This window comes from Ovis canadensis, chromosome 18 (genome assembly GCF_042477335.2).
Source record: "Ovis canadensis isolate MfBH-ARS-UI-01 breed Bighorn chromosome 18, ARS-UI_OviCan_v2, whole genome shotgun sequence".
Taxonomy (NCBI): Eukaryota; Metazoa; Chordata; class Mammalia; order Artiodactyla; family Bovidae; genus Ovis; species Ovis canadensis.
The window spans coordinates 39,247,682-39,306,436 of record NC_091262.1 but is presented as its reverse complement, the minus strand read 5'-3'; the positions used below and the strand labels follow the sequence as shown (position 1 = coordinate 39,306,436).

Here is a 58,755-nt window from a genome sequence, read left to right as displayed (position 1 = left end):
GTTTTATTAATCATAATGTCAGATAATCTAAAATGATAATGTATTTGTGATAGGGCTCAATATTTCCAGTTTTCTAAATAAACATTTTAGGGGTTGAGTTGAGGTTTCATTTTTTAAAATAATGCTATTCTTTGGGGGGGAATTTCATCTGTTTTATTTCCTTTTTTTAACCCAAATTGCAATTTAGATCTGTGCACATGTAAGGAATTCCAAGCAGATACCATTCCACAGAGGCAGGAGCTACTATTCTTGTTTTGGATCTGGGAGGAGAAATGAATTATTTCAAATGGCATATTTGTATGTAATCAATAAGTGTGAATTTTGATTGTTTTTCACATTTGTAAGAGGTCTCCTGCATGCTTTGCATTGTGAAGTCTTTTCGCAAATACTGTCACCTTTAACTTCATCTTCAAAACATGTCTGTGTAATAGATATTGTTATCTTTATCTTATGAATGATGAGATCAGGAAGTTTCAGAAAGAGGCAGCTTTCCTTTTCTCTGTCTCCTACCAGCATTCATATACTCCTTCACCTATCGCTTTGATTGGCCACCATCTCTGGGTGTCCGTCTTCTATGTTCCCAGGCTTGAGTTAAACATGGTGCTTGCCTTTGAGGACTTCCTCATCTGATGGAGAAGTCAGAGGGGCAATCAAGAATGTCAACTCAATATGTTAAGATAATTAAGAACGATTTTTTAAATTCTAAACTGTTATTTCATACACATCAATTGAGCGCTTATATAAGTGCAATTCCATAAGAGACACTAGAGACAGGAAAGTGAATAAGACATGGACAGCTCTGTTAAGTATCCCAGTCTAGCCAGTGAGGGGCATAGAAAGGCAATACGCCTTCTGCTGCATGCAAGAAATATTCCTGGCTGTCCATAATGCGACTTAATTCTGTTTTGGCTCGCGTCAGAGCCGAGGAAACCTGACCTCAGTCAAGGGTAGTGTCAAGAGTCTTGCATGTCGGTAGGTGCTGGGGTGAAGAATTTTGATGGTGGGTCCACACCCAGGTAGCGCTAGTGGTAAAGAACCCACCTACTAATGCAGAAGATTTAAGAGACACAGATTTGATCCTTGGGTTGGGACGATCCCCTGGAGGAGGACATGGCAACCCATTCCTGTATTCTAGAATCCCATGGACAGAGGAGCCTGGTGGTCTATGGTTCACAGAGAGTCAGACATAACTGATGTGACTTACCACTTATGCAGGGAAGAGCATCTTTTATTTCTGTCCAAACGGTCCCTTTCTAAGCTGTTTCTATGCCATACTCGGGGGACTGGGGACATTTCCACTCTTTCTGTCCACAGGTGTGTGCTTGTGGAGGTGTGGGGAAGTTGCCAAGGATGTCTTTAGGAAGCTAGATAAGGTCTCATCTACTTTACTGCTGTTGTTCAGTCGCTAAGTCGAGTCCAACTCTTTGCAACCCCATGAACTGCAGCATGCCAGGCTCCTCTGTCTTCCACTATCTCCCTGGAGTTTGCTCAGATTCATGTTAATTGAGTTAGTGTTGCTATCTAACCATCTCACCCTCTGTTGCCCTCTTTTCTTTTTACCTTCAATCTTTCCCAGCATCAGGGTCTTTTCCAATGAGTCGGCTCTTTATCTACTTAGATGCACTTTATATCCATTCTGTTTCTGGGAACTGGCTGCCTCCTCAAAGAGAAAAATAATTTATGGTACTTGTTAAAAATGGTAAGGAAGACTTTACTCAAGGTAGGATTACTGCAATTTTTTAAAGAGTTTATTTATTTTATTTAGGCTGTACTGGGTCTTCACTTTGGTACCCGGGTTTTGTTGCCCTGTGGCATGTGGGATCTTAGTTCCCTGACCAGGGATTGAACCCTCATTCCCTGAATTGGAAGGCAGGGTCTTAACCACTGGACCATGAAAGAAACCCAGATACAATGGCTTTTGCAGGGGAGGAAGACTGGGCTCATCTATGAATACAATAAGGGCAAGTGGAGATTTATAACCAAAGAGCAGGTAAGGGCTGTAGATGGAAAATTACTAAGACAAAATAGCAGAATTAAGGAGGATCCTGTCTAAACCAACTTGACAGGATATTTGCTGAGGGCAGGCCAGGGCAATAAGCTCTCAAGGGTGAAAAGTAAGGAATTTGATCAGATAGGATCAAGGATGGGGGATTTTCTTTAAACTAAGCTGGCAAGATTCTTGCTAAAATTGGAATAAGCAGGCCAGGAACTGAGCTCAAGGTTAGAATGAGGACTCAGAGGAGCCTGACTCAAGTTTGGTAAGGCAGAAAGTCTTCGTCACTACCTGACTCCTCTCTGGTGGGATCCTTTTTCTCCTCTTCCTCTTTTTGAAAATTACTTTTATTTGTTATTATAGTTGCCTTACAACACTGTGTTGGTTTCTGCTGTACAGCAGATTGAATAAACTATATGTACACATATATCCTGCCCCTCTTGAGGCTCCCTCCCTGCCCCCCCAGGTCATCTCAGAGCATGAGGCTGAGCTCCCTGTGCTACACAGCAGCTGCCATCCAGCTATTTATTTTACACACGGTAGCGTATATGTCAGTGCTTTTGGTTGTTGTTCTGTCACTCAGTCATGTCCAACTCTTTGCAACCCCCATGGACTGCAGCACACTGGGTTTCCCTGTCCTTCTTTATCTTCCAGTGTTTGCTCAGACTCATGTCCATTTAGTCAGTGTTGCCATCCAATGTTCTCATCCTCTGTCACCCCCTTCTCCTCCTGCCCTCACTCTTTCCCAGCATCAGGGTCTTTTCCAATGAGTCAGCTCTTTGTATCAGGTGGCCAAACTTTGAATGAATAGTCAGGGCTGATTTCCTTTAGGACCAACTGGTTTGATCTTCTTGCAGTCCAAGGGGCTCTCAAGAGTCTTCTCCAGTACCGCAGTTCAAAAACATCAATTCTTCAGTGCTCAGGCTTCTTTACGGTCCAACTCTCACATCCATACATACATGTTGAGCACCTTTGCACATGACTCTTGGCCCTTTTTTATGCCTTCTTTGGAGAAACAGCCTTTTAGATCTTCTGTCCATTTTTTTAAATTGGATTATTTTTCTGATATTGAGCTGTTTGTATATTTTAGAGGTTAATCCTTTGTCCATTGCTTCATTTGCAAATATTATCTCCCATTCTGAGGGTTATTTTTTCATCTTACTTATGGGTTCCTTTGCTGTGCAAAAGTTTTTAAGTTAATTTAGAGATTAGCATTGACCTGTATAGTCAAAGCTATGATTTTTCCAGTGGTCATGTACAGACACGACTTAGCAACTGAAGAGAACAAAATACAGAGTACAATGCCCAGTGGCTGGCACACAGTCAGTGCTTAATAAGTGCTGAATCTTTACCCCTTTCGTTTTCTTGGAGAAAAGCAACCACATCAGCTAAAGGCAGGGACTGGAATAGATCTTACTCCTCTGTGTTCTTGGCCTGGTCACGGACACTTGAACAGGATCCCCTGATGTGGGACAATGACCAAACCTGACCCTATATCCCTACCCCAGGCCCAGGCTGCCCAGGGCATGTTTTATGGCCTTGGTATACTTTCTTTTCCCTCAGATTCCAAAAATGGCCATTCCAGACAAGCCTTCTCTCAGCCAGCCGCCTCCGTGGCTGGCCACGTTGAAGCCTGCATTTGTCAAATGACAGATTTAATGAAAAACGAAGCACAGACTCAGATGCATTAAAGAAGTAACTGAGCTTTGGGGGCTGAATCACACTACAAAACAGTTCTGTGCAGCCAGGCTCAGTGAGATTGATCTCTTTAAGTCCTGCGTCTAGCTCTGATATTTCATCTCAGGAAGTCAATATTGTGGTGTGGCCATCTAAACAGTACCCTCGTCTGCCCATATATAAATTGTTGGATGGCAGTCTGGAAAATTTCTCCCTTGTAGTCATTTCCTTGTTAATCATAAGCCAGTTTCTTTGTTGTTTTCTTTCTTTCCTTTCCTATATTTTGGCTGTACCTCATGGAACGTGGGATCTTAGTTTCCTGACCTGGGATGGAAACCATGCCCTCTGCAGTGGAAGGGCAGTATCTTATCCACTGGACTGCCAGGGAAGGACCTTTGTTGCCTTAATGCAAGAAAGACTTGGTTTGTTGAGCCAGACAGCCTGTCAACATGACATATGTAGACCTGAACATGAGATCAAACTTAGGCCCCAAGAAATGGCTAGATGGGAGGGAAACTGAAATAAAGGAAAGGTCTAGTCTTAGTGCATTACTCGTCTCTTCTGGTGAAGACGGTTTGAGAGACAGAATTCAATAAAGACTTTAAAAAAATGATCCACATGAAAAAAATGTCTACACACACACAAAAAACAGGCAATACAGAATAAACGTGTTGATGATGGCTTCTTTTCCTTTGAAGCAGGTGAGCTCAGAGGACTATGGTGAGGATTCACTGAAATAATGCACCAGAGGAGTTATGAGCCCAGTGCATGACTCAGGAGCACCCAGTAAATGCTGGCTACTGTTACTTTTATCCCTTGTCTTCTTTTTGATGGAAAAAAAAAAGCTATGAGCACATAGCTGAGGAGAGAGAGTGTTTTCCAAGAAGTCAGGGAAAGCTTAACCTCTGGGGGTAGGGGGATCAGAGCCAGTGTGGAATCTAGAAAAATGTTATAGATGATTTTATTTGCAAAGCAGAAATAGAGACACAGACATAGAGAACAAACCAAGAGGGGAAGAGAGGATGGGATGAGTTGGGAGATTGGGATCGACATATTTACACTATTGATGAAAAAAAAGATTACTAATAAGAACCTCCTGTATAGCACAGGAAACTCTACTGAATGCTTTATGGTGACCTGAGCGGGAAGGGTTTCCCAGGTAGTGCTAGTAGTAAAGAACATGCCTGCCAATGCAGGAGACGTAAGAGATGTGGATTTGAGCTCTAGATCAGGAAGATCCCCTGGAGGAGGAAATGGCAAGCCACTCTAGTATTCTTGTCTGGAGAATCCCATGTACAGAGGAGACTGGCAGGCTACAGCTCATAAGGTCGCACGGAGTTGACATGACTGAAGTGACTGAGCATGCATGCACTTTGTTGTACAGCAGAAACTAACACAACATTGTAAAGCAACTAAAGTCTAAGTTTATTTTTTAAGTTCAAGATATGGGGATCCCACATCAAGGTAGTATAATAGGAGATGGAAGAAAGAGGCTAGATGTATGAGATATTGAGAAAGCAGATCAATTAAAAAATGATTACTGATTAAATCCTGGAGGTGAATGAAAGGAATGGATGAGTCTGTTTCTTAAGGTACTTGGAGGGTTGGTGGTCTCTTGACCCAAGAAATGCATTGAAGGAGGAGGTGGAAGTGGAGGAGGGGGAGGTGATTTGAGCTTGGATGGAGGGGGTTTATAGTTACTCAAAGTAGGGTGAGGATTGGACAAGCTGCTTGGTCACTAGAGAAGGTAGAAGACAGACAAACAATTGGGGTGTTCAGAGAAGATATCCCAGGGGAGGACACTGAGACAGTGATGCAGAGAAGCAAGAAAGGGAGACAGGAAGGCAGGTGTGATCAAGTACCACAAAAGGGCAGTGAGATAAGGACTGGCGGAAGAGAGATGCCATTAATTGTCTGGGGTGATGATTTTCAGATAGGTCTCACTCCTGGATAGTTATGGACAAGTGCTAGTGACTCATCCAACTTCACTTTTTTGAAGTTCCTTATTAATCAACAAAAGTTTTTTGGCTGCAATAGAGTTTCTTGTCCACTCTGTTGCCTGGTCCAACGGTGTTTAAAAAAGGGTTGAACAGGGGGATTCTTCCACTTATAGCCTGATAGCTTGCCTTCCTTCAAGCTGGTTATTAAGATTTCAGAAGGACCTTCATCCATCCAGGAACTCATTGGTATCACTTTAGGTGGATGGTTTCCATGGAAACTCATCTCATTGATTTGTTAATCATCTCTGTGCTCATGTCGGCAAGGGACCTTTCCTGGCTCCTTCTCCTCACTCCATCTATGTGTCTGGGGGTCCAGAGGGTGACAGGTGGGTGAGACCTACCCATTCCTGACTATAAAGTTGGCCATCTTGTCCACACTATTCTTGGCCTTGTGAGGACGAGAGAAAAAGGTCTCCATCTGGACATCATGTAAGAGGACTGTGCAGCCTGGTTTTAAGTCCTGGCCACCCCACCTTTGGCATATGAGATGTTCAGAAAGTTATTTAAATGCTCTGAGCCTCCACGACTTCACCTACTAAGTGGAAATAAACTCTAACTTACAGGGCTATTGGGGGAATTCAATGAGGTGAGATATTAAAAGTCGAGGAGAGTAAACAACAGCTTGTAATTGTTGAACATTTGGGTGGTTTCTATTGCCATTACAACTGTTCTAGAAACAGTTAACTTTTGAATGAGGCAGTTAGCTCATTCAGAGTCTCTTCCTCAGGCTCTGCACTTTGACTCATTAAGATCTTTACTTTAAAACAGGGAAGGGGAAGAAAATTCACAGAAATTTGCATGGGGCTGTGATGATAAATACTGCGAAGGATGATAAGCCTTAGGCTGGGAAACTGAACGTGTAGCCTGAGATCCTGTTTCCTGCTCAAGGAAGAAAACCATCCCAGTCTCTGATTTGGCGCTCCCACCTAAGGGCCAGATCAGACATACCCTTCCATCCCTCCATCTCTCCTGACTGCCTCCCTTCCTCTTTACCTCCTCCCACTGGGGGTCCATGCTAGAGAATCTAAGCACATCACTGCCCAGCCTGCACTTTCAGTTGAAAACTGGGTTTGGGAAGGGCTGTTTCTTTGTGAGACTGAACAATTAGTTGTCGACTGACCATACTTCTCTTGTTAATTGTTCCATCTTGTCTTTTGCCCAATCAACTTCTTCATTAAAGTGTTTGCTTTTTGTTTGTAATAGTTTTTTGTAGTTGTTTTAGAGGAAATAGCTTCTGACCTACTTTTCAGGAATTTTCCATTTGCATTTTAAAAAAACAGTTCATTTCTTTTCTTTTTAAAAAATCTTCTGGCTGTGCAGCATGGCCTATGGGATCTTAGCTCCCCACCCAAGGATGGAATCTGTGTCCCCTACATTGTCAGTACGGAATCCTAACCTGGACCGCCAGGGACATCCCTCCCTGTTTGCTTTTAAGTGGGCAGTATACAGTTCTCTAAAAAGTTAAAAACGTACCAAAGGGATCATAGTTAAAAGAAAGGATCCCTCCTTCCTCTGCCCCTGTCACTGACTGCCCCTACCAACACTGACATCTTCTACATCTTTCCTGGGATATTGCATGAATATCCAGATTAGATGTACATAAACAAATATGTATGTCTGTGTGCATATATGTTAATAGCATATATATTCATTGGAAAAATTGAATATTCATTGGAAGGACTGATGCTGAAGCTGCAATACTTCGGCTACCTGATGCAAAGAACTGACTCATTGGAAAAGACCCTGATGCTGGAAAAGATTGAGGGCAAAAGGAGAAGGAGGCAGCAGAGGATGAGATGGTTGGGTGGCATCACTGTCTTAATAGACTTGAGTTTGAGCAAACTCTATGAGATAGTGAAGGAAGGACAGAAGAGCCTAGCATGCTGCAGGGGGTTACAAAGAGTCAGACATGACTTAGGGACTGAACAACAGCAATATCTATGTTCCAGATACTGTGCTGCTCAGTAACTATTGCAGGAGATGGATATTTCAATATAAGAATGATAAGGCAGTATGAATAGTAATTTACTATGAATATAAAGTAATTTAAAAAATAAAAAACTAAAAAAAAAATAAATTAAAAAAAAAATAAAAAATGCTATAAAGTAGTGTAACAACTAGAACCAATCAACATAAGTCAGGTGGGGAAGAGGGAGAAAGAAGAAGAGAAAAGGGAGAGCCAAGGACAGGCTCCGGAGGAAGAGCAGGGTTCCTGATGGATGCTGGACTCAGTATCTGAGCTACATTTACAGACCAGGACACAGGACATGAAAAGGCACAGAGGCATTTCCAGGCCCATCATGCCTGTGTCTTGCCTTCCACTTCCGAGCATCTCCCCATGCTCTTTACCTCCCTGTAGAATGTCCCCTCATCTTCTTTTAAAGTCCAGCTCAAGGGACTTCCCTGGTGGTCCAGTGGTTAAGACACTGTGCTTCCAATGCAGGGGGCACAGGTTCAATCGCTGGTCAGGGAACTAAGATCCCACATACCTTGCGGCACAGCCAAGAAAATAAAATAAAGTCCAGCTCAAGCCCCACTTTCCCTAAGAAATGTGTCTCAAATTCTCTAACTCATGTGCTCTTTCCTTGTACTTTTTTTTATAACTAATTTTTATTGGAGATGCTTTACAGCATTTTGATAGTTTCCTCTGTATAACAAAATGAATCAGCCATACCTATAATACATCCCCTCCCTTTAGGACTTCCTTCCCATTTAGGTCACCAAGGAGCATTGAGTAGAGTTCCCTGTTCTGTACTGTAAAGAAAGAAGAAAGTGAAATCACTCAGTCGTGTCTGACTCTTTGTGACTCTGTGGGCTGTAGCCTACCAGGCTCCTCTGTCCATGAGATTTTCCAGACAAGAGTACTGGAGTGGGTTGCCATTTCCTTCTCCAGGGGATCTTCCCGACCCAGGGATTGAACCCAGGTCTTCCTCATTGCAGGCAGACACTTTACCATCTGAGCCACCAGGGAGGCCCATACTGTACTGAAGGTTCTCATTAGTTATCTATTTTATACATAGTAGTATATACATATATGCCTATCCCAATCTCCCAGTTCCTCCCCTACTTGCCCCTTGGTGTCCATACATTTGTCCTCTACGTCCTTGTACTTTTATTTAGAACCACGTCCCCGAGCTCTAACCACGCCAGCAAACCTCAGACTCCTTGAGAGAAGACACCTTGGAATTCTTAGTATATCCCCTCCTGCCTCTCCCAGGGTCTGCGTGGTGCTGGATACACGGTAGGTGTATTTTGATAGATGAAATGATTGCTCAACCAATGAAATAATTAATACTTGGTCCCATAACCATGGCTCTGAGGGTCCATCTCCCACTGAAATCCCTGTTGGCCTTTGAAGATGAGCAAAAATGGGAGCTATTTGCCTCCTCCGAGCTCTCAATACATGCTCCTTTTCCACAGTTCTCTTCAGGAATCCGAGGGAGTGGGAGAGACCCGGCTGGTGATGACAAAATGGCTCGGAGACAAGAAGGAACGTGGTGTGGAAACCTGGCAAACACAGCCCTCATTGCTGAAATGTCAGAGCAACTGAAGTCAAGCCCATTAATCTTGTTTTATTGCAAGATTCGAAATCGCCATGCTATGGCAGCCACAAAATTGATGGATGGGTTTTCCTGCGTTCCTCCAGCGCCTCGGCTGCCTGGGAAACCAGATCTCAGATGAACAGTGAGAGGAAATTAAAGCTGCCTTTCGAGGTTTTTGGGTAACTGCAAGAGAGAAAGATGGGGCATTCAGGGTCTCCGGCAGCCAAGGTGCTTACGTCTCGTTTTCACTGCACCTTTTTGTAAGCAAATCAAAGGAACAGCAGTGCTGAAACCATCACAGTAAATCTTCAGCAACTTCTGTTCCAATGAAGGGGCGAAAGTGGTCACAACCTAGCTGCCCCGTTGCTTGAGGCCACCAGGCTGTGATCTTGTTTGACTTCTTGCTAATGAAGTAGGTGAAAGATGGCAATGCCTGGCTGTTTTAATTTGCAGTGTTTTTGATCGCTGGGGAGACCAGATCTTTTTCCATATGTCAGTTTTCTAGTTGGATTTCCTCTCTTGTAAATAACCACTTTTTCTCATGCCCCTAGTATAATTTATAATTCAGTTCAGCAGTTCCGCATTTACTGTGGGCCTATGTGCTCAGCACATTTAGTGTTAAGATATACAGATATGGCTGGGCGGGTAAAGAATCTGCTTGCAATGCAGGAGACAAAGGAGACAAGGGTTCGGTCTCTGGGTCAGGAAGATCCCCTGGAGGAGGAAATGGCAACCCACTCTAGTTTTCTTGCCTGGAGAATCCCATGGACAGAGAAGCCTGGTGGGCTGCAGTCCATGGGATCACAAAAGTCACACATGACTCAGCACATACAGATATAGGTGTATTCCATTTCCTGATACAGTGCAGAGATGGGGTGGAGAGAGAGAGTCAAAACCAAAATATCACTTCATTGAGATATAACTGGTATGGATACTTCTAGAATATTTCCCCTGGTTTTGCTGTGAAAAAAAATTCTCTGTTTTTAGACAGCATAAAGGTATTTCCACTTTTTATGTTGTACGTTATATATCTCAGAATTGCCTGGGTGTTATCTTTGCTCATTCTCTTTTCTTTCCTTCTCTTTTTCTTTTCTTTACTAATTTGTAGAGGCTCTTTAGGTATTTTGGAAATTAATTCTTTGTCTTTAGAAGTGTCACACATATATTTTCTAATCTTTTAATTTAACTTCATTGCGTTTTTACCATACCAAAAATGGTCATTTTCAGAACATTCTCTAATATCATATAAAATAAACTCAAAATGGATTAAAGACCTAAAGGTAAGACCAAAACCAAAACCTAAATGTAAGACTCCTAGAAGAAAACGTAGGCAGAACACTCTTTGACATAAATCACAGGACTGTTTTTGTGGCTCTGTCTCCTAAAGCAAAGGAAATAAAAGCAAAAATAAACAAATGAAACCTAATCAAACTTATAAGCCTTTGCCTAGCAAAGGAAACCATCAGCAAAACAAAAATGCAACCTATGAAATGAGAGAAAATATTTGCAAGTGATGTGACAGATAAAGGGTTAATATTCAAAATATGTAAATAGTTCATAAAACTCAATAGCAAAAAACAAACAATTTGGTTAAAAATGGGCAGAAGACCTGCATAGAAATTTTCCCAAAGAAGACATTAAGATGGCCAACAGGTGCATGAAAAGATGTCCAATATCCCTATTAGGGAAATGCAAACCAAAACCACAATGAGCTATCACTCATATTTGTCAGAATAGTTATTATAAAAAAGACCAGAAATAACAAATGTTGGTGAGGATGTGGAGAAAAGGATGATAAATTTCTTATCTTACAACTACATGTAATAGTGTCATAACAAAATTTTTCTTTTACTGTCAGTTACTAGATTCTCATTCTCATCTTTAATGTTCTATTTTGTATTTCTTATATTGTTAAAAGGTTGACCAGGGACTTTGTTTGATTGTCCTGTTTGCCTTTCAAAGTCATAGTTTTTAGTATCAATAACACTGCTATTACTACTACCATTCTTACATAAATGGTAACTATCACTTCAACCACTTAAGATTCATTCAGCCTATATCAGTATTTCACCAGACACTGTGCTTTAAGCTTTATCAGACATTATTGAAATTAATTTTTACAACAACCCTATAAAAATGGCACTGTTACCCATATTTTACAGATGAGAAATATGGGGAAATGGGTCACAGAGAAATTAACCAAATGTTCCAAGGTTACAGAGCTGTGTATGTTGGAGTGAAGATAAGTAAGCCAGGTTCACTTGACTTCAGCGTTGGAACCCTTTATACCCTACAGTTAACAGCTTTTCTTTCTTTCTTTTTTTCTCATTCCATTTCTTCTTTCTTTCAAATTTTTCTGGTATTGTTTTATTTCTTTTATTTTTCCCTTGTTGTGATTTTCTGTTCCAAACGTGTTAAGTTCATTCTCACTTTTCATTCTCCCATTTTTCACTATCTCTTTCTCTTTCCTGGTTTCAACTTTCTCTCCATCCAAGCAGTATGTAAATCATTTTTCTTAGTTTCTAGATATCTGAGTATTTTTTCTTTTTAATATCTATTTGAATTTTTAACTTACTGCATTGTTATCTTAAAGTATTCTCTCTAAAACTTATTCTCTTGTGTTTATAGATATGATTTAGTATGTGATCTTCTTTTTTTGCTTATAGACCAGGTATATATACTTCAAAAGAAAAAGTAATCCATATTTGTGGATTATGAAGTTTAGTTTAAGTCTGTTAGATGGACTGCATTTATTGTGTCTCATTTTTTTTTCTACATCCTTATTTAATCTCTGTCTACTTGGATCTGTAATAGACTGATAATGCTAAATTACTTTCTTCCTCTCAACAAAAACAAAAAAGCTTGTCTTCACTTCATTTCTTGTGTATTTTTATAGCTTTTTGCTTTGCGTGCTTGCAAGTCTTAGGTAAAACTTCTACTTAACACTGTGCTGTCCAGAATTAATATGGCTATTCCTTGGTTTGGATTTGACAGGTGTATTCTGGTTCATGAATCATTTTTAACTTCTAGAATCTTTGTGCTGAAGAAACATATCTTATGGGCAACTTAACAGAAACTTAAAAAAAAATACAACCTTTAGAGAATTCCCTGGTAGTCCTGTGGTTAGGACCCTGCACTCTGCCTTGGCCTGGGTTCAATTGCTAATCAGGGGACTAAGATCCCACAAGCCACGTAGCAGGACCAAAAAGGAGGGGAGGGGAACACTTAAATAGCTTGATAGGCATTTACTTGTTTTTTTCTGCCATGTCACAACACATGTAGAATCTTAGTTCCCCAACTAGGGATTGAACCCGTGCCCTCTGCATTGGAAGCATGTAATCCTAATCACTGGACCACCAGGGAAGTCTCTACTTACATTCATTTTTATAAACGCCACACTGTGTTTACTATCTGTCATCTCACTTTATGTCTACTTGTCCTCCTTTTGATTTTTTGATGTGTGTTTTGATAAATAATTGTTTTATACTTCATTTTCTGTCTTATAGAATTTTAAAAAGTAACTCTCTGATTCTTAAAAACTCATTTCCAATCAATGAATGAGGCATTCCATGAACCTTCTTAAAGCTACAATCATCTTTTTTAATCTTTCTAAGCAAGCACAACTTTTAACTCCCCTTTAGAGCTGATGAAAGATTTTTACAGGTTTGGCTTCTCCCCTTTGTCCTTCTTTCTCAGCCCTTTCTTCATTGGTAAAAATCTGGGTTTTGATGCTACTTTATTTTACTTCACCTTTCCTCCCCCTCCCTCAGTTTTAGTTATCTGTAGCTTATTTGTGGACTACAACTTCATTCAAGTTAAACAAGTTAATTTTCAACAGTCAGTTCTATTTTCTCCAGTTCTGTTATTATTATACTGTAGACATCCTTACTGCTATTAATGATTTTTTTTTAAATGAACAGCCAGGCATATAGAATTTCCCAATTAGTTTTCCATATCCAAACATCCCTTTTCCTCTCTGTTTTTCAGTGTGTTCACTGCACAGTGGGTCCCTGTGAAGGTCTACTCATAGGTCTTTACTTCTGTTGTGAAGGTCCTCACAGCACACAGGACTGCTGGGGTGGTAGCCAGGCTTAAATGTATCGAGAGTCCAGGGAACAGGGAAGCTGGGCTTGATCTGAAGGCAAGAGCGGGGATGGAACAGCCCTTCTGGTGTCTCTGGACCCCAGGCTGCCTTCCTTTAATCGTTTCTCCCCTGCTCAGGTTGAGTCAGTTCCTGAGCTTCCAAGGCCATTCTGCCATGACCCAGCATGCCTGCCACTTGGAAGCACTGGCGAGGCACGGAGACAGATACGTGGCCTGTGCAAAATGATTTTGCTGAGGAAGGGAAAGACTGAATTTTCAAACCTTTACAAACATGGGATAATTAGGTGTTACAATAGTTAATGAATTTAATGCAGATAATTGCAACTTAATGCCTATAGGCAAAACCATTTAAATTACTGATACACATCAGTAGCTTCTGATTCCTTGGGAATGCTTGTGACATGAAGAGGTCTGCCCTCAGCTTTAATAACAGAGATATTTTGTGTCTCAGAGCACAAGGGGGTTTTTGAGGCATCAACTTGCCAATAGTGAACAGATTCATCTTACAACTGGGCCCACCTAACACACAAATCAACCCTCAATATTCATTAAAAGGAGTGGTGCTGAACCATAAGCCCCAATACTTTGGCCACCTGATGCAAACGGCCATCTCATTGAAAAAGACCCTGATGTTGGGAAAGACTGAGGGCAGGAGGAGACAAGGGTGGCAAAGGATGAGATGATAGGATGGCATCGCCAACTCAGTGGACATGAACTTGGGCAAACTCCTGGAGACAGTGAGGAATAGGAAGGCCTGGCATGTGTGCTGCAGTCCATGTGGTACAAAAAGTCAGACACGACTTAGCAAATGAACAACAACAACAACCACAAACAAGGCTGTTGGTGGATAGAGAGCAAGGGCCCATCCACTGAAATGAGGGCTTCACAAATGGATACAGTAGACATATGTCCTGATGCAAAAGATACACTTTAACTTCAGGAACCAGCTTTGAAATATAGCCTGCTAACTTATAAAGCTGCAGCTGGTCTTACGGGACTAGAAGCCCGGGTGTTAGACCCTGGATTAGAGCAATGATGTGAAACTACTCATAGACTCTGAGAGAGGGGAAGAGTTATGGGAACCCCCTGGAGACCACGCTTCTGAAGCCAGGGCAAACTCTGTGGAAATGCGGGCATCTCAGGGCAGGGGTTGGGGGGGGACGTGGTCCCAGGACCAAGTCACCGTTTAAGCTGGGATGATGTAGCACCTGGGATCCTTGCCTCTTAGTCATTGGCCAATTGTGGATGGAGAGATAAGAAAGCCTTCCTCAATGATCAGTGCAGAGAAATAGGGGAAAACAACAGAATGGGAAAGACCAGAGATACCAAGGGAACATTTCATGCAAAGTTGGGCTCAATAAAGGACAGAAATGGTATGGACCTAACAGAAGCAGAAGATATTAAAAAGAGGTGGCAGGAATACACAGAAAATGGGTACAAAAAGATCTTCACGACCAAGATAATCACAATGGTGTGATCACTCACCTAGAGCCAGATATCCTGGAATGTGAAGTCAAGTGGGCCTTAGGAAGTATCACTACGAACAAAGCTAGTGGAGGTGATGGGATTCCAGTTGAGCTCTTCAAATCCTAAAAGATGATGCTGTGAAAGTGCTGCACTCAATATGCCAGCAAATTTGGAAAACTCAGCAGTGGCCACAGGACTGGAAAAGGTCAGTTTTCATTCCAATCCCAAAGAAAGGCAATGCCAAAGAATGCTCAAACTACCGCACAATTGCACTCATCTCACACGCTAGTAAAGTAATGCTCAAAATCCTCCAAGCCAGGCTTCAGCAATATGTGATCCGTGAACTTCCAGATGTTCAAGCTGGTTTTAGGAAAGGCAGAGGAACCAGAGATCAAATTGCCAACATCTGCTGGATCATGGAAAAAGCAAGAGAGTTCCAGAAAAACATCTACTTCTGCTTTATTGACTATGCCAAAGCCTTTGGCTGTGTGGATTACCACAAACTGTGGAAAATTATTCAGGAGATGGGAATACCAGACCACCTGACCTGCCTCTTGAGATATCTGTATGTAGGTCAGGAAGCAACAGTTAGAACTGGACATAGAACAACAGACTGGTTCCAAATAGGAAAATGAGTATGTCAAGGCTGTATATTGTCACCTTGTTTATTTAACTTATATGCAGAGTACATCATGAGAAACGCTGGGCTGGAAGAAGCACAAGCTGGAATCAAGATTGCTGGGAGAAATATCAATAACCTCAGATATGCAGATGACATCACCTGTATAGCAGAAAGTGAGGAAGAACTAAAGAGCCTCTTGATGAAAGTAAAAGAGGAGAGTGAGGAAGTTGGCTTAAAACTCAACATTCAGAAAACGAAGATCATGGCATCTGGTCCCATCACTTCACGGGAAATAGATGGGGAAACTGTGGAAACAGTGGCTGACTATTTTTTGGGGGCTCCAAAATCAGTGCAGATGGTGACTGCAGCCATGAAATTAAAAGACGGTTACTTCTTGGAAGGAAAGTTGTGACCAACCTGGATAGCATATTCAAAAGCAGAGACAGTTCTTTGCCAACAAAGGTCTGTCTAGTCAAAGCCATGGTTTTTCCAGTGGTCATGTATGGATGTGAGAGTTGGACTATAAAGAAAGCTGAGTGCTGAAGAATTGATGCTTTTGAACTGTGATGTTGGAGAAGACTCTTGAGAGTCCCTTGGACTGCAAGGAGATACAACCAGTCCATCCTAAAGGAGATCAGTCCTGAGTATCCATTGGAAGGACTGATGTTGAAGCTGAAATTCCAATACTTTGACCACCTGCTGTGCAGAACTGACTCATTTGAAAAGACCCTGATGCTGGGAAAGATTGAGGGCAGGAGGAGAAGGGAACAGCAGAAGGTAAGATGGTTGGATGGCATCACCAACTCGATGGAGATGAGTCTGGGTGAACTCCGGGAGTTGGTGATGGACAGGGAGGCCTGGTGTGCTGTGGTCCATGGGGTCACAAAGAGTCGGACATGACTGAGCGACTGAACTGAACTGAACTGAACTGTGGATCATCTGCTGGAGGCACAGAGCAGACCAGTGGATCAGATGTGTACAGGGAAATTTCTCTATTTTCTTGAAAAAGAAAAAGATGATTTGGCCACAGTGGGCCTGTGTTTTTAGGGGCCAACAATCAGCAGGAGTTGAGGGCCATTTTTCTATTTATTTTTTTTTAAAGTATTTATTTATTTGACTGTGCAGGGTCCTAGATGCAGCTTGCAGGATTTTTTAGTTGTGGCTTTCGAACTCTTAGTTGAGTCATGCAGGACCAAGTTCCCTGACCAAGGATCAAACCTGGGCCTCCTGGAGCAAGGAGTCTGAGCCAGTAGACCACCAGAGAAGGCCTTCTTTCTCCTTTTTAGAAGGGCAGGTGGCCTCCTGAAATCCCACTACTCTCAGTGGTCTTCATTCATTTTGACCATCTTCCTGGGCCAGAGGCATTCACGTTTGTATCCCAGCCAGGTGCTATGCTAGTCAATAAGATGCAGAAATGAATAACATGGTACATCTTCACGGGACAGGCTCTTGAACACAAATGCCTTTCCTCATTCACTCAACAAACTCAAGTGTCTATTCTGTGTTGGTCTCTGTGTTGGTGCTAGGAATGAAAAAATGGAACACCTCACTGGTGTTCTTAAGAGTATACAACCTCTAGAGGAGAGAGATGTTGACAGATGATTGACATACAAAGTGGTTGCTATGGTAACACAAAAGCCATGGGCATGAATGATTAAACCTTCCTGTTCTGACCATACTGGCCAAAAGACTGGTTAACAGTGTTCCCAGCAGGCCTGGGATTGAGCAACTAGGGGATCAAGTTTTTAGAACTGACCAGAAGTAAGAAGACATTTTTTTTCCTTCCAAGGGCTGTAAATTCTCCCTCATGGGTCCAGATGGGTATTAATACAGAGGAAGTATTAAGTATTAGTCACTCAGTCGTGTCCAACTTTTTGCAACCCCATGTACTGTAGCCCTCCAGGCTCCTCTGTCCATGGGATTCTCTAGGCAAAAATACTGGAGTGGGTTGCCATTACCTCCTTCAGGGGACCTTCCAAACTATACATAAAGGGGACTTCATTAATGTGCATTAGAGGATACCCCAGGTTAACTGTCATAGAAAACTCTCTCTTGAGCCTTTAAATTCTATACCCATTCTACACCTCTGGTTGGCCGATTGTTTGTTTCTTTATTTACGTTTTAAGGTAAATGACCTGGGGCTATTTGTTTCTATCAACCTGATTGCAAATCTAAAGGCGCAGTTGAAATGTCTATTTTTCTTGCCATCCTCAGAAGAGATTGCTGCAGATCTACTCTATGATTCTCATTCTTTTCAGCTTACAATACAAATAGCTTATTATTTTTTGCAACCTATGTCTTATAATAAAGCAGTGCTGAAAAATTAAATAGAAGAATGTTCAGTTGCCATATAGGCTACAAAAATGATTTGCTGGTGGTGATTTTTAAGCTTGATTCTAAATAGATTATGAAGAATGGCACTTGGAAGACGTGGTTCAACTTTTGCTATTTAAGGTATCCTGAAATCATTGGCTCACTGTCCCTAAAATTTCAAAAAGCGTAGAGCTTAGGCTCTTAAGGGTATAGCAGTGATAAAAGCTTTCCTAGTCATTTCTAAAAAGCAACACTTCATAGTTTTCTGTCTCCAATGGTTCTCTAATATGCTTGTAGAAGGAAGGCAACAGAAAACCAAGAATAAAAATAGCTGAGCTCTCCACAATTGGGCTTCCTGCTTACTTTCCCTGTTCAAAGAAAAGAGGAGACACCATCTTGCAATAGAGGCTTCATAGACTACTGGGCTTCTCCAGTGACAGTTGGCATTTGATGCCCCATATCTCTTGGTTCTTCTTGTTGCAATAGTTGGTCTGGTGATGGTGGTGAAATGGGAGCAATTAATCTGTAGATGAGGGAGGGCTTCCTTTAAAAGTTGAAGGGTACTGTCTGGCACAATTCCAAAGACTTGTAGTGTTTTCAATGTGGGAATTTCTCCAAGTTCAAGTAAAGTTTCAGGTATTATGTCATAGTACTGACTGAGTGATAGGTGTTGGAGGTAGCTGAGTTGGTAAAACTCTGGAAAGCAGTCATTTTTCGGCATGACATGATTACTTAAGTCTAGGTAGACAAGATTGGGACATCTTCCAACTAAGGTAGAGACATCTGATCTCTGCAGATTCTTTCGGTACCCGCTGAGATTCAGCTGGGTGATGGTCTCTGACACATGTGCAACAGCTACCTATAAATGCCTTTCAGTGAAATCATAGAGGTTCAGTTAATCCAATCTGGAACAGCTGCTCAGCAAGGTCTTCAGGGCAGATTCAGAGAATCCAGAAAACCCAGAAAGTTTAGTCGCAGTAAATCTGTGTTCTGAGCAAGATTATCGACAATGGGATCTAAAGTCGGAGGCCTTCCAGGCTGAGATTCTGCAACTTCGAACAGTGAGACAGAAGGCTGTGCAGGGTAGACACATTGATCACAGGTCCAGGTGCTGCAGACAAAAACGGCTGAAACGTTCAACTAACGGTTGGTCCATAAATGATCGTGGGCAGCAGAAGGCAACCACCCCTTGGGACAAAATACAGAGGAACACAGCTGCAAAAAATTGTCCAGTTATAGAGAATACATTCTACTCCAGGGATTTCAAAAGAAAGGCCTAGAATTCAGTTTGTATTCGGAGCAAAGCATGAATACAGATTGAGACTAAAATGGAAAATTTTAGGGCAAGAATCTGGTGCAGATGAGATGGCATAGGAGTGGAAAACTGCAGGGCACATAAGAAAACCCCAGCCCAACATACCTGTAGAAAACCATAATCTGAAAGGATACATGTACCCCAATATTCACCGAAGCACTGTTTACAGTAGTTAAGACATGGAAGCACCCTAAATGCCCATTGACAGAGGCTGCACTGCATCACCATTTGAAATGGCTCATCACTGATAACATCTTCTGCTCCTTGGTTTCAACATATATATATATATAAACACCCCACAAAGATAGGATCCAAGCAAACAAGTCTGCAGATCCAGTCTAGATCAGCGTGTCATCGCCATGGTTGTCTTGTGCACTTAAAAACCTTACTTTCAGTTCTTTTTAATCTCATATTATTAAAGGAGATATCAAGTGTAATTAGCATCCCCTCAAAAGCATGTCGGCTTTCTCATCCTTGAAGAAAGGTTGTTTAATTAGTTTGAGCACACTGAGAATCAAGTTGTAGAAACACAAGCAAGCAAAACCACAAAAAAAGATCTTAACAGTGGAAAACTTCTTCAGTCTGACAACAAACTTATCCTTGGAAATTCATAATTAAGAACTCAAACTTGTAGAGATCATTTTGTGTTTTTGGTTTCTCTCTCTCTCTTTTTATTGGAGTATAGTTGCCTTACAATGTTGTGTTAGTTTCTGCTGTGCAGCAAAGTGAGTCAGCCACACGTATACATATGTCCCCTCTGTTTTCCTCCAAGAGAGAACTGTGACTCAGAATTTTGCTTCAGTTCATGGAGTTAATAAGTCAAGAATCTCAAATCCTGCAAGGTCTTTCTAGTTCCAAAGTCCAGGAGATCCATGCTGCCCTCAGCAGCCTCCCTCAAGGTCAAAACTTGGAGACCTTCTGTGCAGCAAAGTGAAGCAGCTATATGTATACATATATCCCCTCTATTTTGGATTTCCTTCCCATTCAGGTCACCACAGAGCATGGAGTCGAGTTCCCTGAGCTATACAGTAGGTTCTCATTAGTTATATATTTTTACATAGTAGTGTACATGTCAATCCCAACCTCCTAATTCATCCCAGCCCTCTCTTCCCACTTAGTGTCCATATGTTTGTTCTCTATATCTGAGTCTCTATTTCTGCTTTGCAGGAAAGATTGTCTACACCATTTTTTCTAGATTTCACATTGTAGTTTATTTGCCTTATTTTTTTTTTTTACAAAAGAAATGCATGCTTATGTTTAAATTAAAATCATTTATAAGATTATCAAATGAAAAGTAAAAAAAAGAAAGAAACAAACCCTGGAGACTTTAACTAGACATGTTAGCTGCACACATTGCTTAAATCTGTGGGGCCAGCTCCCCCAAATATGAACTGGAATAACAATCTCTGTTTCATTACCCTAAAGCAGAGGTTATGAAAAAGAAAAATGGGGCAGTAGCTGAAGATCCATCTAAAAAAACTTGTAAGCCCACATTCTAAATATACAGATGTACTTTCATTTCATGGTCAAAGAGAATCACACTTCTCTCCACTCTTTTAAGCATCGCCAAGGCTTCTCAATGTTTTTATCTTCTTGTTTTGTCAGCAGGAAAATATTTCCTTAAATCTCCCTTTCTACCTAGCAAATTTTGCTGTCCCTTAAACCTGGATTCTCAGGCACCAACTCCTCCAGGAAACCTTCCCTGACTGCCTCTTCCATCTCCTTAGCAGCCCACGCCTCTGTCAAAACTCTGTCTCTATTTTCACACATCACCAGAGCCAGAGGTCCTCTGGTGAGGAGCTGTGGTCTAGTGTCTTCTGTACCCCTGGCCAGGAGTGGGATGTATGTTGCAACGCTCTGAAGAGGTCTGTTGAACCTAATAACATGGCATTTAACTATCGAGTCTGAGTTTCCTAGATGGACTTCTAGACCCAAACCCAAGAAGCAACTCTCCCTCTCATCAGGAAGAAACAGGCTGTCCCGAGTGAACCAGAGTGAAGAGCAGAGACAGCAACTCTGCTCTGCCCTCCTCTATCCAGCTGCTTCTGCCTCGCTCACCCAGGTAAGTGGGACACTCTCCTGGGGGTGTTCCTAGGGTGCAGGACTTTCATTTTTAAAACTAGGACAACCTACAGAGGTGGGGCTGGGAGGGAGGCTCGAGAGGGAGGGGATCTAAGTATACATATAGCTGATTATCAGGTGGCACTAGTGGTAAAGAACCTGTCTGCCAAAGCAAGAGATGAAAGAGATGCAATTTCAATCCCTGGGTCAGGAAGATCCCTTGGAGAAGGAAATGGCAACCCACTTCTGTATTCTTGCCTGAAAAATTCCATGGACAGAGAAGCCTGGTGGGCTACAGTCCATGGTGCTGCAAAGAGCTGGATGTGACTGAGTGACTGAGCACACACACACACACTCACACATATGCACAACTGATTTACACATTGCTATACAGAAGAAACCAGCACAACGTTGTAAAGCAATTATCCTCCAATTTTAAAAAAAGATAAAAAAAGAAAACCAGGACAGTCCTAAGTCAACCATCCCCAGATTTCAGTGCCCGAACTTTCAGATTGTTCATTCTAACCCCAAGCATAGAGATGACCCTGCTGTGGGGAAGCAGTACTCTGACATGGAAGTGGTCTGCCATGTCAGCCAGCAAACAGAGAGGCCTCCATCTCACCATCGCCAGGTGGCTGGGACACCAGCAATGGGCCTCCCGCTGTCAGTGTCAGGGAACAGAGAACCCAAGTCCCAGAATCTTCTTAGCCAGATCCTCAGATGTCTGCTGTGTGGGGAGAAGGTCTTTGGGGAATACTCAGCAGCTTTCATGGCTTCTGCCTGCTAGATGCCACTATCGTCTGTTTCTCCAGACGTCTCCATTTCCAAGTGTCTCCTGGTGGGTGTCTGTGTTCCCAGTCACTCAGTCATGTCTCATTCTCTGCAACCCCCTGGACTGTAGGGGCTCCTCTGTCCGTGGTATTTCCAAGCAAGAATACTGGAGTGCATTGCCACTTCCTCCTCCAGGGGATCTTCCTGACCCACTGTTTGAACGCAAATCTCCTGCATTGGCAGGTGGATTCTTTACCACCGTGACACCTGGGAAGCCCCAGGGAGGAGCAAAAACACCCCTGGTTGAGAATCACTGTCTTAGATGGATCGTGGCCACCTTCCACTTTTCAAACCCTTTGCAAGTTCTGGGTGCATCTCTTGCCATCTCTGAAGAGTAGGGTGGGGCATAGTCAGCCGCTTGGAAAACATCCACCATAAAAGTTCATGACTGGGGCTTTCTGGCTCTGTGCTGCCCTGAGATAACTAAGGGCTGGTATGGTGGGCACTGTAGCAGCAGTTTACTTGCTGAGAAGACAGAGCCACGTAGATCTGCTTCTTCGATACTTGCTATTCTGAGTGGGGCTTGCTTCAGCCAAGGCTTTATTTACATCTGAAGGTCTCTGATGAGGCTTTTCTAGAGAGCAGATGGGGCTCTTCTCCTGCAGGGAGTGAGCATCTCAGAATAAGGGTGGAGACGACGTTGGCAGAATGAAGCAGCTGGCTGGCTGACAGTTGTTCCACCGTGAGGCTAATTACAGCGGCATCTTCCTCCTTGTGGATCAGGAGGGAAAACACTGATCACTTACAGCTTCTGTCTTGGTTTTTCTGTGGCACCTGCTTCAGGCCTTTTTGGTTGGTAGGCACCTGATGTCAGTTCTTGAAACAAGACAGTGCAGAGCAGAGGATGAAAGACATAAGCTGGGGGAACAAGACTCCACCACTGTGGTTTCCTAGCCCTTGTCAAAATCTGCATAAAAGTCAGCAAGACATACTAGAACATAAAAGACCAGACAAACAGACTCTTTGGAAGACAAGAGATGCAGTGGAAGCAGAGGTGGCTGTCAGCACCCCAACTGTGTCTCTTTGGTTCAGGACATTATGGTCCACCACGGCTGATTTATGCCAGTCCCTGCCTCTCTCTGCCTGAGGGCTTTGGAGGTGGCAGAACCTGTGGCAAGCAGGAAGTACTGGAAAATTAGTCCTCTGCCTCCAGGAGCATGTAATGAATGGTCAAAGGCAGTTGGGGTAGCAATACCCCAGCTCCCTTGTCTCTTCTGCTTATACTCTTGACACAAGTATTCTATATCGGTTCTGTGTTTCTGGGTTAGGATTATGCTCCAACTATCTCCTTATCTCAGTAGAGTTTTTTGTTTTCTAACACACTACATATTGGTTACTTTTTCTCTCCCATCTCACTTCCTCCATCATATGAATGCATATTGGAATCACCACCTAAGTAACCCATCTATTCTCAAATCCTCAATGTATCAATAAAGTTTATCTTTGAGGAAACTCAAACCATTGTATGCAGATCAGGAAGCAACAGTTAGAACTGGACATGGAACAACAGACTGGTTCCAAATAGGAAAAGGAGTACGTCAAGGCTGTATATTGTCACCCTGCTTATTTAACTTCTATGCAGAGTACATCATGAGAAACGCTGGGCTGGAAGAAGCACAAGCTGGAATCAAGATTGCCGGGAGAAATATCAATAAACTCAGATATGCAGATGACACCACCCCTTATGGCAGAAAGTGAAGAGGAACTAAAGAGCCTCTTGATGAAAGTGAAAGAGGAGTGAAAAAGTTGACTTAAAACTCAACATTCAGAAAACTAAGGTCATGGCATCTGATCCCATCACTTCATGGCAAATAGATGGGGAAACAGTGGAAACAGTGGCTGACTTTATTTTTGTGGGCTCCAAAATCACTGTAGATGGTGATTGCAGCCATGAAATTAAAAGATACTTACTCTTTGGAAGGAAAGTAATGACCAACCTAGACAGCATATTAAAAAGTAGAGACATTACTTTGCCAACAAAGGTCCATCTAGTCAAGGCTATGGTTTTTCCAGTGGTCATGTATGGATGTGAGAGTTGAACTATAAAGAAAGCTGAGCACTGAAGAACTGATGCTTTTGAACTGTGGTGTTGGAGAAGACTCTTGAGAGTCCCTTGGACTGCACAGAGATCCAACCAGTCCATCCTAAAGGAAATCAGTCCGGAGTGTTCATTGAAAGGACTAATGTTGAAGCTGAAACTTCAATATTTTGGCCACCTGATGCAAAGAGCTGACTCATTGGAAAAGATCCTGATGCTGGGAAAGATTGAAGGCAGGAGGAGAAGGGGATGGCCAAGGATGAGATGGTTAGATGGCATCACTGACTCAATGGACATGAGTTTGGGCAAACGCCGGGAGTTGGTGATGGACAGGGAGGCCTGGTGTGCTGCAGTTCATGGGGTCGCAAATAGTTGGACACAACTGAGAGACTGAACTGAACTGAAACCATTGACTGAATACTAATAGATGAGGACGTGGTATTTACCTCCTCTAAGGTTGTGTCTGTATGTTGACAGAAGGGTGCACTCAGATATGCAATGTCAAATACATCATTGGCACATGGCACATGGTGAACTTCCAAATTCAGAGGAGGGCTCTCTTGGTGGCCCCATGCAAAATTTAATTTCTTCACATTTCATTTTGAAATTGTTTGGCTTGATTTCTCACTTATGGTCCAGTCACTAAGTCAGGTTTGACTCGTTGAGACCCCATGTACTGCAGCACACCAGGCTTCCCCGTCCTCCACTACCTCCCTGAGTTTGCCCAAACTCATGTCCATTGAGTCGATGATGCCGTCCAAGCACTTCATCCTCTGTCACTCCCTTCACCTCCTGCGTTCAGTCTTTCCCAGGATCAGGGGCTTTTCCAGTGAGTCAGTTCTTCCCATCAGGTGGCCAAAGTATTGGAGCTTCAGCATCAGTCTTTCCAATTAATGTTTAGGGTTAATTTCCTTTAGGATTGACTGGTTTGATCTCCTTGTGTCCAAGGGTCTCTTAAGAATTTTCTCCAGCACCACAATTCAAAAGCATCAATTCTGTGGCACTCAACCTTCTTTGTGGTCCAACTCTCACATCCATACACGACCACTGGGAAAACCATATCTTTGACTATACAGACCTTTGTCAGCAAAGTGATGTCTCTGGTTTTTACTACACTGTCTAGGTTTGCTATAACTTTCTTTCCAAGGAGTGAACATCTTTTAATTTTGTGGCAGCAGTCACCATCCACGTCAGCTCTAGATGGCAAAGACTTCGTATAGACTTGTGAGTTCTCATTTGCATTGGTTTATGTGTCAACACATTTTAAACGCTCTCATTTCAGTGTATGCACTGGTATATAGTTCTTGCTGATGTCGCAGAACTGATTGAAGCCCCTGCGTGGGGTGATACCCAACAGTGACATTGACTCTGGGTTAAATCTTTATCTTGAGTGTTTTTTTTCCCCCCTTAGAGAATTGTTTAGATTTAACATCAAAAATTATGTCTCTGAGATTTGAAATAAAATTTTGGATGATATTTATTAATTCCATTGCCTTTATTAAAAAAAGAAAACCCAGTTACACTCTTTGCAATACACAGGGGTTAAAAATATTTAATGATCTCCTGAGTAACTTTGTGGCAACACTAAGAAGAACTCAGCAGAACACCATTCCTCCACTTACCTGCCCAGCTTTAGCTGCCTCACAGCTGACGGCCATGCCTGGAGTTCTTAAAACCACCATAATATTTGCTAATTAGTTTACAACTTAAGAAATGCATGCTTGTTATAGATGTAGCCTGGATCTTAGCCAAGAAGGCTGAGATGTAGAAAAATTAGTTCAAGCCTCTAATTCCACATCCACAGGAATTCCAATGCCCCTCTCTAGATTTCTGAGAACTTCCAGGGGCATAAATTCTCAGTCATGTCCCTCTCTAGTTTTCTGCTTTTGCTCAACTTCTGTTCTCATGGGTTTCTTCCTCCCATGGCTGGTCTCTTCCCTGCGCTGTGCACCCAAGAATGTAATTCATCTCCTTTCCCTGATTTCCTGCAAAAACACACAAAGCATTTAAGTATGTGTTGGACTTAGATGTTCCAGAATTAGGAGTAGGTTATAGCAAAGCAAACAAGTACTATAAAGATGAAGATGAGACCTACCTGCTCTTTTGGGAACTCTGCACTGGAAGTTTTCGCTTGCTTCTTTTCTTCTGCAGTCCTGGTTTCTCGTAACCTGCCACCACACCTGTACCTCTCCCAGCTTCTTTCTCTGTCCTCCACTCGTTTGCCTTTCACTCTTAGGACAGGCAACATCATCATGTCCCCCTCCATTGTGCCCTTCCCTGCAGGAGGATGACATAGCCTATCCTGTTGAACCCAGGAGCGGCTGTGTCACAAGCTTTGTCCAAAGACACGTGACTGCAGGTGATGCAGGTTACATTATGCAAAAGATTTGCAAGTCACAGCACGGTTCATCACCTCTTTTTCCTCACCATGATGGAATTCCAGAAAACAACTGCAGAAGCCTGGGCCCAGGGGCCAGACAAGGGAGATTGGATGGGGCTAAGCGTGCTTACCGATTCAAGGAAAAGAGCTGTTTTCTCTGGATTCTTCTTACATGATCAGGCCATCTATGACTAAGCATAATTTTTTTCTTTCCTTTCTAATTCCTTTATCTTCTTATTGAGAATCTCCTGTGAAGTGTTGAGTCAACTGAAGGTAGCAAGAGACTCTGATGCTATCAGTATTAGGGAGAGCTCTGTAATTGTAATGACTGTGACAGACTTTCCACAGATAACTTTTATCAGATTAAGGAAGTCCTCTTTCATTCCTATCTTTATAAAGCTTTCTAACATAAACAGATATTGCATTTCATCAAATACTTTTCCTGTACATAGTTTAAATAATCATATGACCTCTCTCCTATAACTTTTCATTTTTTCTTTGAGATTTTTAATATTTTCCACATGTTCAGAATTAAATCACTGGTTTTGCAACTATATTCTGAATTAAAAATTTACATTATCTTTTTTGAAAAATAATAATAATGACAATTGATTTTTGAGTGTTAAAGCAACCATGCATTACTAAAGTTAAAAAAAAATTTTCATGTGTCACTGGATTTGAACTACTTTATTTTATTTAGGAATTTTACATCTACATTCATAAAGAGTCTGGCTTATGTTTGATTTTTCTTATAACATCATTCTCTGATTTCTATCACAGGTTCACTGGCCTCGTAAACTGAGGTGGAATTCTTTGGAACTGGGTTTGGAATTTTCTTTATGTAGGTCTTTCATTTCTTTTGGTTCAATTTGGGTGAATTTTGTTCTTCTAAGAATTTTTCTTTTTAAAATTTTTAAATTATTACCAGCACCAGTTCAATCCCTGATTGGGGAATTAAGATAAAAAAAATTTGTGGACACGTATACAGAAAGATGGATTTCCCTGATGGCTCAGACAGTTAAGAATCTGCCTGCAATGAAGGAGACCTGGGGTACTCCAGTATTCTTGCCTGGAGAATCCCATGGACAGAGGAGCCTGGCAGGCTACAGTCCGTGGTGTCGCAGAGTCGGACATGACTGAGTGACTAACATTTTCACTTTCATACAGAAAGATGGGGTTTCCCAGGTGGCACTAATGGTACAGAACCCACTTGCCAATGCAGGAGATATAAAAGATGCAGGTCCCTGCATCAGGAAGATCCCCTGGAGAAGGAAATGACATTCTGGAGTGGACAGACAAAATCCCATGGACAGAGGAGCCTGGCAGGCTATACAATCCATGGGATCACAAAGAGCTGGACACGACTGAAGCAACTTAACATGATGCATACATATAGAAAAAGAGCAATTTCATTAGAGCTTGCTTGCAAAGAACCCCTATTTTGCTTTGTTGATTCTATTACAGATTTTGGCATCTATTTCATTAATTCCTATTATTAGCTATTTCCTCCTGTTCATATTCACTAGTGTCACCATATTCCTACGCTAAATTTATTCCATTGTATGCTGATACAAGTCAAATATTTCTTTGAGTGTTTGGAAAACAAAACAAAAAAAGCAATGACACCCCTCCATCCCTCACTCTCTCTCTCTCACACACACATTTTGTTGATGTGTTGGCAGATTCAGGAGGTTTATGAACCATGGTTCTACACTGGTAAAATGTGAGCTTTAAGATACATTTTTGTTTTTCCCAAAGAGATAAGTTACAGTGCTGAGTCAGCCACACTCACTCATATTGTTTCCCGTTGACACCAAAAGCTCAGACTTCTGCTCCAACTCACCCACCCCTGGGAGCCAGCCTGTGGTCTTGGAACCAGATTGCTCTCATTCCTTATGGAAACCAGAGGCACGACCTTGGCAGATGAGCCGCTGTGTCAAACACTTAGGCTGGACACCTCAGATATTGCCAGGTATTGAGCATTTTGCCCCAAATGCTGCCAGTGAAATGTTCCTGGAAAAGGAACATTTTTCAAGGTCAGTCTGTGTCTTTAAGGGCTCGAGGTTCAGATTTCAGCCACAAGGCTCCCTTGACCAAACTTGAAAGTTTGCTTTTTGCTCTGCATTGGAACAAATGTTCAGTTTGCTATAAAACATCAATTCTCTTTCAGGTCTAAGAGATTTCCATTTCCTTCTGCTCACCTATCTCTGTGATATTAAGAGCACCTGTGGCCGGAAGAGAGGTCTTCTGCCAGGTCTGGGAGCTTGGCCCAAGGAGCTGGTGTTCTTGTGCAGTGAGGTCATCTTCCAGAAGTACCAGACTGATGTGTTTTCATCTCTCTCACCCAGACACCACGTGTACTGGCAGCCATTCCTCCATCAAAGCATACAGGAGAGGGGAGGGCAAGTGTCTCCTGTAGAAATACAGAATAAGGGGTGTCTCCATCAAAGGAGGAGGAAGGGAGAAGTCACCCCTTCTGGCCACAAAGAACCATGGAAGGAAGGAGGGGGTCGGAAGCAGGAAGTCACTAGAGAAAGAGGTGTGTTCTGACTTTCCCAGCTGAAGTGGGAACCCTCCCAGCTAAGACTCCAGAGGCTTCCTCAGCTGCTGGGGAGGGGGCAGGAACACTGTCCATTGTTTCCTGGTGCCCCTATAAGATCAGAGATGGATGGAGTTGGCTGGGAGGTTTACCTGGGGAGAAAGATATTGCTGTGTTATGGTGAGGGAGCGCTAGAGCTGAGGGCTGGAGGGCAGGCCATCCTGACCAAGAGCTGGCTAGGCACGACTTCCTGGTGCTCCAGGGGTTAGGACTCATGCTCCCAATGCAGGGGGCCTAGGGTTTAATCCCTGGTCAGGGAACCAGATCCTGCGTGCTGCAATTAGGATCTGGCACAGCCAAATAAATAAAGCGCTCACTAGGCATCACAGCTAGACCTCCTGGACATGCAATCCTGGAGAAGGTTGAGATGGAATCAAGGCAGCAAGACTACTGAGCCCAGATAGAACCCAGGAGGACACAATTCAGCCTCAGGTGCCAGCTGGGCTCCTGACAATCAGGTGGACAGGGGCATCCTCATAGAGATCAGCAGAGCTGGAATGGACCGTGGCAGCATCACGGTCACACAAACGAGCTCTCTCATATAGCTAGATGCCATCCTGGAGATTAAGCAAGGTGAAGGAAGTAAAAGTCGCTGAGTTGTGTCCGACTCTGTGATCCCATGGATTGTAGTCTGCCAAGCTCCTCTGTCCATGGGATTTTCCAAGCAAGAATACTGGAGTGGGTTGCCATTTCCTTCTAGAGGGGATCTTCCTGACCCAGGGATTGAGCCAGGGTCTCTTACAATGGAGGCAGATTCTTTACCTTCGGAGCCACCAGGGAAGCCAAGAGAGGTGAAGAGGGATTAAAAAGAATTAAAAAACACAAAACATTTATGGGACTTTCCTGGCAGTCCAGTGGTTAAGACTCTGCACTGCCACTGCAGGGGAAATGGGTTTGATCCCTTCTCCGGGAACAAAGATCCCTCATGCCAAACAGCGCAGCCAAAAACTGAGGGAAAAAATACAAAGCATTTACCCAAAAGAGACTGAATTCTCTGAAGAGGCTGTTCTACATTATTAGATCAGATTGAATTTCCTTACATCAATTGTGGAAAATAAATATGTTTTCTTTGCAATTCTGAGTGTCACTGCTAAATTTGCAAGCCGGATACAAGCTGATGCGCAAAGATGACACTTTCAGCTGCAGAAAGGCACGACGCAGAGCAAGGATGGTCTGAGCTGAGTTGTTCGTGTCTCCTTCTGCTTGGGAATTGAGAGGGACGAGAATAAGGGGAAGAGGCTGTATCTGTGGAGAGCTGTTTCTCTTCGGTGGGAAAAATAATTGGCCTGGAGGTAGCTTTCATCTAGTTCTGCCCTAAGCTGATTTGTTATGATGACAGGCAGAAGGCATATCTTCAAGAACACCTCAGCTCCTTTCTTGGGACCTGCCCCCCTCCACAGGGTTTGGGATCCAGGAGGTTGTCCAAGCTTCAGCTCTGATTCTGACTGGGTGCACAAGTCCATAGACTTCCCTGAGCTCCTGTCTAGTAAATTGCGATTGAGACATGCGTACCCCTGATCCTCTGGGGGCAGGAAGAGCTGGGGTGGGGGCAGAAAAGTACTTTTTATAAACTGAGAAGCCCCAGTCCTGTGCCCATTCCAACCTCCCAGATGCCTGCCTGCTCCTGCAGTTTCTTCTCTGCATCTTGCAGGTCCTGCAGGTGGAATTTTCCTCCAGGCACTGTTCTGGCTTTTGGCTGAGCAGAGGTTTGTTCATTTGTATCAAGGCCTATGGTGGGTCCCGGAGCTGTTGAGGCCAATTAAATACAATGTCTCAGGACTTCCCTGGCTGTCCAGTGGTTAAGACCGCTTCCATTGCAGGGGGCATGAGTTCGATCCCTGGTCGGGGAAATAAGATCCCACTTGATGTGGGGGCACAGATAAAACAAACAAACAAACAACAACAACAAAAAAAACACTAGATGCAAAGTCTCCCCTCCAGGAACTTCCCAGAGACTCTCAGGCATGGTTCTGCCTTCTCCTGCCAGGCTGTTTTCCCTTAGTTTATTTATTTATTTAAGGCTGTTCTGGGTCTTTGTTGCTGCACTTGGGCTTTCTCTAGTTGCAGTGAGTGAGAGCTGCTCTTCTTTGCAGTGCTTGAACTTCTCATTGTGGTGGCTTCTCTTGTTGCAGAGCATGGGCTCTAGGGCACGCAGGCTTCAGTACTTGTGGCACGTGGACTCAGTAGTTGTGATACAAAGGCTTAGCTGCTCCATGGGATCTTCCTGACCCAGGGATAGAACCCATGTCCCCTACATTGGCAGGTGTATTCTTTACCTCTGTCCCACCAGGGAAGGAGATGGAGTGCGTGCTGATTTCCAAGAGTGCTGCTTCCTCAGTTGGGTAACTTTTGTGCCCAATGTGACCTTCATCAGTGAACATGGTGGCCCTGGTTGGTACAGAGACAAGCCAATGGTGAAAGGACACGTAGATGTGGTCTGGTCCACCCACTCCTATCTTGGAGAAGGGAGCACTGAGTCCCAGAGAGGGACAAGGGGGTGACTCCATTCATGCAATGTCTCTTCAGCAGAGCACACCAACCCTCCCAGAAGGAGAGCCTTCCCTCCCACCAGCCTGGCCCATCTATCTCAGGGCGAGAAGCCAGCTGGAAGGAGATCCCCTCTCAGGAGTCCAGGCCTGAATTGAATCATGGCTGTTGACAAGACACAGGCTGGAATAGAGGATTTGGGGGAATGGAATCTTTGCAGACGGTTATTTTCCTTCTCATGTGTACACAGTAGTGGACACATCTCATCTGCCCATGGGAGCTCATTGACTTGTTCTACAAAACTTTTGATCACCTACTGTTTGCCTGGGATCCCAAAGTGAATAAGGCAGGGTCTCTGCCACCTGGGAGGTCCCCAGGCAGTGGAGGAGGCAGACACATGTAGAGACAAGAATGGCACGGACTTGCAAGGAGATGTAGGGAGTGTCATGGAGGTGATGAGCCTTTAGCTGACCCATCTCGGGTGCCAGAGGGAATCAGAGTCACTCATGATCAATCTTCTTTTATTTGTTTGATTCTGGAGTGCTTCCAGGAACCGAGTCTCTTACAGCCTTAAGGCTTCTCCTCTTGGTTTCCAAGGCCAGGGCCACTGATCCCAGGGCTCTCCAATATGGGTCACCATGTTTCTGCTGGTGGCTGGCCTGACCAGATGCAGGTGGGCTTAGGGGACCTCATGTTTCCTACAGGGGCTGATCCTTCCAGAACCAACCATAGGTGACAGGGAAATTTTCCAAGAATCACAGTTCCCCATCTCTAATGGTTTCTTTGCTTGAAGGCAACAGGCTTGTCCCCTGGAGAGTGGTGGCGAGAACTAACAAAGATGTCTACTGACCACTGGTGGGGAGTGTGTAGAAAGGAATGAGCCCTCCCACCCAAACCCTTCATGTCCATAAGATATAGCAGGTGATTACCTTAATAGGACAACAATCGGCCTTTTGACACGATGAATGAGTCTTGTGGGCAGCATGGATTTTTCATCTGCTCTTCTCCCCTTCTCTGTGCCTCTCCCTCCTCCACCCCTCCCCTCTCCTCCCATCCACTTCCCCCATCTCTTCCTCTCTTCTTTCCCCCTCTTCTTCCCTCTTTCTCGCCTTTCTTCTCTAAGCCTCAGAGGAAAGCACACTTGCATCTCAGAATCAAGTTCACTAAAGTGGTGGTCTAATTGGGCCCTGGGAGATTGGTCAAAGGGTGCTTTGTGTTTCAGGTAGATCCTCACGAATGGAATTCTTTATTAGCCTTCCAATTTCCTTCATTAATATGCATTTCCGTTCCCTCTCTGCACACCTGCTCCTGACCCTCAGGCTGCCAAGCCCTGCGTTTGTCTCTGGAACTTAAATGCCAACAGGCATGTACAGTGAGGATCTTGGAGGGTGTGGAAAGCTAGGCAAGCATGTTAGTCAGAGGAAATGGTCAGCCTGGAAAAGCTCGTCCTCAGTCTTCAGAGTGGCGTCTGCTGGATGGCCTCTCAGAGGGTAAGAGCTGCTCTCCCCCAGGTCAGGCTCTGACTAAGCTCAGAGTTGGAAGCTCCTGTTTATTTATTTTTTTAAATTTATGATTGGCTGTGCTGGGTTTTCGTTGCTGCACAGGCTTTCTCTAGTTGTGGCGAGCAGAGGCTACTCTCTATCTGTGGTGTGCAGGCTTCTCATTGCGGCGGCTTCTCTTGTTGTGGAGCACAGGCTCTTGGACTTGAAGACTTCGGCAGTTGTGGCTCCTGGGCTCTAGAGCACAGGCTCAGTAGTTGTGGCACACAGGCTTAGTTGCCCTGCAGCATGTGGGATTGAGCAGGATCAGGGATGAAACCTGAGTCTCCTGTGTTGGTAGGCGGATTCTTTACCACTGAGTCACCAAGGAAGCTCCGAAGCTACTGTTTATTATCCACCAGCTCTGCACCAGATTCTTGCTTCTTGCCTCACCAGAACCGCCTCCTCTACTCCCACCCCACAACAGGTGGAAGGAAGTGAGCATCCCAGTCCTCACTGACAGATGAGAAGGATAAGGCTGAATGAGGTCAAAGAACATGCCAAGGTCACTTGGCCGGTAAATGGCAGAGCATAGATCTGACTGTGGATCCAGATGATGCCGTGACTGTTCCAGGCATAGCTGAGGAATAAGGCCAGAGACAGCATACACTCTGCCACACCCACCCGACCCCTGGGTGCCCGAAGCAAGACAGAGTAAGACAGTCATGGCTCTAGAACTTCTTCTCCCAAGGACTCCAGGGGCTCAAGACAGAGGCAGGGTACAGCCTGCTCCCAGCACCCAAAGCGGGGGAGCTGAATCTGTGACAAGGAATAGTCAATGGAACTGATGACTCTGCCCCCAGGCTGGACAGTTGTTTAGGTACAGACTTGTCCTTCTAGGGGACACCAGCCACTCTGGGTGCTCTGGACTGAACTGTGTCTCCTCAAGAGATGCTGAAGTACTCACTGTTTACAACAGCCAGGACATGGAAGCAACCTAGGTGTCCATCATCAGAGGAATGGATAAGAAAGCTGTGGTACATATGTACAATGGAATATTACTCAGCAACAGCGGCGGTAAGGAGATAACCCTCGTCCAAGGTAAGGAGTAGTGGCTGTGCTTTGCTGGAGTAGCCGTGAAGAGATACCCCACGCCCAAGGTAAGAGAAACCCAAGTAAGATGGTAGGTGTTGTAAGAGGGCATCAGAGGACAGACACACTGAAACCATACTCACAGAAAACTAGTCAATCTAATCACACTAGGACCACAGCCTTGTTTAACTCAATGAAACCAAGCCATGCCTGCGGGGCAACCCAAGATGGGCGGGTCATGGTGGAGAGGTCTGACAGAATGTGGTCCACTGGAGAAGGGAATGGCAAGCCACTTCAGTATTCTTGCCTTGAGAACCCCATGAACAGTACGAAAAGGCAAAATGATAGATGACACCACCCTTATGGCATAAAGTGAAGAGGAGCTAAAAAGCCTCTTGATGAAAGTGAAAGGGGAGAGCAAAAAAGTTGGCTTAAAGCTCAACATTCAGAAAATGAAGATCATGGCATCTGGTCCCATCACTTCATGGGAAATAGATGGGGAAACAGTAGAAACAGTGTCAGACTTTATTTTGGGGGGCTCCAAAATCACTGCAGATGGTGACTGCAGCCATGAAATTAAAAGACGCTTACTCCTTGGAAGAAAAGTTATGACCAACCTAGATAGTATATTCAAAAGCAGAGACATTACTTTGCCGACCAAGGTCCATCTAGTCAAGGCTATGGTTTTTCCTGTGGTCATATATGGATGTGAGAGTTGGACTGTGAAGAAGGCTGAGCGCCGAAGAATTGATGCTTTTAAACTGTGGTGTTGGAGAAGACTCTTGAGAGTCCCTTGGACTGCAAGGAGATCCAACCAGTCCATTCCAGCCCTGGGATTTCTTTGGAAGGAATGATGCTAAAGCTGAAACTCCAGTACTTTGGCCACCTTATGTGAAGAGTTGACTCATTGGAAAAGACTCTGACGCTGGGAGGGATTGGGGGCAGGAGGAGAAGGGGACGACAGAGGATGAGATGGCTGGATGGCATCACGGACTCGATGGACGTGACTCTGAGTGAACTCCGGGAGATGGTGATGGACAGGGAGGCCTGGCGTGCTGTGATTCATGGGGTCGCAAAGAGTCGGACATGACTGAGCGACTGAACTGAACTGAATTGACTGATGAAAAAGAATGCATTTGAATCAGTTCTAATGAGATGGATGAAACTGGAGCCTATTATACAGAGTGAAGTAAGTCAGAAAGAAAAACACCAATACAGTATATTAATGCATATATATGGAATTTAAAAAGATGGTGTAACGATGACCCTATATGCGAGGCAGTAAAAGAGACACAGATGTAAAGAACAAACTTTTCGACTCTGGGAGGTGAGGGTGGGATGATTTGAGAGAATAGCACTGAAACATGTATATTATCATATGTGAAAGAGATCGCTAGTCCAGCTTCAATGCATGAGACAGGGTGCTCAGGGCTGGTGCACTGGGATGACCCTGAGGGATGGGATGGGGAGGGACGTGGGAGAGGGGTTCAGGATGGGGAACACATGCACACCCATGGCTGATTTATGTCAATGTGTGGGAAAAAACCACTACAATATTGTAAAGTAATTAGTCTCCAATTAAAATAAATAAATTAATTTTTGAAAAATATTCTAAAAAAAAAGATGCTGAAGTACAAACCCCAGGACCGGTGAATGTGACTTTATTTGGAAATAAGGTCTTTGTAGACCTTCCAGTAAAGACGAGGTTGTCAGGGTGGACCCTGATCCAATATGGCTGTATTCGTAAGAAAAGAAGAAATTTGGACACAGAGACCAACTCTCACAAGAGGGTATACGTTGTGTGAATTTGAGAGCAGAGATGGGGTATCACCATCTCTGTACAAGCCAAGGAGCCCCAACGATTGTCAACAAACCAGAAGAAGCTGGAAGAGAGGTGTGGGACAGATTCTCCATCACAGCCCTCAAAAGAAACCCATCCTGGACTTCCCTGATGGGACAGTGGTTAAGAGTCTGACTGCCAATGCAGGGAACAGGGGTTCGATCCCTGGTCAAAGAAGATTCCACATGCCTCGGGGCAACTAAGCACGTGTGCCACAACCACTGAAGCCCATGCACCCAAGAGCCGCTGTTCTGCAACAAGTGAAGCTACCACAATGAGAAGCCCACGCACTCCAGCTAAAGAGTGGCTCCCACTCGACGAAACTAGAGAAAAGCCTGTGCAGCGACGAAGACCCAGCACAGTAAGAGTAAAACAAAATTTTTAAAAAGGAATCAATCCTGTCAAGACCTTGATTTTGGATTTTTAAACTCCAGAACTATGACAACACAGTACATCGCTGTTGTTTAAGCCACACAGTCTGCGGTGATTTGTTGTGACAGCCCTAAGACACGGATACACCAGAGCTCCTGGGGTGTGCATCCTGCTTTCAGGCCAGGGCTGAGAAACTCCAGGGAGCCCTGGTGTCACTGCCTGACTCAAAGGGACCCGGCATTGCTGTCTGGTGCCAAGAGAGGCTAACGAGTGCATGGCCTCATCCAGGACTGGCCCCCTGCTGCGTTAAGTAAGGCTGGCAGCTCATCTTCCAAGGAATGGGATCCTTGGAAGACCCAGGTGGAAATCCAGTTGAGCTCTCAAGGCAGCTGCCGGGGAAGATGGTGTTTGTGTCCTGTGATGTTCCAGGGACAATTAGCATCAGAAGATTAAATTCATAATGGCCCATTCATTTTCTCCACTCGTCATTGGTGTCTGGCAGAGAATTGGAATTCTTAATCCCCCATGCTCTAAGTGAATGCATATTGAACTGTTTTGACAGCTTGGAAATTTCATTGCAGATTCTTGATGACTTCCCATGTCAAGATCAATTTGCAGCCTTGTTTTTTTCAGCTGATTAGGTCCCATCCAATTTTCTTAAGCAAGGGTTGTAAAGCACTGGGCTTCTTCAAGCTCTATCCAAAGGGGTGTGGGGTGGGGATGGTCCTGGGGAGGCTGGGTTTGGTCAGATTTGGCAGATTTGGTCGAGAGATTCTGGGAGAAGTCAGTGAGAATGTACACAGAGCTTCTAGCCTGTGCTACCCAGTGGCTAAGGGATGGAGAATAAAGAATGAGAGGGTGGATGTGGTTTCTGTGCACACACCAGCAGAACCATTTAACTGTCTATAGGACCTTGGGCCACTTACTCACACTTTCCCAAGTTTCCTCATCATTAACATGAGAATCCTATAGGATTATAGGATTGTTTTGAAGATTAAATGAAATATTACATGTGAAATGTTACATATTACATGTCCAAAGAATGCTAATTTTGCAGCCAAATTCCTCAGAAAAAAAGACAATTTCTTTTCCTTCATCTGCCTCTTTCTCCATCTCCTTCTTCCCTGTTCTTCGTCCTCAGTCAGAGAGAGTCTGCAGCACTATCCAGGAGAAGGACAGGGAGAGACACATGCGTCATTTTGTTTTCTGGTAGCTATGTTTAAAAAGCACAAAACCAAATATATATTAATGCATATATGTGGGGTCTAGGAAAACGGTACAGGTAAGACTACCTGCAATGCAGAAATAGAGACGCAGATGTAGAGACTGGGCGTGTGGACACAGGAAGATAGCGGAGGGTGGGATGGACTGGGAGAGTAGGACTGGCATATACACACTACCGCGTGCAAAATAGATGGCTCGTGGGAAGCTGCTGCGTAGCACAGGGAGCTCAGCTCGGTGCTCGGTGATGGCCTAGGTGGGTGGGATGGGGGTGGGAAGGAGGTTTAAGAGGGAGGGGATACATGTATTCATATGGCTGGGTCACTACACCAGCACAACGTTGTAAAGCAACTATACTCTTTAAAAAAAAAAAAGAAATGATGCGGTGACGATAGTTAATGATGCTGTATTGCATATTTGAAAGTTGTTTCAGAGACTAGATGTCAACAATTCTTATCACAAGAAAAATATTATAACTATGTACGGCTATGGATGCTAACTTGACTTACTGTGATGATCATTTTGTAATACTTGGAAATAGTAAATCATCAAGTAATACACCTAAAATGAACATAATGCCATATTTCAATTATGCCTTAATTAGAAAAAAGAATTTGGGAAAATATGGTATAAAGAAATAGGTCAAATTAATTTTAATAACATATTTTATATAAAGCAATATAATGTAGATTATGTAATCAATATAAACACTTAAAATTATTTATTTATTTATTTTTGACTATGCTGAGTCTTCATTCCTTGTTTTATTTTTTTTGACTTTTTATTTTTTATTTTTTTTTCAAATTTCCTTCCTCTTTTTTTTTTTCCTTTTTTTTTTTTAAATTTTAAAATCTTTAATTCTTACATGTGTTCCTAAACATGAACCCCCCTCCCACCTCCCTCCCCATAACATCTCTCTGGGTCATCCCCATGCACCAGCCCCAAGCATGCTGTATCCTGCGTCAGACATAGACTGGTGATTCAATTCTTACATGATAGTATACATGTTAGAATGCCATTCTCCCAAATCATCCCACCCTCTCCCTCTCCCTCTGAGTCCAAAAGTCCGTTATACACATCTGTGTCTTTTTTCCTGTCTTGCATACAGGGTCGTCATTGCCATCTTTCTAAATTCCATATATATTTGTTAGTATACCGTATTGGTGTTTTTCTTTCTGGCTTACTTCACTCTGTATAATTGGCTCCAGTTTCATCCATCTCATCAGAACTGATTCAAATGAATTCTTTTTAATGGCCGAGTAATACTCCATTGTGTATATGTACCACAGCTTTCTTATCCATTCATCTGCTGATGGACATCTAGGTTGTTTCCATGTCCTGGCTATTATAAACAGTGCTGCGATGAACATTGGGGTACATGTGTCTCTTTCCATTCTGGTTTCCATTCCTTGTTTTAAATGTTTATTTTTATTTATTTGGTTGCAACAAACTTCTAGTTGCAGCCTGTAGGATCTAGTTCCCTGACTAGGGATCGAACCTGGGTGCCCTGCACTGGTAGCGAAAACTCAGCCACTGGACCACCAGGGAAGTCCCCTGCATCTTCATTCCTGCTGGGGCTTTTCTCTAATTGCGGTGAGCAGAGGCTGCTCTCTAGTTTTTGATGCTCAGGTTTCTTCTTGTGGTGTCTTCTCTTGTTGTGGAGCACAGGCTCTAGTATACTTGGGCTTCAGTAGTTGAGGCTCCTGGGCTCCAGAGCACAGACTCAATTGTTGCGGCACATGGGTTTCGTTGCTATGAGTAATGTGGGATATTCTCAGACCAGGGATCGAACCTGTGTCTCCTGCATTAGCAGGCAGATTCTTCATCACTGAGCCACCAGAAAAGTCCCCAAAGTAAATATTATTAACAAGACACTTTACATTGTATTTCTCCTTCTGTGTCTTCACAAGCCAGTGTGCATGTTATATCAACAGTGTATCTCACGTTGGAACTGGCCACATATCAAGTGTTCCATGAGCCACTTGAGGCTAGTGCTGGGATGCTGGATTGCACAGCCCTAAAAGTGCTGGAGCTTGTGATTCTCCTAGAGCCTGCCCACTTGTCAGCATTAACACAACCTTCTAGGCTTCTTGTGCTGGGATGACAAGGATGCATCATGAGTCTCAGGTGTAAAGGCAGCGGATAAGTCAGGAGCTACTTTCTGAAACAGCAGCCAAGGCAGGAGGTACCATTTCCCACTGCAGACCCTGTGCCCATGGCTGCTATTACCTGACCAATGAGACAGCTTAGCCCTTGATTGATGGGTCTGGGGATCAAGAGATGAATAAGAAAGTCACCACCCTGACTCTTAATGAATTCATAGTGTAGTGGTGGGCTGTGTGCAAAATAATTACTGTTCACTGTCATAAGAACTGTGATGAAAGTTTCTTAAAGTTGTTGATAATGCTCTATGGTGACCTAATGTGGTGGTTTAGCAGCTAAGTCATGTCCGACTCTTTGCGACCCCAAGGACTGTAGCCTGCCTGGCTCCTCTGTCCATGGGATTTCCAGGCAAGAGTGCTGGTGTGGGTTGCCATTTCCTTCTCCAGAGGATCTTCCCAACCCAGGGATCAAACTCACATCTCCTGCATTGGAAGTGGATTCTTTACTGCTGAGCCAAAAGGAAAGCCCTAAATGGGAAGGAAATCCAAAATAGAGGGGATATATGTGTATGCACAGCTGATTCATTCACTGTACAGAAGAAACTAACACAACATTATGAAACAACTATACTCCAATGAAAACTAATTTAAAAATTAAAAATTCAGAAAAAAGTTGATGAAACTTGAAAAAAGAGTGATATATGTAAGATAATGTTAAAAATATAAATTCTATAGATAGTAATGGATATTAGGATTCTCTCGGTTGCTAGAAATAGAAACCTTAAGCCAGCTTAAGCCAAAGGGTGAGGACTAAGGGTGTTATACTAATAATTTAGGGGAATCATGCAAATGGAGGAAGTCCTATATCCAGGTGAGGATGCAGACAGGCTGGGGCGACATTAGAGACTCCGGCACATCTGTCTTGTGCTTCTGCTTTGCACACGTTTTGACAGTGTTCCACCACTGCCATTCATCTTGCTTTCTCCAGTTCACAAGAAAGAATTCGGTCATTGGTGATGGCTCCAGAATGTGCCATCCAGACTCAGAGAGTGGACAGGCCAATGTTTCAATATCTTAATTCAAAAACTTTATTTTCTTTTTGGCTGTGCTGGATCTTCGTTGCTGCACAGGCTTTCTCCTCTAGTTGCCGAGAGGGGGGACTACTCTCTAGTTGTCGTGTACAGGTTCAGAGCACGGGCTCTATGGCTCCTGGGCTTCAGTAGCTGCAGCACGTGGGCTCAGCGGTTGTTGCTCGCAGGCTCTAGAGCATAGGCTCAGCAGCTGTGGCACATGGGTTTCGTTGTTCCCAGCATGTGGGATCTTCCTGGACCAGGGACTGAAGCTGTGTCTCCTGCACTGGCAGGCAGATTCTTCACCAATGAGCCATCAGAGAAGGCCTTAATCCAATATCTTAATTTGAAATTTGTGAGAAAGGACTTTAATTCAGCTTGAATCCAATAGAGTTCGAAAGCCAGGACAACATTATATAAACATGGCTTCTTCTTCTCCATATAACTGGAAAAGCACAAAATTCTTTTCCAGGAAAATAAGAGGTGAGTGAATCAAGCAATAGTGTTTACTACCTTCTTCCCCTTGACTGCCCAACATACACACATACACGCATGTGTGAACACACATGCACACATTCTTCTCCCCCCACACACCCAAAGAGGCCTCTACCTCCTGCGGTCCTCCAAATTGTTTTTCCCCTATGGGCGATAAGGAAGTCCGTCTGGCAATGAGTTCTAACATGCTGTTGGACCTTTCTTCTCCAAGTTCAGTCTTTGGGTATTACCCCTTCATCCTCACATTTTCTTTTGAAGGAATGAAGGGGGCAGTGGGAAATGCCAGGATACCTAGACTCCCCTGGCCTCTTCCAGATGCTACTTATTTTAAGGGTCACTCTGTGCTCAGTTGATAAGTCATGTTTGACTCTTTGTGACCCCATGGACTATAGCCTACCAGACTCCTCTGTCCATGGGATTCTCCAGGCAAGAATACTGGAGTGGGTTGCTATTTCTTTCTCCAAAATCAACTCAGCTTCAATAAAAAAATTTTTACAGAAAAAAAAGAGTGTGGAATTCTTTTTAAATTAATCTTTACAGGAGTGTTTTTGCTGTACATGCTGTTAGTTTCCTCTGTATATTTAAAGTGAATCAGCTACATGTATACATATATCCCTTCTTTTTTTGGATTTCCTTCCCATTCAGGTCATCACAGAGCACTGAGTAGAGTTCCCTGTGCTATACAGTAGGTTCTCATTAGTTATCTATTTTATATATAGTACTAAGATGCTTGCTCCTTGGAAGAAAAGCTATGACCAACCTAGACAGCATATTAAAAAGCAGAGACATTACTTTGCTGACAAAGGTCCATCTAGTCAAAGCAATGGTTTTTCCAGTAGTCATGAATGGATGTGCAAGTTGGACTATAAAGAAAGCTGAACGCTGAAGAATTGATGCTTTTGAACTGTGGTGCTGGAGAAGACTCTTGAGAGTCCCTTGGACTGTAAGGAGATCCAACCAGTCCATTATAAATTAGATCAGTCCTGGGTGTTCATTGGAAGGACTGATGTTGAAGCTGAATCTCCAATACTTTGGCCACCTGATGTGAAGAGCTGACTCATTGGAAAAGACCCTGATGCTGGGAAAGATTGAGGGCAGGAGGAGAAGGGGATGACCCAGGATGAGATGGTTGGATGGCATCACCGATGCAGTGGACATGGGTTTGAGTGGACTCTGGGAGTTGGTGATGGACAGGGAGGCCTGGCATGCTGCAGTTCATGGGGTTGCAAACAGCTGGACGCGACTGAGCGACGGAAGTGAACTGAATTGAACTGGACAGCAAGGAGATCCAACCAGTCAATCCTAAAGGAAATCAGTCCTGAATATTCATTGGAAGGACTGATGTTGAAACTGAAGCTCCAATACATTGGCCACCTGATGCGAAGAGCCTAGTCATTGGAAAAGACCCTGAGGCTGGAGAAGATTGAAAGCAAAAGGAAAAGGGGATGACAGAGATTGAGATGTTTGGATGGCATCCCTGAGTCAATGGACATGAGTTTGAGCAAGCTCTGGGGGTTGGTGACAGACAAGGAAGCCTGGTGTGCTGCAGTCCATGGGGTCGCAAAGAGTCAGACATGACTGAGTGACTGAACTGGACTGAACAGTTTGTATATGACAATCCCAGTCTCCCAATGCATCCTACCCTCCTTCCCTCCTTGGTGTCCTTAAGTTTGTTCTCTACATCTGTGTCTCTATATTTCTTTGCAATTAAGGGAATTGAATTCTAAAAGGCACAGGAAAACATTGGCAAACTGAGTCAGGGAGAGGGAGTCCAGAGCAGCCTGAGGATGAGAGCACAGGAGGGGACAGAGTGAGGATGACAACATTAAGACAGTGATTAAGGATATGAGGGATATGGAATAGGATAGAAAAACTAGGGCTTAGTGGTGAAGAATCTGTCAGCCAATGCAGGAGACACAGGTTCGATCCCTGGGAGGGGAGGATCCCCTGGAGAAGGTAATGGCAGCCCACTCCAGTTTTATTGCCTGGGAAATCACATGGACAGAGGGGCCTGATGGGCCAAAGTCCATGGGGTGGCAAAGAGTCAGACATGACTAAGCACACACACACAGAAGAATAAACTGAACTACAAAATTTCCAAAAGGATCAGTCCTACTCACTCTCCAGTGTCAAGGGGGCAGACGTGGAGGACCTGGGAAGGAGGTAAAAGAAATGAACTTGTGGCTTTTGAGGGGAGGCAGACAGTACACACATTCCTGGTGGACTATGCAGTCTGAATGCCCGAAGCTCTGGGTGGATGTATAGCCCCGGGCCTCACTGGAGGGGTTTAGCAGCAGCCAGGGCTGCTGTTCTCCCTGTGGCCCAGTAGACGTGGCACCCTCTTCGCTCCTCTGGATGCTGCCATATGGTCAGTGGTTATCCATCATGTCCCTGCTGTTGTGAATTTTCTTCTTTTCATTTTTTATTAGTGTTTTCCTGAGAAGTTAGGGTGAAGGTGCATCAAGCTGAATCTGAAGGTGGCTAATCCTAAGAAATGTTTCCCCGAGGTGGGACGTCTTGTTTGAAAGAGCAGAGCCTTTCACGGTCTCATGAAACCCACTGAAACAGCAGGTGCTGCGGCTGGTAGGAGGGGTGCTGAGTCAGAGACGGAGGAGAAGACTGACCGTAGGATCAAATCCCGCCCAGGGCAGCAGAGATGGTGGGGGTGCACAGAGAGAGTGAACGGCGCATTTGCTCAAGGCTGCAGCTCTGACAGGGACTCCCAGGTTGCCCTACCTGTAAGGAACCTGCCTGTCAATGCAGAAGACATAAGAGACCTGAGTTTGATCCCTAGGTCGGGAAGATCCCCTGGAGAAGGGAATGACTCCTCACTCCAGTATTTTTGCCTGGAAAATTCCATGGGCCAGGGAGACTAAGGGGCTACAGCCCATGGAGTCCCAAAAAGTCAGACATGACTGAGCACACACGCAGCACCTCTAGTGAGAGAGAAAATTGACACTAGAGCCCAAATTCACAAATACATGAAACCAGGGCTGATTTCACGGCTATTGACTTATTCATGGCAGAGTCCTGCACTAAAAAACCCCACTGTCCCTGAAGGGGTTTTGCAAAACACTTTTAAAAGCCAATGGTGGTGAGTGGCCAGCGGCAGTGGGGACACAGGGTCTTTGATCAGCCTGTGCACAGCTCTCTGATTGGCTGATGATGAGTTAATAGGTGGTGTCACAGAAGTTAACATTATCCGTCCTTAGGCTGCAAAAGGCCTGGGGCTATGGGCTCTTGGTTATCAAGTAGTTAACATGTTCTATTTGTTGGAGAAAGAAAGAAAGCAACTCAGGAAATATGAATCAAATACTATTATCTAAGTACTTCAGAGAGGGGCTAAAGCAGAGGATATGGGATAAGGCCCCATGGGGTCCTGCTTGGTTGCAATTACATATTTCTTAACATAAACCGTGATATCACAATAAGAAAATGTCTACCTTTGATTGATATTCTATGGAATACTTCTACATGCCTGTCAAGCATCAAGTCTATATATTTGTGAATATATGTGTGAATGCTTTTGTTGTTGTTATTCAGTCACTAAGTTGTATCCAATTCTTTTCGACCCCAGACCAGGCTCTTCTGTCCTTCACTGTCTCCCAAACTTTGCTCAAACTCCTGTCCATTGAATCAGTAATGCTATACAACCTCTCATCCTCTGTCACCCCCTTCTCCTACCCTCAATCTTCCCAGCATCCAGGTCTTTTCCAATGAGTCATCTCTTTGCATCAGGTGGCCAAAGTATTGGAGCTTCAGCATCAGTCCTTCCAATGAATATTCAGAATTGATTTCCTGTGGGATTGACTTTTTTGATCTCCTTGCTCTCCAAGGGTCTTTCTGAGCCAACAGGGATTCCCATAATTGGGAAGATTCCCATTGGGAATCTTCCCATTTGGGAGATTCCATTTCTAAGGTCCACCAAGACACAGGGTGAGGACCAGAGCAGAGAATTCCTTCTTGGCAGGCTTCTGAGGGCTTTGTTGCATCCGGATAGGTCTTGCTGGCCATTCTGCCACCAGAGTTACACTTCACAAACATTATCAGTTAATCTAAATTGAGAGGTCATATAATAAAGAATTCACCCGAACTAGCTATTGTTTGGTTTCTTCTGCTTCCTGTCGACTCCATGTCCAGATTCATCGATAAAAATTTACACACTGGTAATCAGAACGGGCAGTCCATGGGGTTGCAAAGAGTTGGACATGACTGGGCACACACAGGAATGCTATATACACTCTAGTTTCTCCACCACACCTCCCAGACCTGTAAGATAAGCTCTCTCCCCAACTACAATGTTGTTTTCCTACTTAATTTTAGTGTCAGCATCCTCTCACATTGAAATGATCTTATAGCATTCACTTTGGAAATATCCTTCTGTGAACATTGTATTTCCTTATTTTAACAAACTTGAAAGTGCCAACTCAGTGTCATACCTGTTGGAGATTGTATTGGAGACACAAGGAATAAATAAAATATGATCTTGGTCTTCAGTGCTGCTGCTGCTGCTAAGTCGCATCAGTCATGTCCGACTCTGCGACCCTATAGACAGCAGCCCACCAGGCTCCTCCATCGGCGGGATTCTCCAGGCAAGAACACTGGAGTGGGTTGCCATTTCCTTCTCCAATGCATAAAAAAGAAAAGTGAAAGTGAAGTCGCTTAGTCATGTCCAACTCTTAGCGATCCCATGGACTGCAGCCCACCAGGCTTCTCTGTCCATGGGATTTTCCAGGCAAGAGTACTGGAGTGGGTCACCAGTGCCTTCTCCTTTGCTCTTCACTATGCTTCAGTAAAAGCTAAAACTCAGGGAGCTTCTTTATTTTACCTTCATTTAGTTTAATTCCTAAGGAGAAATTCCTTGAAGAGAGATTACTGGATCAAAACATCAGGCACTTTAATGGCTATAAGTGTATATTTTCAAGTCACTTTCCAATTCATAGTCCTCTAGCAATGAGCAATAATTGTACCTGTTTCACTGGAACCTTACCAAAAGTGGGTATAATTAAAAAAAATTCCCAGAATTTAATAGGTGTTAAAGGGTAAAGAATTGTCTTAATTTGCCTGTGGTTCTTTTAAAGCCCTATCCTCAAGTCTTGGTAACTGCTTATTTTAGTCCTGACACTTCACCTTATCTACACAGAGCTCCTTTTTTTCCCTCTGGATGAAGTTAAAAGACAAGTCTCATTACACCTTTTTTTTAGTAAATATTGTGGGATTTAGTGAATTTTTACAACAGGTAAAATCATTTTATTAAAGAGAAATCCTTTTTGCTCCCTTAAAAATTACATCTCTCCCAAAATATCAGTTCCTTCTTGTCCCTGCCAAGAAGTGGGCAGGATTGTTCTGAAGAGATTCCACTTTTTAAAACATCTTCAGACACTTAGATTATTACAACTCTCAGATCCACTTTGTGACATGTTCCTACTCTGACTCTAAATAGAGGCCACATAAGAGCCATGTGTGTTTCAGTTCCTCCCCGTTCAGTTACAAATCCCCTCAATGGCCATGTGAGTGGTACTCCGCTTGTCCACTTGCTATAGTAACAGAATCGCAGTCCATTCCCCTCAGGGGCAGGCACATGACCCAAGCTCAGCCAATCATATCCCTCACTCCTTGAACAAATAGTTGGACCAATCGGAAGGCCTGTGGTCCAAAGCAAGCCAATCACAGTCCTTCCCTGAGATTTTTCAAATTGGAGCTGACAGAAGAGTAGCCTCTTTTCTTTTAAAGACCTGGGTCTATAAAGATGTGATTATGGAACTTCCAGCTGCCAAGTTCTTCCCCCTGTTCCCTGCTCTGAGTCTCACCAGTCACCTTGAGAGAGAAACAACCTGGTGGAAGAGTGGGGAAAAGCACTTTGTACATTTTAATCATACGATTTTTTTTAAACCCTTGTTTTCTCTTATTTGCTCACTCTGGTTAGGTTTCTTTACTTGCAGGTAAGTGTTGATGTTTATTCGGTATATTTTCAAGTCACTTTCCAATTCATAGTCCTCTAGCAATGAGCAATTAATTGTACCTGTTTCACTGGAACCTTACCAAAAGTGGGTATAATTTTTAAAAATGAGGATTTTCCCCTGCATCTGGTTGGGTTTGTTGAACTGAGACTATGTGGGTAAAATTTCATAATTTCAGAAATTCAAGTTAAATGGCTGGTTGCATAAAGCCATTCATTTGACATGGATTACATGTCTTCTTACAAGAAATTCCAAGCAATTCCTGAAAGTGAAAATGCCACGTTCCCATCAAGACTTCAACTACTCAAATGATTTCTTAGATTCATAAAGTATGGAACTGGAAGCTAGTCTTAAATTCTATCTTATCCCGTTGTGTGTAGTCGCTCAGTTGTGTCTGATTCTGCAACCCTATGGGCTGTAGCCCACCCGGTTCCTCTGTCCATGAGATTCTCCAGGCAAGAATACTGGAGTGAGTTGCTATGCCCTTCTCCAGGGGATCTTTCCAACCCCAAAATCAAACCCATATCTCCTGCATTGAAGGCAGATTCTTTACCCACTGAGCCATCGGGGAAGACCTCCACTTTCATTTTGCCAATAATGTCAATCTGGAACAATTAGCCAGCAGAGGAGCTAGGGCTTGGACTGAGAGCTGCTTCTGTGATATTACACTGAAATTGGCCCCAGGAAACAAAGCAGATGCTGTTAGATGACAAAAACATAGGCCAGCAGCCTGGACAAAAGTTAGATGTACAATAACTTTATTATCTTTGTAGTGTTAGTATTGGGCTTCCCTGGTGGCTCAGTGGTAAAGAATCCACCTGCCAATGCAGGAGATGCAGGTTTATTTCCTGCGTTGGGAAGAACCCCTGGAGTAGGAAATGGCAACCCACTCCAGCATTTCTGCCTGGAGAATCCCATAGACAGAGAAGTCTGGCAGCCCACAGTCCATGGGTTCGCAAACAGTCGGCTATGACTGAGCGACTGAGCACACCCCATGCTGTATCAGGATGGAGCATTTGGTGGGGAGCTCTATTTTTAGCAGAGGCATCAGGTTTCACATAAATAGTATACATGTTTGTCACAGGCCTCGGTTGCCTATTCTCAGAAGTCATCTACTACTGTTTCTACACTCCTACCTCACACGTTACAGGAAGTGCAAATAGCACCTGCTAGACTGGAAGAGCTTCTTGCTTCCTCCCAGGGAATAGGAGGTAAGGGCTGTGCCCACTTTGGTAGCTTCTTTCCATAGTTACAGCCAGAATGCTAGCCCTCACCCCACTCTTCACCTCCTTTGGCCATCCTCCTCCTGGAGAGGTGGTATGGGTGAGTCAGCACCCTGGGGTGAGGTTTCCTCCTAGAGCAAGTGAGCGAGGAGACCAGAATACTCTTGGAAAGCAGAAACACTTGTGCCCAGTGATCATTCCTGGCTCCCTGCCTGGATTCGGAGGGTCAGATTGCTGGAGAGGCCTTGGGGCAGGGGCAGGGGAGGTATGGTAGGTGAAGTTGACCAGATCTCAAACAGAAGACTGCCTGGCTTGTATGTCTCTATCTTGACTTTATATCAAGTCAGACTCACTGGGGGAGGAGGTTAGCATGAGAATCACAGGGAGTGTGTGGGCCTGAGGACCCAGGGATCTCAGGAGCAAAGATCTTGAGGACTTCATGTAAAGCTGGGATCTTAGTCTTCCCCATGAGGTCTCTTGGACACTGTCTTATTTCTCAATGGAATTCTGCAAAGAGAGGGGCTGAGGACTTGTTTTGGAGGATGCAGAGAAGAAGGGCTTGGGGAGATCCCACCACTTCTTATGGTGTGGGTGTGTCTAACAGTAAGAGAATGTTTAAGTGGCGATAGTGTATCTGTGTATATGTGTGTACTCACTTGGGTCCGACTCTTTGTGACCCTATGGACTGTATCCCTCCAGGCTCCTCTGGCCATGGGATCTCCCAGGCAAGAATACTTGCCATTTCCTCCTCCAGGGGATCTTCCCGACCCAGGGATCAAACCTGTGTCTCCTGCATTGGCCCACCGGGGAAGACGGATGGTGCATATACCTGTGGCCAATGGTAAATGCTGGCCAGGGCTAAGAAAAAGCCTAGCCAGAGTTTTGATTGGAAAAACTATGTAGAAAAGAAAGATAATTGGTTATGTTTGAGGAGGGAGACTTTATTGGTTTCTATTTCTTTTATTCAGTTTTCCAATCTGTCTGCCTTTCCCTGTGTCAGCCATGACAGGGTCCTTGAAATTTGTCCTTCTCCCTTCCCAAAATGCTCTTCCCAGGGGACTTGTGGCTACCTTCTCCCATCTCTCCTCAGAGAGCCATCCCTGGCTACCAATCAATAACTGCCCCCGGTACTCTGCTTCCCTGTGTCTAGTAGAGACATTTTTCAGCTTAAAAGAAGAAAAGAAGAAATTCTGACTCAAATCAATTAGAAATTAGAAATACAGGCGTTTAGGAAAGGAAGACTTCACTTTTAGCTGGGGACATCCAGCATATGAATGTAGATTAACCATCCAAGACAACTAATCCTATGGGTTTGATTGCTTGCTTTGTTTTGCAAGCAGTGGTAATTATTAGACCAGGCTGATTCAGGGAGAGTGGAGGGCCTTAGGGCTGATTGAAATAAAGCTTTGCGATTCTATACCTTAATGTCATTTATTGTTGCCCAGATGATTTTTTCATTCTCATAATTTCACAATCTGCCACTTGTCTGGGCTAATTTATCTGTGTCATAATGGGAAACAGGAAATGGACCTTGTTTTCCAGATGGCCAAAGCCAAGGTAGGTACAAATGATGAACTGATAATAGACTGAGGTTTATTCATTCAGCAAGTAATTATTGAACGTTTGCTCTTGAGTAACAGTATTGATCAGAGGGTGAATCTGTTGTACTGGAGGCAAGGAAAGTATCAAGATTACTTAATACTAATGAAATGAGTTAACATATTACTTTTGTTTGTTTTCACTATTATGTTTATTTATTTGGCTGCACTGGGTCTTCATTGCTGCACTCAGGCTTTTTCTGGTTGTGGTGAGTGGCATCTACTCTCTAGTCGCATTCACAAGCTTCTCATGGAAGTGGCTTTTCTTGTTTGGAAGCATGGGCTCTAGGCACACAGGCTTCAGTAGTTGCATCTCCCAAGCCATAGAGTTTGGGCTCAGTAGTTGTGGCACACGGTCTTAGTTGTTCTGTGGCATGTGGAAACTTCCTGGACAAGGATCAAACCCATGTACCTTGCATTGGCAAGTGGATTCCTATCCACTGCACCATCAGGGAAGCCCCTGCTTTTATTGTTTATTGAAGTATAGTTGATGTACAATATTACATGTTACATCATACAAAACAGTGATTCACAGTTTAAAATTATGTACATTTATAGTTATTAATATTTTAAAATATTTGGTATATTCCTTATGTTGTACAATATATCCTTGCATTAAGATATTAACTTTAGAAAATCATATAGAAATTGATGGGATCCCTGGAGAGAACACACACAGGACTAAAGAAAGTTTTTGCTCTCTGGACCTCAGGAGGAAGGGACAATGGATGTTTGACCAAGTAGAGTTAAGATTTTGGTAAAGACTGAGATTAGCTTATATTACTTCAAGTTGCCCTGGCAATGGTGCTCCCTCCCCCTACTAGGAAGGAAAACACATTGTAAATTAAGTAGAGTAATGAATGATGGTGTGGTAGGTGACCTATTGAACATCATCTCATGGAGTATTTGCCAACCAGGGATTTGGGGCACTCCCATAAGACAGATCCTTCACCTCCACATTGTCTTGCTTGTTCTAGGTGTTGCCATAGTGATGTAGAGTTGCTCTAATGTCTCTTAGGTTCTCCCTTCAGCTCCTCTGATTCCTGGGTCAGGTATGTGTGTTGAGCTCTGTGACTAAGGGCCCCAACTTCTGCAGGGCACCTACATCCTGAAAATTAGAAGTGGTTCTAGTCTGTCCTCATGACTTTCAACTCATGCTCTTGGGTTCCAGCCTCTTCAAGACTTTCCCTTCCCTAAAGGAAAAACTTCCTCTCTCTCCTCTCAGCACTCCTAACACCAAGCGTGTGGGTTTTCTGCACCAAACAATTCTGACACTGACTTCCTAGAGTTAGCATAGAGTCCACAGATTCAGAGCTCAGTCCCAGAAGACTGCCTTTCACTTAAAATGCCAGTCCTAAGCCTGGGCCTCCAATACTTTTGACCAACTGGCTACAAACCAGGGGTTCCCAGGACCCCTTCCTCAGGTTTGATAATTTTCTAAAATGGCTTACAGAACTTTGCAAGCCCTAACTTGCTTTCAGCAGTTTATTATAAAGGGTACAAAGGCTTCCCAGGTAGCACAGTGGTAAATAATCTGCCTGCTAGGGCAGGAGATGTGAGTTGGGTCCCTGGGTTGGGAAGATCCCCTGGAGGAGGAAATGGCAGCCCACTGAAGTATTCTTGCCTGGGAAAATCCCATGGACAGAGGAGTCTGACAGTCTACCATCCACAGGGTCACAAAGAGTAGGACACGACTTAGCAACTGAACAACAATGACAATAAAGGAAACAACTCAGAAACAGATAATGGAAGAGATGCACAAATAAGATATGTGGGGAGGGTGGAGCTTCCATGCTCCCTCTGAGCACCAGCTCTCCAGCGCTTCCAAGCAGTCACAGCTTGAAAGCTCTCTGAACCCCATTATTCAGTGTTTTCATGGTAGTTCCATCACACAGGCATACTTGATGATATCAGTGACAGTTGGGAATTAACCCCAATCTCACTCCCTCCCTGGAGGTTGGGAAGATGGAGGTAGAGAGACTAAAAATTCCAGCCCTCCAATGGCTCCAACTCCTGTGTTTTCACTCCTCTGGCAGGCAGCCTGCACCCTGAGATTCCCTTCATTAGCATAGAAAACAAAGCTCCAGCAATTCCAAGGGTCTTAGAAAAGCTCTGTGCCAACCACTGGGATGAAGACCAAATGTTTCTTTCTCATTGTATCACAACATCACACTTCCGGATTGCGTACCCTGTGGGTGTGCAGCTTGAGCATGGGATATGCAGAAAATACTGTTTGAGAGGCTACTTAACTAACTCCCTGATTTCTGAAAGCAAATTCTCTGCATGAAATCCCAGGCTCTCCTTCTCTCTGTTTCTCTCCCTTTTGTTGTCCTTGCTCAGTCACCAAGTTGTGTCCGATTCTTCGAGACCCCATGGACTGCAGCATGCCAGGCTTCCTTGTCCCTCACCATCTCCCATGGTTTGCCCAAGTTCATGTCCATTGAGTCAGTGATGGACTCTCTTTTTACATGTATCCTGTTACTCTGCTTCCCTGCTGCCTCAGACGGTAAAGAATCTGCTTGTAATGTAGGAAACCCAGTTTGCATCCCTGGGTCAGGAAGATTCCCCTGGAGAGGGAAATGGCAGCCGACTCCATATTCTTGCCTGGAGAATCCCATGAACGGAGGAGCCTGGAGGGCTACAGTCCATGAGTTGCAGAGAGTTGGACATGACTGAGCGACTAACAATATGATTCTGCTTCTCTGGTTGAAACACCCTCCAGGGTAGATGAATGTGATGGCTATACAGTCAAGGAAAATGGTATTTTCTTTTCCTGCATTCCTAGAAATGTCTACTTCATGGTGACAGAATATTTTAGAAACAGAAAAATGAAAGAAACTAGAAAGTGTGGAAGACTACAACAATCTGGTAAACTCAAATAAGAATGTTTGTCAAGGAGCTTGGGCAGTAGGTAAGAAGACATAGAATCTAGAAGCTGATTTTTTTTAAAGGGATAGGCGTTGGGAGCTCCAATTTAATATTGGTATGAATTCTGATAAGAAATTAGGTGTAAATAGAAAACTAATGAAAACCAACTGAGTCACTGACTCATATACCAAATGAGACGAGCACAGGGAGCTCTACTCGGTGCTGTGTGGTGACCTAAATGAGGAGGAAATCTAAAAAAGAGAGGGGATGTATGTATACATATAAGTGATTTACTTTGCTGTACAGCAGAAACTAACGCAACACTGTAAAGTAGCTATACTCCAATGAAACATTTTTTTTAAAAAAAGGAAATGAGGTGTAAGGTCAGAATGGAAATACAAGGCTACATCAGAGTAGGTAGAATCTGTGTTCTATATACCACCTCTCACATCATCTTGCACCCAAACCAGACATTTCTAATCAATCACAGCACTGTTTCTTGTCAAGGCTGCTACTCAATTTCCTCCCCTGATCAGGAGGCCTGGACACAGCAGAATCTATCAGAGCCTGAAAGAGGGGATTAGGCTGTGAAGCAGGACTTGGCATCCAAAACATTTACTACCTCATCTCTCAAGTGTCACTTTTCCTTTAATGTCCCAGTTTCCTTAGGAAAGTAATGGTACATTAGATTAACATAAAACATTATTGAGAATAGCTAATAATGAATTAGGTCGATAGGTTTAGGGGCTAAGTCGTGTCCAACTCTTGTGACCGCATGACTGTAGCCTGCCAGGCTTCTCTGTTTATGGGATTTCTAAGGCAAGAAAACTGGAGTGGATTGCCATTTCTTTCTCCAGGGGATCTTCCCAATCCAGGGATTGAGCCCAGGTCTCCTGCACTGCAGTCAGATTCTTTAACATCTGAACCATTCCAATGGAGCCCTCCATCACCCCTGAAAAGCTGAGAATGTGGCCAGCAGGTTTGGGGAGACTTAAGAGTACATCATGAGAAACACTGGGCTGGAAGAAGCACAAGCTGGAATCAAGATTGCTGGGAGAAATATCAATAACCTCAGATATGCAGATGACATCACCCTTATGGCAGAAACTGAAGAAGAACTAAAGAACCTCTTGATGAAAGTGAAAGAGGAGAGTGACAAAGTCGGCCTAAAGCTCAACATTCAGAAAACTAAGATCATGCATCTGCTGTCATTACTTCATGGGAAATAGATGTGGAAACAGTGGCAACAGTGTCAGACTTTAATTTTGGGGGCTCCAAAATCACTGCAGATGGTGATTGCAGCCATAAAATTAAACGATGCTTACTCCTTGGAAGGAAAGTTATGACCAGCCTAGACAGCATATTAAAAAGCAGAGACATTACTTTGCCAACAAAGGTCCATCTAGTCAAGGCTATGGTTTTTCCAGTGGTCATGTATGGATGTGAGAGTTGGACTGCAAAGAAAGTTAGTGTCGAAGAATTGATGCTTTTGAACTGTGATTTTGGAGAAGACTCTTGAGAGTCCCTTGAACTGCAAGGAGATCCAACCAGTCCATTTTAAAGGAGATCAGTCCTGGGAGTTCATTGGAAGGACTGATGTTGAGGCTAAAACTCCAATACTTTGGCCACCTCATGCAAAGAGTTGACTCATTGGAAAAGACCCCGATGCTGGGAGGGATCAGGGGCAGGAGGAGAAGGGGACAACAACGGATGAGATGGCTGGATGGCATCACTGACTTGATGGACATGAGTTTGAGTAAACTCTGGGAGTTGGTGGTGGACAGGGAGGCCTGGCATGCTGCAATGCATGGGGTCGCAAAGAGTCAGACATGACTGAGCAACTGAACTGAACTGAACTGAAGAGACTGTGAAAGAAGGAGAAGTGAATGAAGGACAGAGATAAAGTATAAAGATCACCCACTTAAGAATTAAAGATTTTAAAATTAAAGAAATAAAAAACTAAAAAAAAAGAAAAAAGAAGAAAAAAAAAAAAGATCACCCACTTGAGAAAGAGAAAGCCCAGCCCTAAATGCTGAAGCAGTGAGCACAGTAATGGGACTTATTGGCTCATACACAGGCTACAGGGACAGAGCTTAAAGTGAGCAGGACCATAAGGGGCAGACTTGCAGAAGCATTGATTCTGGATGGGTATAAACTACACAGAGAAGGGATGAGGCCCAGGGAGGAGATGTGGCAGGGCAAGGGAAGAAGGAACTAATGAAGAAGAGGCAAAGATTCTAAAGGGGGAATTTCCCTGGTGGTCCAGTGGGTAAGACTGCACCTTCTGATGCAGAGGGTGTAGGTTTGATCCCTGGTCCAGGAACTAAGATTTCAGATGCCTTGCAGCCCCAAAAACCAAAACACAAGATGGAAGCAATATTGCAACAAATTCAATAAAAACTTTAAAAATGGTCCACATCAAAGATTCTAAAGGAATGAAGAAGGAATAATTCCAATCAGCCCCATCTGTCCCTTTCCCCACATTAATATAGTTGGTTAAAGTCACATTTTCCTTTATCGACAGAAGAAAGCTCTTTTGAACTATGCCACTTCTCCTTGAAATATCTAGTTATTTTTTTAAAAATCAAACCAACCGTATACAAAGCTACAACAAGAAGACAAAAAAGTAAGTCATAACATTCTAGCTGATGATCATTCTCCTCAAAAAAACCATGAAGCCAAGTAAAACTACAATGCAACAGAGTTCAGGTTAGACTAAATCAAATATCCTCAAACTAGCATTTGGAGGTAATGAAAAACACATAGAAACTCAAAGACTAACAGCAGAAATGTAAGAGCGAGAGAAAGATAGGCAGTGAGAACTCGGGGGAAAATAGAATAAAAAGACAAGATCATCTCAAAAATAAAAAATAAATCATAAAATGCCTAGGGGAGAACAAAGTCAAAAAGTAATAAAGTCCAATGAAATTTTAATAGGGGACATTGAAGACAGGCAGAAAAATAGCCGGGAGAATAAAATTGAGTTATAGAAATATGTACAAAAGGGTCAAAGAGAAAGTGATTAAAATGGAAGTTAATACAATATACCTATGATTTCTGTCCTGGAAGAAACAAAGCAAAACAATGAAACAGAATTAAAATTCAAAACTATACTCTAAGAAAATTTTGTGGATCTGAGAGAGAACTCAAATCTACATACTGAGAAGGATGACTGTATACTTTGGAAAATTCACCTGAAATGATGAACTCCAAAGACACGTATTAGTGAAACTATTAGCCTTTATTTTATGTTTATTTTTATTTTAAAATCAAAGTGTAATTGCTTTACAATGTTGCCTTAGTTTCTGCTGGACAGCAAAGTGAATGAACTATATGGATACATACGTCCCCTCCCTCTTGAATTTCCCACTCACTTCCCTCAATATTATTCTTCACTTAAAGGAGCTAGGTTTCTTGGAGAAATGACTGCTTCTGAGCTGGAGAAGAGAGGGTCCAATATGAGCCTGAAATATCTTGTGCCAGAATGTCATGAAAGGCTCAAAAAATAAATTAATTTAATGATGGGGGTATGTCAAAAGGACAAAGGAAGAAGCTTGAAGCGGATTCCACTGGACAAGGCTGTTATGATTTTAGCGTCAAATTTTTGGCCACAAGAAACTTTGCTGAATGTGTGTGTGCGCATGCATGTGTGTTTGAGCTCAGTCGAACCTGATTCTTTCCAGCCCTACGGACTGTAGCCCACCAGGCTTCTCTGTCCATAGAATTCTCCAGGCAAAAATACTGGAGTGGGTTTCCATCTCCTTCTCCAGGGGATCTTCCTGGACCAGGGATCAAACTCGAGTCTCCTGCATTGGCAAACAGATTTCTTTATCACTGAGCCACTGGGGAAGCCCAATGATCATACTACTAAATGATATAATATGCTTTTATGGATCTATCAATACATATTAAAATTATGTAAAATCAAGGAAAATGAGCTGAAAGGATCTGCATCAAACAGAAACTCAGGATGGAGAGAGAATGAGGTTTGCTCAGAGGGGATGTCAGTTTCATCTGGAATGTTTTAATTTTTGCAAAGAAGAAATGTATTCCTATACTGCTTGTGTAATTAAGGATTACAAATGTAATTAAGAATTTCATATATAATCACATATTAATTTAAAAATGTAGGCAGCAGTCTACCTTGCCAAGATCATTTATACATCAATTTTCTTTTCTGTTAATAAATCAGCTACCACTTCCTGGAGGACTGTCCCCTCTGTCATTCTGGCTTCTATTTTTACTCTGCCCTGGCACCTCTGGACCTTCTCTTTCAATCTGTAATATTGTGATTTGGAAATTAAATTCAAGTGAGGACAAAAGAAAAGTGCTTCTGAATTTAAGCAGCTCGGGTGTTTGCCTTTTCCTTATTCAAATGTGTGCACAGGAACCTCTTGTCTTAACCCTGTGAGGAAATGGGTGAGAAATTGCATGACGGTGTCATTGGGGGCAGTCTGCACAGTTGCACATTTCAGCTGCTCTGTTCTTTGGGGACACTATGCAATAATGATATTTCTCTTCCCAAGTCTGTTGACTAGAAAGTGTGAATCTCCCATGGGACCACCATCTCCCCAAGAATGCATGTGATGCCCTGTATAATTTATGATGGACTTCAAATATCCCGGAAAATTCTAACATAGACATATTCCATATTCTCATGGAATATAAAAATTTAGAAAGAACTTCATGATTCTCAAGTTAATTAACAATGTGGTGTTACTTTCTGCTTATAACCAAGTGAATCAGCCATATGTGTACATACACCCCCTGGCTCTTGCACCTCCCTCCTTCACCCCCTCCCATCCCATCCCTCTAGGTCATCACACAGCACCCAGCTGAACTTCCTGTGCTATATAGCAGGTTCCCAGATGTAGAGAATATACAGACATGTGGACACAGAGAGGGAAGGGGAGCGGGGCACAAAGTGGGAGATCAAGTTAAGTCATCTTGAGGATTTTGTTGGTGCTTCTTTGTATGTTTGGGTTTTTTTAATGGAGAAGCTGAGGCCCAGAGGAAGGAGGTGATATCTCAAGGTCCCAAAACATCTGGGCACAGTTGAGGGCAGGTCCTATCCCTGATCATCTCTTATAGCGTGACCATGGCAAGTGTGTGGCGTTACATACAGGCTCCATTTTGTAAATTAGATGAGTGAGTGATGGAGGAGAGGAAGCTTCCCGTTTTCTTTGTTGTATCTGCCTCATGGGCCATACGCTGTGACATAGTCCAGTTACAGTTGGCATTTCTCCCATGGACATTGCCTGCTTAGGCGAATGGGGGCTGAGGGGAGAGTCTAGGTTGCCAATATTGGTGACCTGCATCAGGAAGGGCTGAGGACAGGAGAACCCAGGAAAACCGCCAAGATAAGGCATTATCTTCATTGTCAATGATAAAAATACAAGTTGTATTTTTCTGGTCATCAATCATTTCTACAGTTTTCCCCAGGCATTCAGAAACTTGCTCCTCCACCTCACCAAGGAGCTGGGGAGACTCGGAGTGAGGAACTGATGTTCTTCAGTTCTCATGTGCTTGAGCTTGGCTGCTGTACTCCTCATTCTGCAGGCCAAAGTATGCTGATGACCAAGCTGTAGGAGCTGGTTCAAGTCTGATATGTTCCACTTCACCATAAAAAACAATGAAGCCCTATAGCCAGGTCCACAAAGGTAAGTATACATTCTCATGTGCTGTGCTTAGTCGCACAGCCGTATCCGACTCTTTGCAACTCCGTGGACTGTAGCCCGCCAGGCTCCTCGGTCCATGGTGATTCTCAAGGCAAGAATACTGGAGTGGGTTGCCATGCCACGCCATGCCCTCCTCCAGGGGATCTTCTCAACCCAGGGACAGAACTCAGGTCTCCCACATTGCTGGCAGATTCTTTACTGTATGAGCCACCAGGCAGCCTATACACTATCATATGGTTCTGCAATCCCACTCCTCATAGAACAAAAACATGATCTGCAAAGATACATGCACCCCAGTGTTCACTGCAGCACTGTTTACAACAACCAAG

The 58,755-nt window shown here is 43.6% G+C and overlaps 1 pseudogene; it reads right to left on the bottom strand.

The window, feature by feature from the left end:
- Positions 1-18,128: 18,128 nt before the first annotated feature.
- LOC138423767 (S-phase kinase-associated protein 2 pseudogene) lies at positions 18,129-26,229 on the bottom strand (annotated as a pseudogene).
- Positions 26,230-58,755: the final 32,526 nt, after the last annotated feature.